The sequence below is a fragment of the Chenopodium album genome, chromosome 9 (genome assembly GCF_948465745.1).
Source record: "Chenopodium album chromosome 9, dcCheAlbu1.1, whole genome shotgun sequence".
Classification (NCBI taxonomy): domain Eukaryota; kingdom Viridiplantae; phylum Streptophyta; class Magnoliopsida; order Caryophyllales; family Amaranthaceae; genus Chenopodium; species Chenopodium album.
The window spans coordinates 50,450,921-50,523,009 of record NC_137842.1 but is presented as its reverse complement, the minus strand read 5'-3'; the positions used below and the strand labels follow the sequence as shown (position 1 = coordinate 50,523,009).

Genomic DNA, 72,089 nt, shown 5'->3' with positions numbered 1-72,089 from the left:
TAAAGGCACGAAAAGAGGAAAATAAGTTATATTTTGGGGAAATGGGATAGGAATTGGGTTGGTTTATGAAATGAAAATATGGATTTGAATATGGATTTAAGCACTCCAAAGATTAAATACTCAAACCGACCAATAATGGCGGTGAAAGGTTGTTCATCATCGGGTTTGGTTTTGGGGAGACATTTTTAGGTGTCTACAACACCTAATTGTGTTTTCTCAAAAACCAAACCCATTGATGAATACCTTTCACTTCATTGATTATCGAACGAAGTGAAAGTGTGAAAAGTCTTCTGATGCGGTCATTCTTAATAAAATACTTTCTTTCTGTTTTCAAAAATGTACTCTATTTCTGAAAATATACAGTCCAATTTAGTTTGGTCCATGGTATGGGTCAAATAATAGTGCAGTTGGATGGGGTTTGAAAAGACCTTTCCAACGATATATTATAAGCCCAATTCCGATGAATAATGAGGAAGTTATGGCCAAAATACTAAACTAGGCCCAAACCGAAATATACCTACGGACCAACAATCATGTAGAGGGTCCAAAGATTTAATCCCGTTCCTAAACTAATTAGGATTTATTATAAGCTTCTATAAGTTTCTAAAAGATCTTAATTAATTATCCTTTTTAAAAAGATAAGATCAAAGAATTCGAAATTAATTAAAACTTCTCTTTTTGAGAGTCCTTGTTCTGTGCGAAATGGAAGATGTTCATATATTATTTTCGTGCCTCATAATTTTTACCCAAATCTTATATGGTTGGATAGATCTTGAAATTATATTTCCAGTGATATATTATAATATTAATTCCGAGGTATAACGAAAAAGATATAAAAGAAATACGAAGCTCTATCCAAAACTGAAACCCTTCCACTATTTCAGCCATATATTTTTATCTACAAAATATTTTAATCAGATTCTAATTAGGATGGAAAATAGACTTCAAGATATTTCCAATGATATATTATATGACTTATTTGGAATTCTGTATCAAAAGATATGATAAAAACAAAATCTGCAAAAATGTCCCAGTGCCAAACGACAACCTTGTCGCCAAACGACAGAGCCTGTCGTCATGCGTGATCCCTGTCGTTTCGCGACAGACTGTCGCACGCGACAACCCTACAACAAAACCAATTTTATTCGGATTCGAATTCTAACTTTTTTCTATCGTTTTCGGACTATTTTCTCTATAAATAAGGTGGTATTTCCCCGTTTTTATACACCAACAATCATCTATTTCTATTCTTTTCTCTCTTTAAGCTAGAAGATTATTCTTTCTCCCTCTTTCAAAGCCTTTCTACACCTTTTTACAAAATACAAAATTTCGCATTCACGCATTCACAAGTCCTAGACATACCTAGCCAAGCTCGAAATTGCCTTCGCCCTAGATGTGAAAGGTTAATAGTTTCTGAAGGTTTTGTCCTAAATCTCTATTTCAATTATTTATATTAATTGTTTGATTTAATATTTTCCTTAAAGTTACTAACACCTGTATTTTGTTATTAGAAAAAGATACGAGGAATCCAAGTAAGTAATTTAATTACTTTAATTTCTCTTTAGATATAGAAAGCATGTTTATAGTATATTAATTCCTAGTATCATGTTAGGATGTTATTTATTGCTTTCTAGTATCATGTTTTGGGTGATTCTTATTATTTATTGCTTTCCAATATCATGTTAGTATCATATTAGGGATAAAGCTTTGATCTTTATGTTTAGTGATACGTTAGGATTTGTTATTAATCTTGTAAGTATTATGCCTAGGATCTTGCTAAAATTATTGCTTTGAGATTGAGATTATTATGATGATTGTTGCTTGATTTATTATTGTTATTGCTTGATCACGCCCTCTCTTGCATGTTTGAAGGGAATCTGTACTTGTAATCACGTTTAATAAGATAATTGATAATCTTGTTTAGGCTAATGTGATTATAATTCAAGTGATCGCCGATAATAGATTTGTTTGTGCATTAATATTCAACCAACATAGATTAAACAGGTTTAGGGTTAACCTATTGATTGTATGTTAGTTCGAAAGCGCACATGAATATGAGAAGAATAAAGTAGAGGCCTATTATTAGGGCAAGTTTAATCTCTTTTATGTTGGATTTGTATATTCATCCCCGAATATCTAGTCATGGTTCCAGACCACTATGGAGTTAGCGATCTCATGGATCGTGAAGGGGTGTAAACTTCACCCTGTGAACGGTTTACAAGTTCCTAAAACTTGTTGGCGACTCTTTTACTCCAGCTTCCTTCCCTTTGGACGCCACCATGCTTAAGTTTATGATCACAGTGGGGCTCAAATGTGGGATGCTTGAAATATTCCATACAACCCTAAACCCTAAATTGTGATGTTTTTTGTTTTTGGTTTTGATTTAATTCAATTGATATGTGATTTATGATTTTAATCTATTTAATTTCATGTTAAATTATGAATTTTAATTATTTAATTTAAGAGTTAAATTGAATTGGGGATTAATTTCATGAAGAACCCTAATTTCAAGATTGAATATCATTTAATTTTGAAATTAATTGGACCACATTAAAATTTATTTAATTTTAACAAAAGGTTTGTTTTATTTTAAATTAAAGCAAAAAGGGGGGTTTTGGGTATGACAGTCGCGGCTGGGTGGCGCAGCCATGGCGACTGCCACACCAGGTGGTCCAAAAGGGTGGGAGGGGCTGGGCAGGAGGCTCGGACAGCAGGAGCAGCTGCAGCAGTGCTACGCAATGGCGGCGTGTGCTGTTGCTGTTGACCTTGCGTCGCTGTTGTGCAGTGTACACCGTAAGGTTTACGGCCACTGTGGCTGGCTTCGGCTGGCCACACCACGGTGGCTAACGCAGATTTTCAAAAAAAAAAAAATTATTTTTGATAAAATCAGATTTCAAAATTAAAAATAAAAGGGATAAGTTTTGATTTTGAAAAGATAATTATCAAAATTAAAAATAAAAGGGATAAGTTTTGATTTTGAAAAGATATTATCAAAATTAAAGTTGTTAATTTTAAATAATTATTGGGCAAAAGGTTCTATATGGATAATAATTGATTAAATAATGAGATTATCCCATAATTATTTTAGGATAATAATTGATTTAAAATACTGTGATTGGTTTGGCAATTAGGATAGAATCTCCTGAATTAGTTAGGATAATCATGGAAATTAAATAAGATTTATCTTCCATAATTAAAATAAGATTTGATTCTATCTCATACCTAAGATAGAATATATGATATTTTATGATTGGTAAGAATAATAGATGATATTAACTAATTGCAGTAATTTAATAAAGGATATTTTGTGAAAAATTACCTTTTAAACTTTGAATTTTGCAAAAAACTACCCTAAAAACAAAATGTTGTAATTAACTGCCTTATAAAGTATAAAATGTTGTAATTAACTACCTTATAACGTATAAAATGTTGTAATTGACTACCTCCCACCGGAATAACACATTTGATTTTTATTTTCCGGTGTTGACCATGTCATGTGAGGGTCACATTATTTATATTGTTTATTTGGAACCCCTTTGATAATTATATGGGCTGAATTAGTGTAAAGCGGGAAAATTTGGGAAAAAGAGGGGAATTAAGTCATTAAAGGGTCACGTGACCCTCACGTGACATGGTCAACGTCGGGAAATAAAAGTCAAATGTGTCATTCCGATAGAAGGTAGTCAATTACAACGTTTTATATTTTATAAGGTAGTTAATTACAACATTTTGTTTTTAGGGTAGTTTTTCGCAAAATCTGGAGTTTAAAAGGTAGTTTTTCACAAAAAATCCTTTAATAAAATATGAGATATTAAGATGCCATGTTTCCTTAATTATGAACATTCGATGTTGTAGTTTAGGAAAGCATGATGAGTGTGTTATTATATGACTTTTTTATAATATTTGATACTTCCTCCGTTTTTCTTTTATTGCACCATAATGACTTTTACACTATTCACTTAATCTTCTTTGACCATCATTTGTGATTTATCTATTAGGAAAAATATAGTCATGTGGGATCTAGTTAGATTCGTCTCGAAATTTATTTTTCAATTATCAAATTTTTATAATTTTTACAAAAGTAAAATTGAAGATATTAATAGCTAAAGTAATGCATTGGGAAGTGTGAAATCCCTCATGGTGCAATAAAAAAAGAACGGAGGAAGTATTATTTATTGCTATATATTGACTAGTACGGCCCATAGATTCTAAATACAATCTGCGCATCGTTTCGTATTTTTGTAATCTAAATACGGTCTGCGTACCGTTAAGTATTTTTGTAATTTGTTTTATTTTATTTAAGTAGTAGATAAAATAGACTAGTATTACAGGTTGTAGTTGATCTAAGAAGCCAATGGAGTGAAGGCCTAAAGGAGATAGATATGGATGAGATCCATAAAGGTTCAAGGGGGAGTTTTACTTTATTAATTTTAGGATTAAGGGGCCATACTATGTAATTTTATTTATGCATTAGTAGCTTATGCATGTTAGATTTTATTAATGTTGATTGATGATGCGCTAGAGTTCACTAAATAATCACAACATAATAAATCTAGGTCCCGGAAATATTGAGTTTGCTTTTCTAATTAGATACGCAACAATCCTTCGACCGTGAGCGATAGGTCGACCTCAGCAGAGTGTCACTTGTTATCTTGGGTAATTTGGGGTAGATTACGTTCTACATATTTAATTGGTTATACTCAACAAGGTTACCTAAAGCGTTTAGAACTTTGAAACAAAGGGTAATAATTGAACATGTGATGGTTAATTATTCAACCTAAAGTTACAAAAGGTGTAATCAGTAAAGAGTTCACTCACCTTGAAAATGTAATGCTTGATAGTAGGGCCTCAGTTTGGTCAACTATTACAAAATAAAGGGTCTTGGAATCATTTAATTCAATTGGGATCAATTAATCTTGAATAAAATGTTTTAAAGTTACCAATTTAATTCGCTTATGGTACTTTAATTTTTTTTAAACATAATTATTGAACTTTGCCTCGTTTTGATTTTATTTGTAGATGAATAACTTTAATGACATCACTAACTTGCCAACCAAATCGAAAACAAGGCTTAATCTCAGAAACTTCAGGGATTGGGAAGAAGAGCTAAGAAATGTTCTTAGGAGCCATAGGCTTGAGGCTCGACTCTATATTCCCATTGAAAGAAGGTTCACAGTAGGTTTCACTCCTGATAGGCACTCGAAAGAAAGATCGTTAAGGTGGCATTGGGGTATTAGGAAGTGGAGGCATCAATCTGCACATTTGTCTTCGTGCCATTGTCAAGGTGGCATTGGGGTATTAGGAAGTGGAGGCATCAATGATGAGAATTTTAGAGAGATCGTTAACTCGATCCCTCTAATATACTACTCATGGACTGATAGTGTAAGGTTTGAGACTCACCATATTCATTGTAAGATAATAGAATAGCTAAGAAAATCATTCCTGCTCAGTCAGTTAAGAACCATTTGAAGGAAATGATTGATTTATTTAATTGGATGGATATTTTAGGGAGACCATTTGATGATGACTTTGCTCATGATACTATTCTGTTCTCACTCCATGATGGATTTGATCTCGTCAAGCTTATTCAAGATGATGAAGGCTCGATAGTGACACTAGTCAACCTTTTGATCAACCACACAGAGGAGTACTTGAAGAAGGAGGGAAGCTAATGCTTCTATTGCGGTAGGTGGTCTTGCCACACACTAGGGTGTCCCCATTACACACCAGTGAAAACGGAAGGTAAGGAGTTACCTAATGTTTTTGTTTTAGAAATTAACCTTACTTCCTCTACCACATGGGTATTCGATACCGGTTGTGGTGCTCACATTGTTAATCAAATGCAGGGCTTAAGAGTGAGTAGAAGGCTAGATAAAGGGGAGATGATGCCTCTAGTAGGAAATGGAGCAACTGTTGCTGCACTTGTATTGGAAGCTATGAACTCAAGCACCCATCTAGACTCGTTTTGGTGCTTAATAACTGTTATTATGTTCCTGCGATTACTAAAAACATTATTTCAGTTCATGTTTTAGATACTGAAGGTTTTTCATTTGAAATTAAAGACAAATGTTGTTTTATTTCAAAGGAAAATATGTTATATGATAGTGATAAATTGGTTAATGGTTTATATGTATTAGATTATACAACCCATGTGTACAACATAGATCATAAAAAACAAAGAACAGATGGTTCGAACCCAACTTACCTATGTGTTAGAATTCGCCTCTTTATCTATGTGTCTCCTTCCCTTTTCCTTCTATTTTCCCTTATGTACAGTCTTTTAGGTCTTTCTTTTTACTTTCTAGACTCTAGGGAGAATTATTGTGTTACTGTCATTTCAGCGTTCACTTGTAATTCTCTACTTATTCAATATAAAGCTCTTTAGGGAGTGATGGTTAATGAATCAAAGCTCCCTACCTCGTTGCTATTGCTTTAAGACTCGTGTGTTGTTTGAAGACTTTATATATATTGTTCTTACCTTGTTTTAAAGCATCCCCACCAGACCAAGAGACCCTTAAAAAACGCCTGCAATTTGTTGGTTTCGCTTGTGCCCGCTTCAAAGTATCGACCGTCACAAGCCCCGACTCAACACCTATTGTTGACTAGTGCTTTCTTGAGATACCTTTGGTCCGTGTTGCTATGTGCTCACAAAACTCTCTCGTTATAGGCTTGCGTCCTTGTCGCCAATATGCAAGAGCGTGCCGCACAATCCGGTGTCAGAATTCTCGGACCGTGATAGTTGGTATTAGAGCCAGGCTGCTCGAAAAATGGCGCACGACGAGACGCTAGAATATTCGTGGGAAGAACGACTTGCTTGGATTGAAGGCAAGTCGGAAGAGTGGTCTATACTGAGGGAAAGGTTTCCCAAGCACAAAGATATTGTGATAAAACAAGGCGAGCAAATAGAAAGGCTTGCTTCGACAGTAGATGGGTTAACGAAGCAGCTTAAATTTTACAAGGCGTAGCTGATGAGGCACAAGATAAATGTGCAACCTTGATGCATGACCAAAGACGGCTCGGGGGGAGTGGAGGTGCTAGAATAAAACCTCCCAAACCTTAGACCTTTAGTGGCACGAGAGATTCAAAGGAAGTTGATAACTTCATCTTCGACATGGAGCAATACTTCCGCATATGTCAGTTGGAGGACGGACTAAAAGTAGATACTGCCACAATGTATTTAGTGGACGACGCTAAACTTTGGTGGCGCACTAAGTATGCCGACATTCAAGATAAGATGACGTCAATATATACTTGGGATGACCTAAAGAAAGAATTGATGGCTCAATTCTACCCAGAGAACACTGAATTCGTTGCTCGCACCAAGCTTTCAACCTTGCAACACATGACCTCCATTCGAGAGTATGTAAAAGAGTATTCGGCGTGCATGTTGGAGATTCATGACATGTTGGAGAAAGACCGTCTATTCAACTTTGTACGAGGTCTGAAAGATTGGGCCCAAAGGGAGATATGACGCCAGAAAATTGATACCTTGTCCGGTGCTATAGTTGTAGCTGAAAGGTTGATGGACTACTCATCAGAGAGGGTGCCTAACCATAAGAAGGGAAATATTGGGTCAGGTTTAAGTATTATGAAGAGCACTAGTGGTAATTCTCAAGCTAGCTCGAACAGTGTCGGGAACAAATATAGGAGTGGGGGAGAGGGCTCGCGGAAGAGCGAAGTTGCTGCGTCCACAAACAGAGGTGGGTCCTCCGGCTCATCATCATGGAACAAACCCCTCACTTGCATACTTTGTCATGGGCCGAATAAATGGTTCAAGTGCCATCACAAGTCGGAAATAGACAACCTTTAGAAGAAACTCTCCTCAATGTCCTCAGAACCTACCAAGGGGGATGACAAAGAGGAGGAGGTAGCCAGCGAAGAAGAACCCTCTATGTTAGGGGCAGTTTACTACATGTGTGCAATGGGAAAAGAGACGCCAGGAGATAAGAGTTGGGCCACTAGCCTAATGTATGTTGATGTCTTGATTAATGGCAAGAAAGCCCGGGCGATGGTTGATACGGGAGCTACTCATAATTTTGTCACAAAGCGTGAGGCAAATAGATTAAGCCTGAAAGTCGTGTATAGTGGAGGTTGAATGAAGACTGTGAACTATAAAGCACCACCGACTTGCGAGGTGGTAAGGAATGTGACACTAAGATCGGGGAGTGGAGTGGGACTCTGGACTTCACGGTGGCAACAATGGATTATTTTGAACTGGTTCTTGGGATGGACTTCCTACACACCAGTAAGGATGTCCCAATGCCCAACCTAGGGTCCTTACTTGTGACAAGCCACCAACCATGCCTCTTGTGGACACACACTCGAGCTGAAGAAGGAAAAGAACTAAAAGGTCCCCTCCTCTTGGAGATGCAACTCAAAAAGGAGATTAGGAGAAATGAGCCTATGTTCCTTGCTACTATCTCTATGAAGGATGAAGAGGATGAGAAGGACATCCCTGAGGTAAAAAGAGAGTTACTTGGGGAATACTCAGATTTCCTTCCCAAGGAGCTCTCAAAATCTCTTCCCCCTTGAAGGGCCATAGATCACAGCATTGAGCTGGTGGCTGGTGCTAGACCACCCGTGAGAAGTCCTTATTGGATGGCCCCTCCGGAGCTCGTAGAGTTGCACAAACAATTAGATGGATTGTTGGAAGCCGGATTTATCCGACCTTCCAAAGCTCCTTATGGTGCGTCGATTCTTTTCCCGAAGAAGTAGGATGGGAGTTTGAGATTGTGTATCGACTACAGAGCCTTGAACAAGCTAATGGTGAGAAATCACTATCCGATTACCTTGGTGGCATACTTGTTCGACCAGCTAGGAGAAGATGTACACTTCACCAAGCTTGATCTAAGGTCCGACTACAATCAGGTTTGAATTGCTCAAGGAGATGAACCAAAGACGGCCTGCGTCACCAGATACGGAGCGTTTGAGTGGTTGGTCATGCCATTTGGGCTAACGAATGCTCTTACAACATTTTGTACCTTGATGAATTAAGTCTTCCACGAATATCTAGACAAGTTTGTGGTTGTTTACTTAGACGACATTGTAATCTTCAGCAACACCCTCAAAGATCACTTAGAACACTTGAGGAAGGTGTTCGAGAAATTGAGACTACATTATTTGTTCGTGAAGCGAGAGAAATATGCTTTTGCGAAGAAAGAAGTAATCTTTCTTGGACTTTTTGTTGCAGGAGGTCGTAAAAGAATGGATCCCAAGATAATCCAAGCCATTAGTGATTGGCAAGCTCCAAAGAACGTCTTAGAGTTAAGATCGTTCTTGGGGTTATCTAATTACTATTGCCGCTTCATTCAAGGGTACTCTAAAATAACAAGCCCCCACACGGAGTTGTTAAAGAAAGACAACAAATGGGATTGGTTAGAGAAACAACAAGGGGCTTTCCTTATAACACCCTAGAAATTCCTTTCCTTTAAAATACCTATTTTGCTCTGTTTAAAAATTTAAAAAGGAATATCTAAGACATTACCGGCACAGTGATAACGGTTAAGGAAACAATCAAAGACACACAGCGGAAGGCTAATTTCAAAACATTTCAAACCAAGTCAACATTGAAAATCAAACAACGAAAATAAAGTCAAACCAAAGTCAAACGAAGTAAAATCAAATCAACCTACAACTTGGAACCATTGTAGGCTCGTATGAAAACAAAACTGAATTCAAAACCCTTTCTGTTTGTCACATATAAATAAATAAGTCATAAATAAGTAAAGCAATAACACATTCATATACTTATAGAAACTAGCATGATTTGATCTTCACTCATGCCCATTCATGAATATGCTTCATCACTTAAAAAGCTTATCTCTACTTGTTTCCACTACGCTCCATTAAAAATGGGTCATCATAGGGCCAAGATGAAGACAAGGTTAACAAACACACAAAACACACAATCAGCAAAGCTGAGTACATAAGCATAATTAACATACTAACATACGATTTCCTATCAACACACAACTTACCTCGTTGCACCTGTTTTTCAAGCATACAACATTCAATAAAAGTTCTCACTGGAAACTACATAATTTATGTAATGTTGACTACGCATCGAACGAGTTTCCTACTCAACCTCCCCCAAATAAATTTGTTGCGCATAATAATAATAAAAAGGAATGTACAACGTCCTGTACTCCATTAGAAGTTATGATAAAATATAAGTCACATAACTCCCCCCATATGTTCATACTAAAGGTATATACGTTCCAAGAGTTTTGGCGCGTAATCTCTTTCACTTTACGTTGTTTACATATTATTAGACTTGGTGATGACTCTCAAACCATAATCATTCAATTAACAATAATTATTCAATCAACCAAATATATAAATTTAATTCTTGAATAATTAGTGACCACATAATATTTAATCTTGAATCCTTTTTAATTCTACCTCGGTGCCAATGACACCTTAAACGCATAAAGTGCCACGCATAAATCCTATCCCTCGGTGTTAAAAATACCTTAAGTGCACTAAGGCACCAACATACAATTTATTCCTCGTGTACATAGACACTTATATAGCTCTTTCCTCATGCTTATAGCATCAAAAAAAAAAAATTATATGAGCCATAATAAAATTTCTTTTCAATATTCCAAGTCAAATTAAACATTTAGTTTAATTAAACATGCTATAAATAAATATGTGGTTCATAAATGATATTCCAAACTATTAATTTCCATTCAATAATCCATCACAAATAAATCATGCTTCATTATCAAATCACCTATAACATTCCAAACCACAATTTCCAAATCAAATCTAGCATGATAATACTTGCAATCAATTAAACACATTTAGCATGCTATTATATTAACATAATTATGCTAAGTACGTGAACGTACCTTGTATACGATCTTAGAATCACCACGACTAATAAATATCACTCACTTCAAAATCACCTACAATTTAAAATTATAGAAGAGTATTAAAATCCACTTTACAAAAGTTTCAGGGAATATATACTATTATAAACCCCTCATAATTTAATTAAAATAAGCTAAAATTATATTTAAAACATTATATTAAATCCCAATTAATGGATAATTAATATTTCTTAAAGAAACTTGATTTTAAATGCTCTACTAAAAATTCCAGCACTATATTTTAATTAAAACTTGCTGTAATATAACTGTAGGGAATATTTCAAGCATTACCCCAAACTTGAACCCCACTGCGATCATACACTAAAGTACGGTGGCATCTAAAGGGAAGGAAGCTAGATCAAAAGAGTCGTCAACAAGTTTAAGTAACTTGTAAACCGTTCACAGGGTGAAGGCAACTTCGAACTTTACTAGGTGTGTCTAGATCTAATGTATGAGGAATTTTGTTTGTAAAAGGCTAGGCTAGAAAGAGAGAGAGAAAATCAAGAAATCCTTGATGAGAGTTGATGAGAAGAATTGATGATTCAAAACGGAGGTCTAAGGACGTTATTTATAAGGAAAATCAGCAGAATATGATAAAAAAAAACAATCAGAGTTTCAAAAAGAATAAAACACGACACTTTCACCAACAACATGACCTGTCGCCAGCTGCCGCCAGGCGACAGGGTCTGTCCCCAGGCGACAGGGTCTGTCGCAGGCCTGTCGTCCGGCGCTGTAAGAAATTGTTTATGGATTTTGTTTTTATCATATCTTTTGATCCAGAAGTTCAAATAAGTCATATAATATGTCGTTGGAAAGATATTGAAGTCTACTTTCCAACCCAATTAGAAGCAGATTAAAATATTTTGTAGATAAAAATATATGGCCGACATAGTGGAAGGGTATCGTTTTTGGATAGAGTTTCATATCACATTCATATCGTTTTCGTTATAGCTCGGATTTAATATTATAATATATCATTGGAAAGATAATTTCAATATCTATCTAACCATATAAAATTTGGATAAAGATTACGAGGCACAATAATAATATTTGAATATATTCTACTTTGTACAAAACAAGGATTCTTAAAATGAGTAGTTTTATTCAATTTCAAACTGTTTGAAACAGAATTATCAATCCTAACTCCATTAGGATTAAAGAGAAACTTCTAGAAGACTATAATAAATCCTAATAGCTTTAAGAATGATAATTAATAATAGGTCCTCCTCTAGATCATTGGGCCGTTTGTAAGAACCAAACCGAGCCCAGTTTAGTATTTTGGCCATAACTTTCTCATTATTCATCGGAATTGGGCTTATAATATATCGTTGGAAAGGTCTTCTAAAGCCCTATCCAACTACACTATTATTGGACCCTTATAGTAGACCAAACTAAATTGGAATGCACGTTTTTCATAAACAAGGTAAGAAAAGAAATATTTTCAAAAACAGAAAGAAGAGATATTTTAATAAAAACATCCTCATCACTAGGCTTTTCACACTTTCGCTTTATTCAATAATCAAATGATGTGAAAGGTATTCATCACTGGGTTTGGTTTTTGGGAAATACATTTGTGTGTTTACAGAAGCCCACACTTTGACTGAGTTTGGAGAAACACAAGTTTCGAAAACAAAAGTCAAAGTATTGATAGGGACGAAGAATGACTCATAACGTTCTGCAATCCTAAATCATTCTTGTAACGCCGATGCCTGTAAAACTAGCGTTAGTTAAAACAGATAAGAGAGTTAAAGAAACGCGTATCTTGCACCGCGAGCACACGTCTCTGGGGTAATCGATTTGTTGTTGCATTTGTCGTTGTGACAACCTTCCACAAGCTAGGGAACGTCATCTTGCTGTTTTGTTGCTCACTCGTCTCTGAACAATAGAGCTTTTTTGGATATGTTCACGCGTCTCTGAACAAAGAGTTTCTGAATGATATGCCCACGTGTTTCTGAGAAAAAGAGCTTTGATGATATGTCCACGCGTCTCTAAACAAAGAGCTTTTGATATGTCCACGCGTCTTTGAACAAAAGAGCTTTGATGATATGTCCACGCGTCTCTGAACAAAGAGCTTTGATGATATGTCCACGTATCTCTAAACAAAGAGCTTTGAATAATGTGCCCACGCGTCTCTGAGCAAAAGAGCTTTTTTTATATGTCCACGCGTCTCTGAACAAAGGAGCTTGAATAGGATGCCCACACGTCTTTGAGCAAAGAGCTTTTTTATATGTCCACACGTCTCTGAACAAAAGAGCTTGAAAGGATTGTCCCCGCGTCTCTGAACAATAGAGCTTTGATACTTGAATATTTGTTGCGATCGTTCGGTTGGCTGCGAACAGGAGCTTTGCTGAATGGTGGTATTCTGTAAAAATCAAAAGATTGCCAAAAGACTTTTCTCGTGCTTTTCTCAGGGTTGCCCTAAGGCTTGATGTTTTTTCTTAGAGTTGACCTAAGGTGATTGACTGACTTGAGGTTGACTCAACGTGACTTACTGACTTGAGGTTGACTCAATGTGACTGGCTGACTTGAGGTTGACCCAAGGTGAATTGACACGTGTGACTCATGACCCGTGTGTGCATTGTATTGTGATGTGCTTGACTCAAAATGTGAAAAAGCAAAAAATTTCCGTCATTTTTTGGAGGGTATTGACTTTCTCCCAAAAAGAAAGACGCGAAAAAAGAAAGAAGCAAAGTTTTTGAAGGTGCATGTTGAATGAGCTTAGTCAAATGTTGTGCAAGGATTAATTCATCCTAGGCTTATCTCAATTGTTGACTCCATGATGAAAGTATTTAGGTAACTTAGGCGCGGAGGCTAAGTACTTCATACTTTGTGATGCAATAATGATGATATGACAAGGCATACTTCAACTTTGTGTTAAGATTTCACGACAAAGGGTTCCTAAGGGAAGTAGATTTGGTCATGTATCTATGATGTGTGTGATGGTGATACTAAAGTTAGGCCGCAGGGGCTAAGTGTGTGGAAAAAGATATTATTTCAAGAAGAGTCAAATGATGGTGACTCTTAGGCTAGGTAAGCTAATGATGTAAGGATCAAGCCCCCAAGTCTAGCTCTAAATGAATAGGGATGAGCACAGGGGATCCCTTGATATGATCATGATGTGAGTGTGTGAATGTGAGTGCATTTTTATTACGGCTGCACCTCGATGTGAGGTTGCCTACGTATCTGTTAGGAATCAGGCTGAACGTAGCTCTAGCCGAACCTCGCACAAGTGTGTGTATACCTCAAAAAGGTCTTTTTAAAGGGTTGTAACGTGGTTAGGCTAAAGGTTGAAGAAGAAGGGGATAAAAGGCTCAAGACCCTTGATAAGCTCCCAAGGTGTGCAACTTTGCTTTTGAATATTTATATTTTTATGCTTGAGGCTTTTAACTCTTTTATAGCTCTCTTTTCTTTTTTTTTTTTTGTTTATATTTTGCTCTCTCTTTTTCTTTAGCATTTATTTTATTTTTTATAAGTGTGGGCAATCCCGATCATGCGGTCTATTACTCACTTGGCATTCATGTTTCTCAGGCACGGTAGCGAGCACTCGATAAGAAATGCAATCCAAGACGTGTTCTTATCAAAGATATTTTCATATCAAAGACATTGGAACACTTGCCTGTTTGTACACTTTTTTTTTTTTTTGCTTATTATTTTTTTTGCTATTTTAATCTTTTGAAGTCACTCAAGTTTTTTAAAATTGCATAAATTGCATACTGTCCCATCCCGAAGTTAGGTAGATGTGGGTTGAAAAAGAAAGGTTTATCGTTAGATGAGGCTCAAAGTGGTTTATCAAGAAAGGATTGCATATTTGAAGGGTAAAAGATAATATGATGCGGCTACAAGGGGTGCCTCAAATCATTGGTATACCTTGTGCTCAGTTCGACATGGATTTTTTTATTTATTTATTTATTTTTTTTGCCAATACATGAATATAATGATCATATGTAAGGAAATAAATGCTTATTTTATTTAAAAAGTGAAGGGTAAAAATCAAACTCTAAGAAATAAATTCAAGGAGGATGAAGGGTACTTATGCTAGACTTATTGGGGAAAGGGTTTGAAAAAAAGAAGAAGAAAGCATGAAATCTTGGTGAGAAGCTTGTCTTGTGCATTTGTTTCATCATTACCCTCATTTTTTTTTTGTTTGTCAATCACATGACTCAAACTCGATTCAACATACATGGATGGAAGAAGGTAGGAAGAATGAAGGTTGTGATATTGAGAAAGCATGTAGAGAATGGAAAGATGATGTAGAAGGAGAGATATGTAAAAATTAGGAATATAATGTATCCCCAACTTAAATGACGGAAAGAACCTACTGATGCATGAATCTAAGACATGGTCATGGTGACATATACAAATTGTGTGCTGAGACTAGTGAGTGTAGGTGACATGTGAAGACTCGTGTCATGACCATGTGCCTAGACTATGTGACTAGACTCAAGCAAAGACTAAGTTATTAAGACCTCACGTATATGCATTAAACTGGACAGGCAGTGGTATTTTTGTCATAACTTTAGATCTGTGACTTTGATATGGATGAAACTAACTCCACATTAAAGATAAAACTCAGGGATACATATCCATATTTTATACGACGCGTAACTCTTTCTATAACTCCGGTTATGACAAAAACAAGTTGACGTTTGTGCAGTACACGGGAATAAAAATCCGGGTTGACTTAAAGGAACTATGACTCGATTTTAAGGTATATTTTTTTAGCTCAAATTAATTAATCAATTAATTAACAAAAGTCCTTTAGTCATTGGTTAGTTTATTAAGACTCATTTACAAATAAAAGTCAAACCAAACGGTTAGTTTATTCACTTAATAAGGATGCACAAGTAAGAGATGCACAAGTAGTCAAGTAGTCACAACATGATGCAATGAGTTTGCAACCTAACCATGGCTCTTGTTCTCTAAAGTTCTGGATATGGGTTAGTCAAAGTGGGTCCATGGTTATGAGTCCGGATGCACCGCTCGAAAGCCTTACCTTTGGAAGGGTTGGCGCGAGTGGATGGGACCCCGCGAGTTAAAAACTCGCTTCCATGGTTTGGTGAATTCAACATTCTCGGATGTACCCTTTGTTGCATAGAGCGTTCAATCAGGTAGATGGAGCATGAATTGGGAGAGGGTTATGTCCATATGTAGAACGCATATGGGTTTTAGAAAAGTGAGAAAAACTCAATCAGGAAGTAGAATCGAGCGAACAGTGCTAGAACTGGTCGAAATTTGAACTCATATTTCTGGCTCGGTATTGGAACAACGCGGCGCCAGCCAACAGGGACCGTCACCGCAATATAGTCTTGTCGCCTAGTGACAGAATTGTCGCTCGGCAACAGAGCCATATCATCGGCGACAGGCTCTGTTTGCTAGACGCCAGTTCCTACATGCCTCAGCAGCTTTCTGTGTTCGATAAAATTTTCCAGTTTTTCGTAGCATTATTTCGATCCTAGTTGTGAAAGATATTCCACAAATTTCCTACGTGTAAAAACCCTATGTTTTTTAACTCATTACGGATGGTCTTTCCAATGAGATCTTTTTTATGCATATGACAATATTGTCAATCAAAATTACACACATGAAATACTTAGAACATTTTGAGTCTCATCCACTCATTCTAAATCATTGCCGAAATAAATTTCAGGAATTAAAATAGAAATCCTCCCAGTGGAGTCGCCAAAAATTGTAGGGAATATTTCAAGCATTACCCCAAACTTGAACCCCACTGTGATCATACACTAAAGTATGGTGGCGTCCAAAGGGAAGGAAGGTAGAGCAAAAGAGTCGCCAACAAGTTTTAGGAACTTGTAAACCGTTCACAGGGTGAAGGCAACTTTGAACTTGGCTAGGTGTGTCTAGATCTAATGTATGAGGAATTTTGTTTGTAAAAGGCTAGGCTAGAAAAAGAGAGAGAAAATCAAGAAATTCTTGATGAGAGTTGATGAAAAGAATTGATGATTCAAAACGGAGGTCTTAGGACGCTATTTATAAAGAAAATCAGCCGAATATGATAAAAAAGAATCAGAGTTTCGAAAAGAATAAAACACGACGCTGTCACAATTAACATGACCTGTCGCCAACTGTCGCCAGGCGACAGGGTCTATCGTCCGCCGCTGTAAGACAGTTTTTCCGGATTTTGTTTTTATCATATTTTTTGATCCAGAAGTCCAATAAAGTCATAGAATATGTCGTTGGTAAGCTCTTGAAATTTAATTTCCAACCCAATTGGAATCAGATTAAAATCTTTTGTAGATAAAAAGATATGGCCCAAATAGTTGAAGGGTGCCGGTTTTGGATAGAGTTTCATATCTCATTCATATCTTTTTTGTTATAGCTCGGATTTAATATTATAATATATCATTGGAAAGATAATTTAAATATCTATCCAACCATAAAAAAAATTTGGATAAAGATTATGAGGCACGAAAAATAATATTTGAATATATTCCACTTCGTACAAAACAAGGATTCTTAAAAGGAGTAATTTTATTCAATTTCAAACTCTTTGAAACATAATTATCAATCCTAACTCCATTAGGATTTAAGAGAACTTTCTAGAATATTCTAGAAGACTATGATTAATCCTAATAGCTTTAGGAATGATAATTAATAATATGCCCTCCTCTAGATCGTTGGGCCGCATGTAAGAACCAAACCGAGCCCAGATTAGTATTTTGGCCATAACTTCCTCATTATTCATCGGAATTGGGCTTATAATATATTGTTGGAAAGGTCTTTTCAAACCCTATCCAACTACACTATTATTGGACCCTTATCATGGACCAAACTAAACTGGAATGCACGTTTTTCATAAATAAGGTAAGAAAAGAAATATTTTCAAAAACAGAAAAAAGAGATATTTTAATAAAAACATCCTCATCACTAGACTTTTCACACACTACTACAAAAACACCCTACGGAGTCGCCCTTTTAGAGTCGCCTCAAATTGATATGTGATACGTAAGGTTTTAGAGTCGCTTCATACAAAGCATGTGACACATAAAAGGCATCTAAAAATAAATTGAAAGTCATAAACGTCACCTACACTATAATAGGCGACACGTAACCTATACACATCCCGTCTTTCATCATGTGTGACTCATAAAGTATTACTTTACGAGTCGCCTATAGTCTTGTATTATTACAGGCGACACCTTTGCCCATTTTTTATTGACAGCAAGCAAAAACCCTAGAAACCTCATTCATTCCCTTATCTTTTTTGTCCCTCTCTCATCGGCTCCCTCATTCATTCCCTTAGTCTTTTTGTTCCTTCCTCTCTTCGCCTCTTACCTTACTCCTCCATACTCAACATTGTTCGCGACACTCTCATCTCCATCTTCTTCCTAGAGTCTCTACTCTCCAACATTCAAGATCTGCTCAAGATCTGAATATTTCCCCCATTTCATCACCAAACTCACTTCAATTACGGCTCAAAAACCTAACATTTTCCCCAAAAGTTCATCAACAATTTCCAGATTCTGCACATTTGTAGCGAATCAATCTTCATCTTCAATCAATCAGAGAAATTGATAAGATAAGCAATCATCAATGGGAATAACGACATTGATAGTAGGATTAATCAGAAAGCTAAAGAAGGTTCTAGAATCTCGACTCGATTCTCCAGAACTTGTCACTTCTCTCTCCACACTTATACATTCTACTCTGACAACTCTCCTCATGCGCGTCGTAACCTCGGATCTACCATTAAGAAGCGCATCTTTATGTCAATCATGACTTTCTCAGCGCTTCCGATGCGTCGCAGCAGGTCCGTTCTTTGTCAATTTCTCTCAGTTAGGAATTGTGATGTTGTTTGTATGAGATTATGAAGATTAATTGTTGGTTTTTTTTATTGATTTTTTAGGCATTAGATCAATTTGAAGAGGAGGTTAATGCACTTGCAGAATGTTGTGATAGGTAATTATAGCATATATTGTTCAATTTTGGCGTACAAATTGCTATGGTTTTCGATGACGTTATGGGGTCAAACACGGGTTTTATATGATGTGATAGTTAATAAGTTGTTTTTTTTGAATTAGAATTGTTATGACTATTGGAAATAGTGCACGAAATTGATTCATATCATTAGAATGCAGAATTCTAATTAGAATTGTTATGAATATTGGAAATGACAATATACTCTTAGGAAAGTATTTTGATTTAGTATATGTGAAGGAGTATCTCTCTGTTCCTTGAAGTAGTATATTCTGCAAACATTGTCTTAGAAATTGCCTCATATAGCTGTATGATGTATGCTTGTGTTTTTTTAATGATGCTTGGCATGAAGGAATTCAAGTTTTCAACCTTGAATACTTGATCTAGAAGATCATGCTCTCTAGGGTCTCTGTATGGGCAAAGGCTGCTTAATTTTTTAATTATCTTGAATAGATAAAGTGACAAACACTTCGTATAGAAGATTATGCTCTCTACGGTTTATTTTTTAATTATCTATGTCGCAAGAAAACTACAATTTTTTTGTGGCTTATGACTAGTGATAAGCCTGCTTCATTGTACATTACTCTATTTTGACATTAAAATGTAGCTTAATCTTGCAGTGTTATGACAGCTTATTGTGACATACAATGTAGAGAATATGAGTCCTAATTTTGTATGGTGATAGCTATGCTCTTATTCCTCCATAAAGATGAAAATTCATGGCTTTTTACCTTAAAGTGATTGTTGTTATTGATCATAAAATGCTAAGATTGGATATATACTAATTTGACTTGTTTTTAAGATGCCTAATGTTTCTCTTTAAAGGTTGAGGATGTTAGTTTGAAATTCAAAGAGATGCATGAAAACATGGATCTTGCACTTTTGCCTGGATCATATGAGAATCTCATAAAAAACTGTCTTGACTCCACTAAGGTACGCACAAACCATAGAGTACTGAGATGGTTCTTCTTATAGTATATTTGTCCTGATGCACTCAATGCCATATGTCATGCTTGTGAGGAGAGCTGTGAATTTATATTAGTATGCTTTGTTTCAAGTCGTAGTTCTTATGCTAGCTATGGTCATTTCATTTAATTCATTGCTAAGTTTATGTGAAGTAATGTAATGGTTAGATCTCGTAATGATATTGTTTTAGTACATAGAGGTTTTTGTGATGCTGACCTTATCATTTTGATTGTTAAACTCATGGTGAAATGTAGTGTGGAAGCATGTTATAATGTTTGGAGGATCATATGTGGGTTTTAAAGATTGTTTTTGGTAATTTAAAGCACTGCTATGATTGTATCTTAAATGCCATTACTTTATTTTTTTGTTTAGGAGTAATGAAGTCTTATTATTAAAGGTATAATGGGTACAATTCTCCCTACAATCGTTAGTGCATGATGGTCAAGGCTTATTGTCACTTGTCTTTTTTATTATATGTTGTCTATGTTTATGTTTATATTTCTAATGTTATTTTTATAGAATTTTTGCCATAAATGTTTTCAAAAGCCTATTAGCTAAAATGGTAGAGCAATGTGCTATTGCACATAGATGTAGGTTCAAGTCCTACACAGGTTTTAATTATACTAGCAAGTGTGAATTCAATGAGGAAAAAGAAAAAAAAAATTGTATTTTGGGTATCGCTATTGAAGAATTATACTTTTCAAAAAATCACTTTACGCATCGCCTCATAAAAAGCAGGGGACTCATAAAATATACCTAACGCGTCGCCTATAATGAAAAAGGCGACTCATAAACCAACCTAACGCGTCACTTGTAATGAAAAATAAGACTCATAAACCAACTTAACGCGTCACCTGTAATGAAAAAGGCGACTCATAAACCAACCTAATGCGTCACCTGTAATGAAATAGGCTACTCATAAACCAACCAAATGTGCCAGGCCATAGGCGACACGTAAGGGGGGTACCTATTGTGTCGGTGCCTGTAGTGTCGCCCTTGAAGCGATGTGTAAGATGGTTTAGAGGCGACTCGATAGGGGTTTTTTTGTTGTAGTGACTTTTGCTTTATTCAGTAATCAAATGACGTGAAAGGTATTCATCACTGGGTTTGGTTTTGGGGAGACACATTTGGGTTTATACAATAGCCTTAAAACACTTTAATCAAAAGTCTAAACCATTATACATCACAACCATTCAATAATTTACAAATCAAGAACCTAGGGTTTCAAAAATTTGGGATTTTTAATTTAAAACATAATCTAAAAATTAATTAACATAATACTTATAATCAAACATCAAAATCAAATCCCAAAACTCATAATTAACAATTAGATTTAAGTATAGATTAGTTTTCAACATCAAAGATTTATTTTTTTTATATGTTCGAAAAAGGGGAAGAGAGAAAATAGCGGCAGCCACCACGCCGGCTGCAAGAGCCGGTGGCCGCCTGCTGGCGGCGGGCATCCACCTTCTGCCGGTGGTCGGCAGTGGTTGTGAAGGGGGCAGCCGAAAAAAAAGAAAAGGGGAAGGGGAAAAAGGAGAGGTGAAAGGAGAGAGAAGTTTACCTTGAGTTTTCTCCACTCTGGGAAAAGTTAATTTGCCTCATATGTGGGATATTTATACCCCTTCTCTACAAACCTTTTTTCCCTAACTTTCCTCTTTTAATTTTCCTAATCTCGTCCCTAATAAAACTTTACTAAAATAATATTTTCCTTAAATTAAACCCCAACTTAATTAAATTAATTTATTAAATAAATTTTCCTCTTATAAATATTTCCAAACTTATTTAAAATAAATAATTAAAATACTTTAAATAAAACAATTCAATTTAATTAAATACTTCTCAAAATACTTATTTTAATTAAAATACGTATAAAAATATGAGGTATTACAGTCTACTCTCCTTAAAAGAAGTTTCGTCCCGAAACTTGGGAAACAAAATTCAAAGTTTTTCCTCACTTAGTATAATATTGCTGTACTTTTTGTCATACCTTTACCTTACTGTGTCTCTTGAGAACACAATAACTTAAAATACTCATTAAAATTGTGCAAAAAGCAGAAAAATAACTGAAAATATATAGAAAAAGCGCGAAATTCAGCCGCATTCTACCCCCCCGAAAGAAAACAAGTTACATCCCCATAACTTAAGGGAATTTCTTTTTCATTTCATCTTCTGCCTCCCAAATGGCTTCCTCATATTCTTGGTTAGACCATAGCACTTTAACAATCTTGACATTCTTATTGCGTGTACTACGCACTTTACTATCAAGAATTTTGACAGGTCTCTCTTCATAGGATAAACTTTGGTCTAGCTCAATGGTTTCAGGTTGTAGCACCTGTATGTACCTTCTTAATTGAGACACATGAAATACATCATTCACTTTGCTTAGCTCCATAGGTAAAGCCAACTTATAAGCTACTTTGCCTATTCTTTACAGTATTTCATATGGACCAATATAATTTGGGCTCAGTTTTCCTTTATTTCCAAATCTCATTACTTCTTTCATTGGTGATACCATTAATAATACTTTGTCACCAACATCGAATTCCTCCTCTCTACGCTTCAAATCTGCGTAGCTCTTTTGGCAATCTTGACCTGCCTGAATCTTAGTTTGAATTTCCCTTACTTGTTTCACGGTATCCTCGATCATTTGAGGCCCTAGAATCATTGTTTCACTTATATCGTTCCAACAAATTGGACTACGACAATTTCTCCCATATAATGTCTCAAATGGAGTAATTCCAATACTCGCATGATAACTATTATTGTAGGAAAATTCAATCAAATCCAAACTATCCTCGCATCCTCCTTGGAAGTCTATAACACAAGCTCTCAACATGTCCTCTAAGGTTAGAATGGTTCTCTCAATTTGTCCATCTGTGGCAAGGTGAAACGTTGTACTCATCTTAAGTGTCGTACCAAAGTTTTCCTGTACGCTTTTCCAGAATTTTGAACCTGGAATCTCTGTCATACACAATATCTTTTGGAACTCCATGTAACCTCATAACATTCTTGATGTAAGCTTTTGCAAGTTGTTCCATCATCCAAGTCTCCTTCATTGGTATAAACATCGCATATTTTGTAAGTCTGCCCACCACTACCCAAATGGTGTCATTTCCACTCTTTGATTTTGGAAGGCAAGTCACAAAATCCATTGAAAGGCAATCCCACTTCCATCAAGGAATTTCCAATGATTGCACAGTTCCCTGTGACCTCTTGTACTCTATATTCACCTTTTGGCAAGTCAGCCATTTTGCTACAAATTCTGCAACTTCATTCTTCATTCTAGGCCACCAATACACCTTTTTCAAGTCCTTATATAGCTTACCCCCTCCTGGGTGTATTGAATAGGGTGTATTATGTCCCTCTTACATTATCTTTCTCTTCACTCCCTCACACTTTTGAGGTACACACCATCAACCTTTGTACCTCAAACTTCCATCTTCATGAATTATTAAATCTATAGCTTTGTCTTGTTTTATTTTCTCACGAATCCTATCCAATTTCACATCTCCTGCTTGGTTTTCCCTTATCTCATCGAATATGGTTGGTTGGATAGTCATATTCGCAAGAATGCCAGTTGGTACTCCCCATTCTACAACCTCTAAATTCATTTTACTCATTTCCTTACATAACTCATCCCCCACTATCATGGTATTTAATCCATGACTGGTCTTACGACTTAGAGCATCTGCAACTACATTTGCTTTCCCTTCATGATACTGTATGTCTAAGTCATAATCCGTCGTATATTCTAACCATCTCCTTTGGCGAGATTTCAAATCCTTTTGAGTGAAATTGTACTTCAAGATCTTATGGTTTGTGTAAATTATACATTTCACTCCATACAAGTAATGACGCCAGATCTTTAGTGCAAAGATAATTGCAGCAAGTTCCAAATCATGGGTTGGGTAATTTACTTCATGGGTTTTTAATTTCCTTGATGCGTATGCAATCACCTTTCCATTTTGCATAAGCACACATCCCAAACCATTCTTTGATGCATCACCATACACATCATAGATACCACTATCGTCTAGCAGTGTTAGCACTAGTGCTGTAACCAGCTTCTATTTCAAGAGTTGGAATGCTTCTTCACACTTATCATCCCACTCAAACTTCTTTTCCTTCTTCATTAGAGTAGTCATAGGTTAAGCAATCACCGAGAAATATTTCACAAAACGCCTATAATATCCTGCCAAACCTAGGAAACTCTTAAGTTTTAGGTGTAGACCAACCCTTCACAACTTTGATTTTGGCTGGATCTACTTCCACGCCATCCTTAGACACAAAATTACATAAGAATGCTGCCTTTTCCAACTAAAATTCACACTTAGAGAACTTTGCATAAAGATTGTTTTCTCTCAGTGTTTGTAGAATTGCCCTAAGATGTTCTACATGCTCCTCTTTGTTCTTCAAATACACCAATATATCATCTATGAACACTACTACAAACTTATCCATATACTGATGAAACACCCTATTCATCAAATCCATAAAGATTGCTGGAGAGTTTGTCAATCCAAATGGCATTATTGTAAACTTATAGTGTCCATATCTTGTCCTAAAAGTGGTTTTAGGAATGTCTTCATCTGTATTAGAAAACACGGAAGTGGATATTTGTTCTTTTTTTTCACCTTATTCAATTCTCTATAATCAATGCACAACCTCATGCTCCCATCTTTCTTTTTAACAAACAGAACTGGTGCTCCCCAAGGGGATGCACTCGGTCTTATGTACCCTTTTTTCCAACAGATCCTGCAATTTCTCCTTTAACTCGCTCATCTCTGTAGGTGCCATCCGATATGATGCCTTGGATATTGGTGCTGTCCTTGGGACTAAGTCTATAGTGAAGTCAATTTCTCTCTTGGGTGTCATTCCAGGGATTTCGTCCGAAAATACATCTAGAAATTCATTCACTTCCTCTATATCTTTTGGCTTAGTTTCCTCCTCATGATCCATGTTCCTCACACTACATAAGTACACAAGATGTCCCTTTTTCATGTACTTTGCCAACTTCAACTTAGAAATCAACCTAGGGCATTTGGCTTTACCATGCATCCAATAAGTCACCGCCTCACTCTCTTTTGTGGTCATTTTTACTTTCTGCGACCGACAACTTATTTCTGCATTGTACTTGCTCAACCAATCCATTCCTAGGATGACATCAAAATCCTTTAACCCAAACTCGATTAGGTCAGACAGAAACACTTTTCCTTTGATCTCTAAAGGTACATTTCTAAAGGTTTTGGAACAATTCACTACCCCACCCGTTGGAATGATTATTGGTAAATCTACTACTTCTACTGTTTTCAAAGAATCTTTAAGTTTTGAAACTATTCTTTTTGAAATGAAACAAAAAGTTGCACCAGAATAAAATTAAACTTTAACAGGAATAGAGTGAATAGAAAAGGTACCAGTGATGACATCTTTCGTGGAATTAGCCTCATGCCTACTCAACACATTCAATTTTCCCGCAGCTCCACTTTTCTGGTGGTTATTCCCATTGCTGCTGTTATTGCTGTTCTTTGCTCCATTATGTTGCGCTCCCTTATTCTTGTTGAAGTTATTGTTGTTTCCCTGAAAGTTCCTTTGGGTCCCTCCTAAATTATTGTTTTGTTTGTTCCCATTAGAACCTTTGAAGAAATACTCGTACTCTCTATGCCCCATCTTGTTACAAACACGACAAACAACCAGATTTCCATCATAGTTCCTTCTAGGATGGTTATTCTTGCAAATTCTTGCAACTCTTGCAAAAATAGTGCCTCTCATTTCTGTTATTCCCTTGGTTATTGTTTCTAGCCCCTCCATTGAAGTTACGTCCTCCTTGACGATTGTTACCTTGGGAATTGTTGTTGTTGTTGTGGAAGTTGTTGTTGTTATGGTGGTATTTCTGCTTCTTGAAATTTTTCTGGTTACCCTGTTGGTTCCCAGAGTTCTGTCCCACTTCTTTCCTATTTTCTTTTACTTCCACATCAACCAGTTCCTTCTTTTTCTTCAACTCAAGAGCATACAAGTGTGCAGCTCTACCATACACTTCATCCAAGGTTTCAAACGCTTGTCCACACAACTTTAACTACAAATCAGTAGTCAAACCACTCTCAAATTTCCTAGCCTTTGCCTTCTCTGTAGAGACAGACTCTTCAGCAAAATGAGACAGCTCAATAAACTTGGTATAGTATTCAGTCACTGTCATTCCCTCCATTCTGAGGTTTGAGAACTCCTTAGCCTTCTGCTTCTGTAAGAAGCTAGGGTAAAACTTGTCTCTCACCTTTTCTTGGAACTTAGTCCAATTGAATCCAAGTAACGCTCTAATAGTTGTCTCATTTTTCTGCCACCAAAGATCAGCTTCACCTCTCAAGTAATAAGTAGCATAACCCACCTTAGAATTTTCTGGGCACCTAACTGCCCCAAATAGTTTCTCAAACTCCCTTAACCAATTTTCTAATATGGTAAGGTTGGTGGTTTTCTTTGGGTCACCTTCTTGAAAAGCTCACCCTGAGCATCCACAATGTTGGTTGAATTTCAGGCCAACTATTAGGCTACAACTCACTACTTCACTCAAATCATTTCCATCATTACCAGAATTATTTCCCCCTGCCATTTTGCTTCTCCTGAATTAAGATCAAGGGTTTATATTATATATGGCTTTGGTTAGCTCTCAAGGCATACACCCATCTATTACTTAACACCCTTGAAACAACCACAATAAAATTTGAAGCTAACAAATTGGGATAGCAAAAGCTAAGAATTCCCTAAATTTGAAGCTTTGTCAACCAATTATAGATTTCTAATCTACCATGCATTTAATAAAGCATCACATCAAAAATAAAAAGTAATTCCCATTAATTTCCCATGGCTTAGAAATGATTTATTGGAATTAACTTGCTTGGAATTTTAGTTATTGGGATGGTGATGTGAAATAGAAGAGTTTTGGAGAATAAATTGAATTATTTATCAATATAAATAAATTAAAAAAGAAATAAATAGGATTTTTATTAATTAAATAAACAAGAATTATCAAAATAATATTAAGTTCTAGAGCTTATGTACTACATAAGCTCACCGACTCATTGTGGTCATGCCACTTATTAATTTAAAACTGAAATGATAGAGATAAATTGTAATTAAAACTGATTATCCAAAACGAGAAAAACTTTAAAATCTAATCCTTTCGGACGTTGTCTCTCTTGTGGGAGGATTGTTTGAAAATTTTGGGATCGAAATCAGAATCATCTGTCTCTTTCATTGGTTCAGGTGTTTCAGGTTCGGTATCTTCTTGTACAAATTCTCTCTCTTCCTCCTCATCAGATGAGATGTCTATTACAATCGGAGTTGGAGGTGGATTTGGACTTGATATCTCCAAAAGTGAATTGTTTTCCTGTTGTTGTTCCCCATTTTCTGCTTGATTTCACCTTTGAAGAAGAAGAAGAAGAAGAAGAAAAAGAAGAAGAAGAAGAACTTTCAGACTGATGTCCTGGTAGAGTATTATTCTCTCCTGGATTGTTATAACAATAATAAGGGTATGGAAGGTGCAAATGTTGACAATGTGCTTTTTCAACCCTGACGAGGTAATTGGTTAGGAAAGCATAATCTGGGCACCATTGACCATAATAATCTTTGTATTTGTGGTAGTTTGGAATGTCTCCCGGAAGATAAAAGTCAGAAAATCTTTCTTTGACAACAAGATAAGGAGGCACTTTTGGGAGACAATGAACAATCATAGCTGAAATGCGGTCAGGGGTGTCATAAACTCTTTCTCGTAAGACATTACTCATATAGGAACAAAAATATCGGATCCTTTCTACATAATCATAGGGGTGTTCATTATGTTTCTTAACAACTTTCCATGTAACACCCTAGAAATTCCTTTCCTTTAAAATACCTGTTTTGCCCTGTTTAAAACTTTAAATAGGAATATCTAAGACATTACCTCCACCGTGATAACGGTTAAGAAAACTATCAATGACACACAGTGGAAGGCTAATTTCAAAACATTTCAAACCAAGTCAACATTGAAAATAAAACAACGAAATAAAGTCAAACCAAAGTCAAACAAAGTAAAATAAAATTAATCTACAACTTGGAACCATTGTAGGCCCTTATTAAAAAAAAAAAAAACTGAATTTAAAACCCTTTCCGTTATTCACATATAAATAAATAAGTCATAAATAAGTAAAGCAATAACACATTCATATACTTATAGAAACTAGCATGATTCGCTCTTCACTCATGCCCATTCATGAATATGCTTCATCACCTGAAAAAATTATCTCTACTTGTTTCCACATCTCTCCATTAAAAATGGGTCATCATAGGGCCAAGATGAAGACAAGTTTAACAAACACACAATCAGCAAAGCTAAGTACATAAGCGTAATTAACACACTAACATCCAATTTCCCATCAACACACAACTAATTACCTCGTTGCACCTGTTTTTCAAGTATACAACATTCAATAAAAGTTCTCACTAGACACTACATAATTTATTTAATGTTGACTACGCATCGAACGGGTTTCCCACTCAACCTCCCCCAAACAAATTTGATGTTACTGACACGGGAGCTAACCGTGCCAGCATCAATAACCACTCATAAGTGGCGGAATTCCTGCGCATAATAATAATAAAAAGGAATGTACAACGGCCCGTACTCAAGTAGAAGTTATGATAAAATATAAGTCACTTAACTCCCCCCATATGTTCATACGCAAGGTATATACGTTCCAAGAGTTTTGGTGTGTAATCTCTTTCACTTTATGTTATTTACATATTATTAGACTTGGTGATGACTCTCAAACCATCATTCAATCAACAATAATTATTCAATCAACCAAATATACCAATTTAATTCTTGAATAATTAGCGACCACATAATATTTAATGTTGAATCCTTTTTAATTCTACCTCGGTGCCAATGACATCTTAAACGCATATAGCGCCACAAATCCTATACCCCGGTGTTAAAAACACCTTAAGTTCACTAAGGCACCAACATACAATTTATTTCTCGTGTACATAGAAACTTGTATAGCTCTTTCCTCATGCCTATAGCACCAATAAAAATTATATGAACCATAATAAAATTTCTTTTCAATATTCCAAGCCAAATTAAACATTTAGTTTGATTAAACATGCTCTCAAACATGCCATAAATATATATATGGTTCATAAATAATATTCCAAACTATTAATTTCCATTTAATAATCCATCACGAATAATTTGTGCTTCATAATCCAATCACCAATAACATCCAAACCACAATTTCTAATCCAAACCTAGCATGATACTACTTGTAATCAATTTAACACATTTAACATGCTATTATATTAATATAATCATTCTAAGTACGCGAATGTACCTTATATACGATCTTAGAATCGCCACGACTAATAAAAATCACTCACTTCAAAATCTCCTACAATTTAAAATTATAGAAGACTACAATTTAAAATTATAGAAGACTATTAAAATCCACTTTACACAAATTTCCGGGAATATATACTATTGACCCCTCATAATTTAATTAAAATAAGGTGAAATTATATTTAAAACATCATAATTAAATCCCAATTAATGGGTAATTTAAATTCCATACAGAAACTTGATTTTAAATGCTCTACTAAAAATTCCAGCACTATATTTTAATTAAAACTTGCTGTAATTAAGCCTTAAAACACTGTAATCAAAGGTCTAAACCATTATACATCATATCCCTTCAATAATTTACAAATCAGGAACCTGGGGTTTAAAAAATTGGGGCTTTTTTTTGTTTAAAACATAATCTGAAAATAAACATAATCTAATTAACATAATACTAATAATCAAACATAAAAATCGAATCCCAAAACTCTTAATTAACAATTAGATTTAAGTATAGATTAGTTTTTAATATTAAAGATTTAATTTTTTTTTATATGTTCGAAAAAGGGGGAAAGAGAAAACAGCGGCAACCACCACGCCGGGTGCCAGTGCCAGTGGTTGCCTACTAGCGGTGACTGATGCTGCTGGCGGTAGGCGGCCACCTGTTGCCGGTGGTCGGCAGTGGTGGTGAAGGGGAAAGCCCAAAAAAAAAGAAAAGGGGAAGTGTAAGGAGGGTGATTCTGTCTAAGGGGTACTCTCCTTAAATGCCCATGGCCCTTTAAAAGCCTAGGACTTTACACTTGTTAGGGTGTATTAGGATTTGAATTCCTGACTGTTTGGGGGACATTGAATTAGAAATGATTCTATCATACACTCTTTTTTGTAAGGAACAAGTAGGAGTCGCCAATGAGTTTTAGGAAAACCCATAAACCTCGTTCATGCCTTTCTCCCAAGTAGAGTTCAAGGGATATTTAGCATGAATCATAAGTTTACCCATGCCCAAATTGGTCTACATAAACCAGAAATGAGTTCGGGAGCGAGGGTACTAAGATAACGTTCCCTTTAGAGGGGAATCGCGATCCTAGCCCTAGTGCGACCTCTACTAGCTCTTCCTTTGCACAATTTCATCACCAAACAATATATGCAACGTGATACCTAAAACTATGTTAGTTGATTTTATTTACACACGTCAATTCACGTAGGAATTACATCGTAAGGTCGTTATTCTTATTTAATTAAATTCGTGAAAAGAACAAGAAAATAAACAATATTAGCCTTGGCTTAAGTGATCAACCAACAATTATTTTATTCAATTCTAATCTTTATTTAATGAAAGATGCTATATGGAATTGATTAATTAATTATTTTAAGGGTGATCAAACAACACTAATTAATTAATTAAGGTTCTTTTAAACAAAGAAAATAAACGTGATTTAACTAAGTGCTCGGGAATTTACCACTTCTCTTTGCTAGATATCCGTTTAGAACACTTATGGATTCCTTCTTGTTGGGGAACCTCCACCGTAGTAACAAAGTATCAAAGGGGGTGAGTGTTTAGGACAAGAGGGTTAGGAAGCATAAGTTCACCAGTATTCTGCCAGCGTTTTAGGTTATTTTCTGTGTGTTTAAGCCTCAGGTTAGGGTCTTATTTATAGGGAATGATTAGGTTTAGGGTTAAGAGCATTCTGCCGCAGCAGGTGTCGCGCGCAACTAATAGAGTTGCGCGCAGCTGTTACGCGCAAGTGAATAAGTCGCGCACAGATGATGCGCGCAGTTATTTGTCTTACGCGCAACTCTATGGTAAGATTCGATTTTCAAATATTTTGATATTCTGAATCTCTAGAAGTTGCGCGGAGTGCTGCGCGCAACTGAATAAGTTGCGCGCGACAGCTGAGCGCGTCTTTGTGAGATGCGCGCGATATTTTTCCGCAGCAGCTTAAATTTTAACCTAGACGCTCCTAAATCCGTCATTATTGGGTTTTAAGCACGGGCTTAAGCCTAATTATGATCGGGTTTAGTTAATTGGACCTTGTATTGGCCTTATTCTTTTATTCGGGCTAGTCTTTGTGTTTTGTGGCTTAACCAGTTATCCATAAGTATTCTTTACTTTGATCCAACACGAAGATGGATTTATTTATCGTCATTGCACTTCCTGTCGGGACAGGAGGCCAAAAGTAGATGTCTACATTTAGCCCCCACTTTGATCGAGGAAAAATCCTAGACTCATTTTGCGAAGTTCTCTAAGATTAGAGAATCTTTCAGTTACATTTAAGGATGTCAAAATAGTCCTCGGTTTGCTAAGTATTTGAAACAAGTAGCTATTAAGGCTAGAGAAAGCTTTCCCTAGTCTTAACACGCTAAAGAATCTAGATTGATCCTTTGCAATTGTAGAATACTTTTACAAGTAAATGTATTTTGGGTGATGTCAAGTCATGAGAAAAGATCAGTTTTAAAAAGAATAAAAGGGGATGATTTCTTCTCAATCATGTCATCGTTGGTCTAAAGTCCCTTGATATGTCATTAAAACTTTAGCCTGACTTTAACAAAGTAACAAGAATAAAAAAGGGGGTTTTCGATATTCAAACCGAAAAGGGTCCGGCATTCGAGCCGGGTCCGGTATTCGAACCGGATGTCCACAAGATAGAAATACATGTCTTAGGACTGGAGGCATATATCCAAATCCAGTGAGAGAGAAGAAAGTTACCAACTCTCTCAGCAGCTTTGTCCACAAGATGAGTACCCGTGACTCAAGACTGGGGGCACGTGACTACATAGGTGCGACATTGTCTCATCGCTCTTTATATAGGGGGTGGACGGACACCCTAACTGCCCAGTAAGTTAGTAAGCTCACTAACTACCGTATTTGCTTCCATTCAAGAAATGCCCGTTCCTGAAGGTTCGGAGCGCCTGTCGACTCGTTAGCTAACGCCTACAGTAAATAGTCTACCTTTAAGTTCCGAGAGGTAGGTCTCGCAAAGCTTGGGCTGAGGTGAAATTTTACGCAACACCTACGCCGTACAATTTTACGCTGTACGCTACGCCATTTGCATTTTTATGCTACGTGAAAACGCCTTCCTTTTACTTCGGACGTGAAAAAGAAGAAAACCCGGATACTTATAACGTCAGTACAGTAAAATGACAAACCTGTCTATGGGTGCTTTTACGTAAAGCACCACCACGGAACCTCTTAAGGCACGCTTACGAACAACGTTCAAAACGTATGCTTGGGGAAGGCACAAAGCACGCTGTGCATGCAAAACGATGCAAAAAACTATGAAAGAAGAAAATAAACTACAAATGCAAAGCAATTAAAAGAATTTTGATGATTTGTGCGCCATTACGTCTAATAACGAGCAAAAACCGTTGAAAAAATAATCAAACGGATCAAAATCCGGATATCGGTCATTTTAGTGACCAGTATTCGCGCGCAACTCAGTGGGTCGCGCTGGCCAGGCGCGCACATCGTTCTGAGTTGCGCTGCTACGTCACGCGCAATTTCTGGAGTTGCGCGCGACACTCAATTCAGCAAAAAGAAAATCGCGAATGCGATTTTTCATTTCGCTCTCTCTCTTTCCTTCCTCTATTTTCGACCCTTTTCACTCTAAAGAGCTCCATTTTTTGCGATTTTCAAAGTTGAAGGAAGCAAATCTCGCTCTTAATTCATATTTGCCATAATCCAATGTAATTTTTTTGCTTAAATTCGTTCATTCTTGGCTGGCATTCGAGCGTTTTTCTAATCGTAAAACCCCAAATTTTTAATTTAGGGATTTTTGATTCGGTAAATTATTCTTGAAATTGTTTGTTTCATGTTGTTGTGCTATGTTTAAGGAGTGTTTTGCAACAAATTTCATGAAAAATGGTTAAGTATTGAACCTTATATGAGCATTTCTTTTTTTAAGTTTGTTCTTTGCTTTGTTTGATCGAATTTTGCTCGAATCTGTTGCTTTTCTTGCTCATTTTGGTTATACTTGTTGATTTTGATGTAGATTGTAGTATTAGAACTAGTATTACTTTATAATTCACATTTTGCAAATTTTGAAATTGAAAAAATGGCGCGAAGTGTATACTTAGCTTGTTTTTGCCATATTCGAACTTCAAGATTGTTTGGTAGACGATAATTGTGTTGGTATTACCATTATTCGTCTTGGAATAGTTGATTCTTTGAGATTTTGAAATATAATCCCTTGAATGCTTAGTTGAAACTGCTATAGGATGGCTTTTGTGGGTGTTAAAAGCCCCCATTTACTAAGTATGACTACAGGTATCGTAGCCCCCAAGTATGGGTGGCATTCGATTTTTGTGTTTTGTCCTATAGGCAGCCGTAATGCTGTCAAAAAGGATCTAGAACACGATTATTAGTTTAGGAAAATGAACTAATAGAAAAATATTGTCTATCATAGCATGGATTCGCCTCCATTTGTTGACGCGGAGGAGATTCTAGGCGGCCCTGACGAGGTAGTTTGCCCTCGAAAGAGGGTGACCCGGCCTCGTGAGGAGGTTCGAGAGCGACGCGCCGCCGCTGATCGACGTCGCCAGGAGGATGTGATCTGGGAGGCTCCTCCCAACTGGGACCCTAGGGTCCTTAAGTGGGATCCAGACCATCACGTCTCGGTTCGAGGGTGGCGCGACATCGTGAGTTTCTTACGCCTTCTTTTTTTTTACTTTCCCTCCTTTCTTTCAAAAACTGTTTTTTATTATTTTAGCTCTCTCTCTCTTCTCTCTTTTTTTTAGAGTGAGTCTAGCATGCGTCTATATGGATCTGGTGACCTGCGGACTCGTTTTAAGAGCTTACCCAACGAGGTAAAGGAGATTGTGGAGGTTTTAGGGATCGATCGTGCGTTAGCGGCTCTTCGGGATTTGTCGAGTTAGTCTGCTTCGTCAGCTTTCCTCCGCGGATTGCTAGAGTTTTGGTGGGACTCCACCAATACTTTTCACTTTTCGTGGGGAGAGATGATGGTCACCCCTTACGACTTCTCTATGATCACGGGTTTTCCTTTTGTAGGTGAGCCTGTAGTTATAGAGGTCGTAACGGGGCAGGACTTGAGACCGAGGGATCTCGTGGGGGATCGTCTGGCGGCGATCCTCCATGTATATCCTCAATCTTGTCCGTACTCGATTCTTGCCGACGAGTTGTAGGCTGACGAGGTTGACCGGTAGTGTACATCTGAGCAGCTGGCTCGGATATACATTTCCCACATTCTTTCCGTTACTCTCTTGAGTGATCGGGCAAAGCGTTTCCCTATCGGGTTACTTACTTGCCTCATAGATTTGGGGCAGGTAAGTAACCTGAAGTGGGCGGAGGTGTCGTATGCTCGTTTGCTTAAAGCTATGGGCAAGACGACCCGGGTAGTTGATCATGCGGCAGCTACTGAGGTGCCTCGGATCTCCCTTACATGGCATGGTCGTATCCTTGAGGTACGTAGTTTAAACTTTCTTTTAATTTTTTATTATTCATTTTTCTCTTTTTAAGCCGTTTCTCCTTTGTTTAGGCTTGGGGATACTCGTACCTGCGTTTCCAAGCCCCTAGGATGCTCGGGGCTGCTTGCTTTCCTATCGGCCATTGACTGGCTACGATTAGGAAAAGGCGAGCTACTTCAGCCGGCGACTTTCGCCAGAGGATTCTTTCGGCGACCCATGCGTCGGTGAGTATTTTGACAACACCTGTGTATTTTTCTTTACATATTATTATTTTGCTTTGATGATTTCATGTGATTGCATTAGATCGATCTCCGTCCTTGTAGTTTGATCGTCGGAGTCCCTGAGGATATCTGGTCCGACATGGTTCGCTGCCGGTTCCGGGCTTTTTACTCGGGACTCCCGGTGCTCCAGAGGACGGACGTTTGATTTTTAGGCAGCGCGTTCTCTGGCAGCATTAGTCAGAGGAGCCGATAGTTCCTGTGGATCCTCCGATCCGGATGTTACGTCTGGATTTGCTTTCGACCGAGGATCGGGCTTAGGCGATCCTTCGTTATCCATCAGATCAGCTGGTGCTGCCGGATGCTCCTTATCCGGCTTTCATTACATCCAGGCTGACTCCTTTCCCAGCTTTTGTTCCGGTTAGTATCTTAATTCTTTTTTTTTCTTCTTTCTTTTTTTTTTGTTTCTATTTATTTTTCAGAACTTTGACACCCCCTTTTTTTATTATATATATATATATATATATATTTCTTAGCGGGTCGAGCTAGGCGGTTGGGTGCCTTCTACAGCGGAGAGCACGTATACCGATCCTGTTGGATCGGTAATTCGTGAGATCCTTCCAGCAGCGGAGGATGATGAGGGGATACCGTTCATTCATGAGACAGTTGAGTCGGTATGTCCTTTTTTGTATATGTACTTAAAATATTTCTATTTTTTGCTTCATATACATTTGTTTACTAACTGTCCTTATATTCTTGGAACAGGTTCCGCACGAGACGGTGAACGGCATGGTGAGGACTATACGTGCTTTCCGAGCTGCTTATCGAAGAGCCCTTGTGACTTTGTCATGCCTTGATCATCGGATGATTGCGGTAAGTTTCATTTCTTTTCTTTTTCGACGAAGTTATTACATTTCATGTATTAATCTTCGTTTTGGGATTTTGCATGATGGACAACAACCGTCTAGCAGTCGCATAGCACCCTGATCCTTTTGTACACATTTTGTTATATTTTTAGGAAACAAATGTACATATTATTTTGTTTTGTTGTACATATGACACTTTTTTTTTTGTATATGTCATTTATATTATTATTATTATTTTTTGTTTCCATTTGTACACACACACACACACACACACACACACACATATATATATATATATATATATAAAACAAAATTTCCGAGGGAGGGAAAGGGTTCCCGACTTACCCCCCTCGAAAAATAACAAAAGAAAGGAAAAAAAGGAAAAAAGAGACTAAAAAGGAAATAAGGAAAATAGAAAAAAAAAATAGGGGAGAAAAAAGAAAGAAGGAAAAGAAGAACAAGAAAATAATAATAATAAAAAAAAGAACAAATAAAAAGGAAAGAAAAGGGACACAAGAGTTAGCAAAAGGCAAGCATTCTGTCATTATGTAAGCTAAAATACGAAAATAAGCCTAAACCACATGTCGCGAAAGAGAAGAGTGCGCAACTGGATGAGTTGCGCGCGGCTATCGCGCGCATGTGATTTAGTTGCGCGTGGGTGTTGCGCGCAACTCATGAGTTGCGCGTGCCATTTTCTGAACTTTTCATTGGGCGAAAATTGCCGAAAATATGCCCCTCTTGGGTCTATTTAAGCATAATTTGGTGTAGGTTTTTTTATCATCTCGCATTCATTCGCTTAGTAATGTTATAAGAACTAAAAAAGAATAATCTCTCTAAATTCTTACTCTTTTTTTTTCCATTGAACAATGGTGAAGACCTTTGAACAACGTTTGAAGCAATGGGTTACCTCCCTTTCAAACGAGGACAAACTAGCTTTCAAAATTTATCACCTTGACCCTCTATTGAATTATATGCAATTAGTGATTAATTTTGATTTCCTTCATGCCGCAGTTAACCATTGGGATTCCAACCACCATCTCTTTTTATTTAAAGGGGACGAAATTATTCCCCTTCCTGGTGAGTTCGAGGCCTTGCTAGGCTTCCCTACAAATACTCTCTCTGTGACTTATTCGCCCCCATCGTTGGAACACATACCTATATTCCAAAGATTTTTCTACTTGTCCGACAATGATATGACCAATATTGGAACTGAAGAAGGCGTGAGTTTAATTCAATTTATTGAACATTTCGTCGCCCCTCGTGACAACATAACTATACAGCGCTTTAAAATTCGTGGTTTATGCTATTGTCTTGTTGTCAATTGTTTACTTAGGAAAGGCAAATAATATGGAGATCATTCCATGGTGTCCGTAGTAGAGCAAATAGAGGGATGTCATTCACCCGCTCCTTTGGCTTTGGCAGAAACCATTTTATGCTTGAATCGCCTTAGAGGAGACCTTAACGAAAATGGTTTCACGGGAAGTCCACTCCTATTACACGTAAGTTTTTTTTTTCATCGTTTTTTGAGTGCAAGCCATGAAGTTGCGTTGGTATGTCCAGCGTAATCTTCTGCGCTGCGCGCGGATGGCGCGCGCAACTTATTCTGATGCGCGCGCCACTTGCTCGTGTAAAAACTGATTTTTTTTTTTATTTTTCAGATGTGGCTCATGAAGCGTTTGCGAATAGTTGATCAGCCACAAAATATCGAGGCTAATGGATTACGGACATTCCCTAAACGTCGAATCCTTTACAAGCACAAGAATGAAGAGGAATGGACATCGTTTTTCTGTCACGGGGTTCCTAACATACGTTTTGTGATTCCTTGGTGGAACATAAATAGTATGGTTGGGAGTAGTCTCAATTGCCCTTACATCAGGCTTTTAGGCCTATCTAGTGCTACTTACATTTTTCCTTGCAGGGTAATGGACAATACGGGATGAAACAGATTATTCCCCCGCAAGACTGTGATGCACCCAAAGATGTGACTTTTAGACCCGAGCGAATTTTCCGTTGGATAGAGTATTGGTCAAGTCTTCCAAGGTGGGTAGTACAAAATCTTGCTGCGAGTATTGTATTATCTTCCTTTTATAAGGCTTCGATGAATGCGGCAGATAAGGGCGAATTGAACAAGGCTCGATCTAAATATCAAACTGCCACGGCTCGCAATCCACCCAAGCCTTTAATGCATTCAGCCACCACTACCCCTCCTAGTGGCCAAAACAAAGGAGTAAGAAGAAAATAGGACTTCTCATCTCCTAAGGCGCGTTCGAAGGAATCCAATAGGAAAGCTCCCTCCAAACCTGCACAAAAAGGTGTAATAATCAAGGAACCTTCGTAACAAACTTGAAAGAGGACTCTAACAAAAGCTTCGGAAAAGGGAAAAAGGGTTGAAAAGGCTCCTATTCCTAAATTGAAGAAAAATGTATGGGTCAAGAAGAAGACTATAGGAGAAAGCTCTAAGGTTTTTGAAAATACTGTGATTGAAACTACTCCTCCATCATCCGTGACAATTGAGGATATAGTGAAGCCTTAGAGTGTTACACAATTTCTCCTTTTTTTTTTTTTTTTTTTTTTTTTTTTAATAAAGTGTAATCACTACTATGCCCCTTTTCTTTATTTATGATCTAGTTCCACAATGTCTCCTTTTTTTTTTTTGAATTTGAATGAAATAAAAATGAGCTTTATGTTTTGATATTTTGATATGACCGAATCATATAGATTGCCGATGTATTCATATCACGAAATCAGGTCATTGCGTAGTTCTAATTCTTTTTTTATTTTTATTTGTTTTTCTTTACCTCCTTAAGTAGAAATTAAATGAAAAAATTAATCAAACTTTGTTTAAAATGAATTAAATCAAAGTTTAATTTTTATATTTCCCTAGTAAATGTTTATATTCACGAAACGCCCTCCTTTTATCGTAAGTAGAAGTTGCAACATCGTTCAAACAAAAAAGTCCGGGTTCGCAATTTTACGATCAGGTGGCGCGTGCAACAACTAAGGTTGCGCGAACCTATCGCGCGCAACAACTAAGGTTGCGCGAACCTATCGCGCGCAACAACTAAGGTTGCGCGAACCTGTCGCGCGCAACTGCATGAGTTGCGCGCGACATCCGCGCGCAACTATTCAAGTTGCACGTGACACCTGTACTACAAGTGTTTCGAATTTTTTTGTATTTCTGTGCTATTACCCCCCCCCCCCCCCAAGTGTGAAGATTTTTTTTTTCGTGAAGTTCGATAAAAAACTGAACACTTAGAACGATTTATTATTTCTAAATTACCCCCCCTCCCCAAGTGTTATTTATTTTATCATGTCATTCGGTAAAATACATATCACTTAGAATCTTTCAATTGAATGCTAATTAAAGTTAGTTATATGAATGAACGAGTTAATCCGGATTTCATATGTGATACTTCTTAAGTCGATCAATGTTTATTAATTGGCGAATTTCATTTCCTCCAATGTCCATTAATCTGACGGCTCCTCCTGATAGGATTTAAATTACGCGGTAGGGACCTATCCAATTAGGTTTGAATTTCCCTCTTGGATCGATTGACGGACCCTTAACCTCGTTTAGTACAAAGTCACCTTCTTTTATATTTCTGGGTTTTACTCTTTTATTTAAATGACGCGCAATGCGCCTTTGGTAGACTTGTACATGATGCAAAGCTCTTAATCGCCGTTCATCGAGCAATAAAAGCTCCTCATACCTCGCTCTTACCCATTCGGCTTTCGGTAGCTTACTTTCGAGTACGATGTGTAGGGATGGTATTTCCAGTTCGACTGGTTGAACTGCGTCCATTCCGAAAACTAAGGAGTATGGAGTTACTCCTATTAATGTTCGTATAGATGTTCTATAACCCCATAGTGCGAAGTGTAGTTTATTCGGCCAATATTTATAATTTTCTACCATTTTCTTAATGATGACTTATATTTTTATTTGCTGATTCTACAGCTCCATTCATTTGAGGTCTGTATGGGGATGAGTGATGATGTTTTACTTTATAACGAGTTAAGAGGGTCTCGACTTCAGCTTTGGATTGAGATCCTTGATCACTAATTAGTTCGTGTGGAACTCCATATCTACAAAATATGTTTTGTTTGAGAAACTTTGCGACATGTTTAGAAGTGATATTCGCGTAAGAAGCAGCCTCAATCCACTTGGTGAAGTAATCGATGGCTACCAATACGTACTCGTGCCCTCCTGCTCCAGTTGTAGAGACTTTTCCAATTATGTCAATTCCCCAAGTTGAAAAGAGCCAATGAGAAGTGAGATTATATAGTTCGGATGGTGGAAGGTGTTGTAAATTAGCAAAAATTTGGCACTCTGGACATTTTTTGACATATTGTATGCAATCATGTTCCATAGTGGACCAATAGTACCCTTGTCGCGAAATTATTTTTGCAAGCATTTTACCATTCATGTGAGGTCCACAAACACCTTTGTGAGTATTCTCCATAAGGCGTGTGGTTTCGGGTTGGTCTATACACAATAAACTTTGACCATTAGGTCCTTTTTTGCTTAATTGACCATTTAATAGACCGTATTGAGCCGCAAGTGTTCGTAAGGCTCATTGGTCTTTCGATGAAGTATTTTCGGGATATGTGCCATGAGTAATATATTGGAGGATATGATCATACCAAGGATTGTTCCCTTCGATGTCATTTATTTCCTCTATTTGAGTTGCAATATGATGGTTCTTCTCTTCTATCAACGCAAAATGGCATCATATTCAAGTGATCTGGAATGTTGATCATTGAGGCTAATTTTGCTAGCGCATCGGCAAATTGATTATCATCCCTTAGGATCCCTTGGGAGATATTTAAAGTCAATACGTTCAAAGTGCTCGACGAGTTGCTCTAGGTGTGCTTGGTATAAGATCATTGTGGAGTTCTTTATTTTCCATTTTTTCAGTATATGATTTATAATCAAACTGGAATCTCCATATACCTCTAATTTTTGCACACCTATGCTAGATGCTGCTTCTAATCCAATAATGCACGCTTCACATTCTGCGGCATTATTAGTAACCTCACGGTCTAGTTTGACAGAGATTGGAGTATGTGCTCCCTATGGACTTATGAGTAACATTCCTACGCCACATCCCTTTTTATTGGATGCACCGTCGAAGTACATTACCCATTTGTCATCTTGTGTCATGAGAATCTCTTCATCCGGAAGATGAGTAGTTTTTGCATGACTTGTTTGAATTGGATGTTGGGCCAGAATGTCGGAAATTACTTTACCCTTCATTGATTTTTCTGGAATATATTTTAATGCAAATTCGGCCAACATCACCAACCATTTGGATATTCTTCCTTGTATAGGTGGTTGTTCAAACAAATACTTTATCGGATTTTGTTGAGAAATCACATGAGTAGTGTGTGGTAGCATATAATGTCGTATTTTTTTAGTTGCCCACACTAATGCTAAACTTGTCTTTTCTAAGGTGCTATATTTCGTTTCATATTAGATGAATTTTTTACTTATGTAACATATTGCACGCTCGACTTTTTCTACCTCTTGTGATAACATGGTGCCCGTGGCCGTGTCTGTATCTGTAATGTATAGCCTAAGAGGTAGTTTGGGTACTGACGGTGCTAAAATCGGTGGACTTTTGAGATAATCTTTGATTTTCTCAAAGGCCCTTTCGCATTGATTGTCCCATTCATGTTTTTCCTCTTTTTTCAATGCTTTAAATATTGTCTCACAAGTCATAGTTAATTTGTTGATAAATCGACTAATGTATTGTAGTTTGCCAAGGAACCCCCTAATTTCTTTTTCTGTTTGAGGGGGAGGCATATCAACAATTGCCTTTATTTTAGAGGGATCGATCTCAATACCGCGAGTGCTTACTACGTATCCGAGTAACTTGCCGGAAGTTACTCTGAAGGCGCATTTTTGTTGATTTAATCGCATGTTGTATTTTTTTTTTTATGCGAGTGAATAATTTGCGTAAAGCTTTTATATGTCCCATTCTATATTTGGACTTTACAATCATATCATCCACATACACTTCTATTTCTTTATGCATCATATCATGCAAGAGAGTTATAGCCGTTCTTTGGTACGTAGCTCCTGCATTTTTTAAACCAAATGGCATGACTGGATAGTAATACGTACCCCAAGGGGTGATAAAGCATGTCTTTTCTTCGTCTTCTTTTGCCATTAAAATTTGGTTGTAACCTGCGTATCCATCCATAAAGGATAACATCGCATGTTCAGTCGTGTTATCTACCAATATATCAATATGTAGTAGAGGAAAATCGTCTTTAGGGCTAGCCTTATTAAGGTCCCTAAAGTCGACACACATGCGAACTCGTCCATCCTTTTTAGGGACTGGGACGATGTTCGCTACCCATTTTGGATATTTACATACGCGAATGAAACCTGTGTCCAATTGTTTTTGTACTTCTTCTTTTATTTTTAACGCGATGTCAGGTGTCATTCGTCGAAGTTTTTGTTTTACTGGTTTAGAGATAGGGTTCAAGGGAATGGTATGTTCCGCAATTTCCCTATCTATTCCAGGCATGTCCTTGTATGACCAAGAAAACACGTCTTCGAATTCTTTGAGCGTCGATATGAGGGTTGATCTCTCTTCCGGATTTAGAGTTAAGCCAATTTTGACTTCTCTTTTGTTTTCATTAGTTCCTATATTGATTGTTTCAGTTTCTTCAATGATAGGGTTCCTTTGTTCTCGTTCATTCATTAGTTCAACCAACTTATTAATATCCTCATTAGATTGATTGTTATAGCATTCGAAAGATTCAATAGAAGGCATATACTCGGAAATATAGCTCATATTATTAGAATAAAAAGAAAGTACATTAAGAGAAGTATCATTTTTGGGATCTTCGTCCTTAGAAAAAGAAAATAAAGACTCAGTAATGGCAACAAGGCCTAGATTCTCAGCTTCCCTAGAGTCTATAATAGATTCGTCGTCCGATTCTTCAAACATCTTCCCTTCGCTTGTGACGATTTTCAGCTTATCGCCTTTGTGATTGGTCCACTTGAAAGATTTCCTCCACCCATGATCCATGGTTTCATTAGAAGGGGTGATCAATGAAGTTGGGTCAAAAGCTTCATCTTGGATGGCATTTTGATTGGTCATCGCAGCGACATGATTTTGTTTTAGTCCAAATAGCAAGTTAAATGCTTGCCTATCATAGCACCCTGGAATTGGGTATTTTGATTTAACGATACTAAAATCGTCATCCAAGAAGTAGCAATCGTGAAATATTTCGAATCCAGGCTTCTTGATTCCTTCCAAAACTAGTGGTTCTGGAAAGTCATAGCATGGGTAGTCTTCTCCCTCCCTAATGAATTGTCCATTAAGGGTTTGTTGGTAGGATGGAATTAAAGTGACTATCCCTTTCTTGTTGTTGTCTCTACGTGCTTTGTTTTTCACATCGTGAGACTTCAATTCTTCTTTGGTTGGTTTATATCCCAATCCAAAGGAGAAGCTTTTGTTTGGGATAGGAAGTAAGAAAGATTTCTTCATTCCTATTCCTAAAGGCTACCCATTAAAGTAACTACTCTTGAGTAAGATGTTGTTTACTATCCGGGTGGAATATGGATCAAGCTTGAAAGGTTCTTCCAAGTCTTCATCCATTTCTATTGTGTAGATTGGCTCCGCGGCAAATCCCCACATGTCCTCTTCATCATTATCATGGTTTATTTCTAAGAGTGATTGATCATTTATTGCTATTTTAAGTGGAGAAGCATGTATAGTCATAGGAAGCCCTTGATAGTTCAACCTAATCATTTGATGAAGTGAGGATGGTATTGCACCAAGCTCATGTATCCAAGGACATCCAAGTAGAAGGTTGAATGTTGGTTTTATGTCCATAACGTGGAATCTAACCATCTTTTGTATTGGGCCTGTGGTAATTGGTAGCTTAACAGCTCCACACACCGATCTTCTCGAATTGTCATAGGCCCTAATGCTTTGTGTTGTTGATTGAAAATCTTTTTCTGGATTAAGGCCTAAGTATTTTGCAGTTCGCAATGGGCATACGTTTACAGCTGACCCATTGTCCACCAAAGTTAAAGGGATGTTGTATCCCTTGCACCCCACAGTTAAATCTAATGCATTGTTGTGGGTAGTGTCTTTTGAAGGCAAATCATCGTTAGTGAAACGATTGATTTGTCAGATTTCTCGCTAGTAAGCAAGCTAATGAGATCTTGAGGGGTTGTGTATGTGCTTACAGACAAAGCCGTTAGATCATTCGTAAGGGAATTCCTATGTTCTTTATAAGTACTTAGGAGTTCCTAAATGCTAACATTCGCCTTGGATTGGCGAAGTTGTTTGACCAATGGATCTTCCACCTCAAGTGGAGGTGGTATTGTATTTTGCATTTGACCTTGAGTTTTATTTTGTGTGGTCGAAGATCCATTTAGTGGTGGTGCTTGGTAAACTCGCCCAGAACGAGTTTGATGATTTATCTCGTTTGGATTAGTTGTAGGACTCATAAACCAACTTTCTTCTAGAGGCTTTGAGCGTGCCTCCATTTCAAGATATTCCATGAGTTGAGCTTGATGCCATTGTTCATCCAAGGAGAGATTTGATAAGTCTTGTGACTTCCCCAAGAAATGATCCCAATCAAGCACTCCATTTGTTTCATTTTGTAAACAAGATGGAGGTGGGACGGCGGCATACTTAGAGACATATAAGTCTTGAAAGTCGTCGTCCCATAGTCCACATACTTCATTAGTTTTCCCCATGAGTATTTTGGATAGAGGTTCTCCTATAGGTGTGATATAGTTCAAAGGATTGAACATATCACTTCCCATATGGTCCTCATTGATGTGAAACACCCCTAAGGGGGATGCATTATTATTAGGTTTAGGCGTAGGAATTCTCCCATCGTCTACCAAATCTTATATTTTGTGCTTTAAGACAAAGCAACATTTTGTATCGTGTCCATTGCCTCTATTATAAGCGCAATAAGCATTACCATCCCAATTAGCAAATCTTCTTTCTGGTGGAGTGGGTAGTGTTGGTCCTGTTGGTGCATGTAAACCTTTTTCATTTAATTTCTGTAGCAATTCTTTATAGCTCACAGGAAATGGAGTAAATTTTCTTTCTCTTGTCCATCTTTTCCTAGGATCATTATATTGATTCGTGTTATTTTATTGCGAGGTGGTCGCAAATACGTCAATAAAGGATGATGTGCTATCATTCCTCTAGCTTCTTGTAGTTATTTTTAGGTTGATGATGATGATGGGGTTTATTTTCTTTTTATTTGGCAAGATCATCTTCAATCCTAGTAGCCACGGAATAGACCTTTTGAAAATTGTCTAAACCAAGGTAACATAGATTTTTGTTGTACTTTTCATGACAGTTGTCAATGAATTTTTGTACTAATTCGAGTTCGGGTGGCCTTTGGGAAAGGTGGGCCGCCTTTTCTTGCCATCTACCATAGAAAGTAAGGAAACCTTCATCGTCGCCTTGCTTTAGCATTTCGAGTTCACGTAGAGTGGATTTGAACTCTACATTACTCTCATATTGGGTAATGAAAGCCGAAACTACATCTTCCCATGTTACCTTGAATGTTGGATCTAGCCCATAGTACCACTCTCTTGCGGTTGGGTTTAGAGATAAAAGGAAAGTCAAAGGATAAAGCTTAGAATCAACTCCCTTTAATGCCATGGTGCTAGTAAAACACATTAAATGATTTTGTGGATTATTAGTCACCTTAAATATTGGCAAGTCCGTAGCTACGAACTTTTCTGGTAAAGCAAGTTCTGCGGGAGGAGCAAACTTTTCTGCTTCGAAGTACTTGTTCCCCATTGTAGAACGAAGAACTAGCTTCTCCAACGACTTTTCTTTGATGGATAATTGTTCCATATTTTCTTGCAAGGCTAAGGCTTCAACATTTTTCTTATTAGCCTTTTCAATTTTCTTAATTCTTTTCTCCTCGGCTTCTTGAGCCTTTTCCTATCTCAAACGAAGAATCTCCTCTTGAAGTTCTTCAATGGTTGACATTGTTGTTGGACTAAGACTAGTTGTCGAAGAAAAATGGATTGAAAGGGATTGATCTTTGGATGGTAAACGTAGAAGGCGAGTGCTTGGGAGTCTTCTTTCCCAAGATTGGAAACCGGCCCTAAAAGAAGTACGAAAGAATAAGTAAACCGATACGCTTGTTTAGAAGGGGAAGAAAGAAAAAAGAAAATGACGTAAGATATATTCGAACGGATAACATCGCCCTTAACAATTCTTGAATAAAGATATCGTTTTGACGAGTTAATTCGTTTTTTGAAAAATCAAAATTGATTCGTACAGTGGGCACGCGCAAGTAATTCGGTTGCGCACGAATGTCGCGCGCAACGAAATGACTTGCGCTGGGAGGGGTCGTGTAACTCAATGAGTTGCGCGCGCCACCTGCTCGTATGATTTTTTTTTTAATTCGAGCGCTTTTTTTTTATTTTTTTCATGTTACCCATCGAATATGACTCTAAATCACGAAGAGACGACTTCGTAATTGGGAACCTAGACTAAACTAAAAGAAAAAAAAGAAGACTATCCTAACACGTTGCATATAGTCACATAATCACATAAGCATGCCACAAGTCAAGATTCACGTATTGCCATTCTAAGGTCGAAAAAGGCTTGGGTGTCCAAGGTACCATATCTTAAGAAACGACGCACAAATCAATCACTCAACGAGTTGACCTATGACACCGTCCTCCCAACATTTTGTTGGCGATATGGGTGGGATGATTGTTATTGATTTCGGGATAGAAGCCTAGTGTTGGCAACCCCTAGTCAATGAGCCAATCCCCAATGTTAAAGTGTGCTATATTTATGCATGATGCAATGTTGCTTGTTTGATTTTTACTTTTGTGCAAAAGGAAGATATTATGCATTCAAGTCTCACTCTCTAACTAGAGATTATCCAAGTTAGTTCTCGTTACAACCCATAGGCAACCTGGTGTTGGAAACCTTGGACCATAACTACGAACTAATCATGTAACCTCTAAGTCCCAATGGAGTCGCCACTGTAAGGAGGGTGATCCCGTCTAAGGGGTACTCTCCTTAAATGCCCATGGCCCTTTAAAAGCCTAGGACTGTACACTTGTTAGGGTGTATAAGGATTTGAATTCTGACTGTTTGGGGGACCTTGAATTAGAAATGATTCTATCATACACGTTTTTTTGTAAGGAACAAGTAGGAGTCGCCAATGAGTTTTAGGAAAACCCATAAACCTCGTTCATGCCTTTCTCCCAAGTATATTTCAAGGGATGTTTAGCATGAATCATAAGTTTACCCATGCCCAAATTGGTCTACATAAACCAGAAATGAGTTCGGGAGCGAGGGTACTAAGATAACGTTCCCTTTAGAGGGGAATTGCGATCCTAGCCCTAGTGCGACCTCTACTAGCTCTTCCTTTGCACAATTTCATCACCAAACAATATATGCAATGTGATACCTACAACTATGTTAGTTGATTTTATTTACACACGACAATTCACGTAGGAATTACATCGTAAGGTCATTATTCTTATTTAATTAAATTCGTGAAAAGAACAAGAAAATATGCAGTATTCGCTTTGGCTTAAGTGATCAACCAACAATTATTTTATTCAATTCTAATCTTTATTTAATGAAAGATGCTATATGGAATGGATTAATTAATTATTTTAAGGGTGATCAAACAACACTAATTAGTTAATTAAGGTTCTTTTAAACAAAGAAAATAAACGTGATTTAACTAAGTGCTCAGGAATTTACCACTTCTCTTTGCTAGATCTCCGTTTAGAACACTTATGGATTCCTTCTTGTTAGGGAACCTCCACCGTAGTAACAAATTATCAAAAGGGGGAGTGTTTAGGAAAAGAGGGTTAGGAAGCACAAGTTCACAAGTATTCTGCCAGCGTTTTAGGTTATTTTCTGTGTGTTTAAGCCTCGGGTTAGGGTTTTATTTTTTCGGGAATAATTAGGTTTAGGGTTAAGAGCATTCTGCCGCAGTAGATGTCGCGCGCAACTAAATGAGTTGCGCGCGACTGTTACGCGCAAGTGAATATGTCGCGCGTTGATGATGCGCGCAATTATTTGTCTTGCGCGCAACTCTATGGTAAGATTCGATTTTCAAATATTTTGATATCCTGAATCTTTCGCGAGCGCATCTCCAGAAGTTGCGCGAAGTGCTGCGCGCAACTGAATAAGTTGCGCGCGACAGCTGAGCGCGTCTTTGTGAGATGCGCGCGACATTTTCCGCGACAACTTAAATTTTAACCTAGACGCTCCTAAATCCGTCATTATTGGGTTTTAAGGAGGGGCTTAAGCCTAATTATGATCGAGTTTAGTTAATTGGACCTTGTATTGGCCTTGTTCTTTTCTTCGGGCTAGTCTTTTGTGTTTTGTGGCTTAACCAGTTATCCATAAGTATTCTTCACTTTGATCCAACACGAAGATGGCTTTATTTATCGTCATTGCACTTCCTGTCGGGACAGGAGGCCAAAAGTAGATGTCTACAGGAAGGGGAAAAAAGGAGAAAGAAAAAGAAATAAAATAAGGAGTAAGGAGAGAGAAGTTTACCTTGGGTTTTCTCCACTCTGGGCAAAGTTAATTTGCCTCATATGTGGGATATTTATACCCCTTCTCTACAAACCCTTTTTCCCTAAATTTTTTCTTTTGATTTTCCTAATCCCATCCCTAATAAAACTTTACCAAAATAAAAATTTCCTTAAAGTAAACCCCAACTTAATTAAATTAATTAATTAAATAAAATTTCCTTTGATAAATATTTCCAAACTTATTTAAAATAAATAATTAAAATACTTTAAATAAAACAATTCAATTCAATTAAATACTTCTCAAAATACTTATTTTAATTAAAATACGTATAAAAATACGATGTATTACATTCCTCAAACTCAAAGAAGCAATAATGAAGGAGCAGGTTCTAGCGATCCCTAACATCAACGAACCGTTTGAAGTGGAGACGGACAATTCCGATTATGTTTTGGGAAGGGTCTTACTCCAAGGACACCCAATGGCTTACGAAAGCCGGAAGTTGAGTGATGCAGAAAGGAGATAAGCAACACAAGAAAAAGAGCTTTTATCTATCGTTCATTGCTTGAAGGGGTGGAGACACTACTTGTTGGGCTCAAAGTTTATTGTTAGCACCGATAACACGGCGGCGAGATACTTCCTCACCCAACCAAAATTAACAAGAAAGCAGGCTCGTTGACAGGAGTCACTTTCCGACTTTGATGTGGAGTTTACTTTTAGACCGGGAGAAAGCAATAGAGTCGTTGATGCCCTGAGTAGGCGTGCTGATCTTGCCGCAATGTACAAGCTAGTAGCCATGACCACAAGCAGTATTGCCACATCTGTTAGGGATGAAGTATGAGCTTACCTACTAGATGACCCGATGACAGCAACAATAATGAAGATGATTGAAAAAGGAAAGACCAGACATTTTTGGATGGAAGATGGCCTCATCTTCACCAAAGGTACAAAGCTTTTCATCCCTAAAGCAGGGGGATTAAGGAAAATGTTGTTGAAGGAATGCCATGACACACTATGGGCGAGACATCCAGGTTGGCAGAGAACTTTAAGCTTGCTCTCCACGTGGTATTATTGGCCTGGGATGAAGGAAGATGTCATGAGCGACACCCAGACCTGCTTTGTTTGTCAGCATGACATGGTGGATCGTTAGAAAACTGGAGGCCTCTTAGATCCTCTCCTTATGTCGTCACGTCCGTGGGAAAGCATATCTATGGACTTCATCAGTGGTCTCCCCAAAGTAGATCAGTATTCAGCAGTAATGGTGGTGATCGACAGATTCTCAAAATATGCCAACTTTGTTCCCCTACAAAAGGCCTGCGGTGCTAAGGAGACATCATCATTGTTCTTCTAACACATTGTGAAGTATTGGGGTTTGCCGCCAAGCATCGTCAGCGACCGTGACACGAGATTCACGAGCATATTTTGGACAGAATTGTTTAAGATAATGGGGTCATACTTGAACATGTCCTCAAGCCACCATCCTCAATTTAATGGGAAAACAGAGAGATTCAACGATCTCTTAGAGGAATACTTGAGACATTTTGTCAGCGCCAATTAGAAGGATTTGGTGAAACTCCTTAATGTTGCTCAAATTTGCTTCAACGCCCAGAAGATTACCACATCCAACAGAAGCTCATTTCAATAGGTGATGGGCCAACAACCTCTCATACCTCATACCACAACAACATATGAAGATGGGAGGAGTCGTGAAGCACAAGATTTCAAGCGAGAATGGCACAAAAACATGGAAGTTTCTCGTGCTTACCTAGAGCGAGCATCGAAGAGAATGAAGAAGTGGGATGACCAGAACAGAAGGCCGTTGGAATTCAGTGTAGGGGACATGGTGATGGTGAAAGTCCTGCCAGAACAACTCAAGTTTCTTAGAGGAATGGATCATTGATTGATAAGAAAATATGAAGTCCCTATTCGCATCACAAATGGATTGGGAAGAATGCTTACAAGGTTGAACTGCCTACGTGGATGAGGATACACCCATTTTTCCACGTTAGTCACCTCAAACCATATCACCCAGATACAGAAGACGACAGCCGCTACACCAGCAACCGCGCTAACATCATAAACAGGACGAGAACGTCCCCTGCAACCGAAGAGTGAAGGTGCTTTTTCCTTTTCTTTTATGTGTAAGTTTGTTTGTAAGTCGACGAGGTTGTCGACAGCTTAAGTAGAAGAGGATAATAGATCCGCCTCTTTCTCTATGTATCTCCTTCCCTTTTCCTTGTATTTTACCTTATGTATTATCTTTTCGGTATTTCTTTTCACTTTCTAGACTCTAAGGAGAATTATTGAGTTACTGTTGTTTCAGAATTCACTTGTAATTCTCTACTTATTCAATATAAAGCTCTTTAGGGAGTGATGGTTAATGAATCAAAGCTCCCTGTCCCGTTGCTATTGCTTTAAGTCTTGTGTGTTGTTTTAAGCCTTTATAGATATTATGCTTACCTTGTTTTAAAGCATCCCCACCAAACCAAGAGACCCTTAAAAGACGCCTTCAACTTGTCGGTTTTGCTTGTGCCTGCTTTGAAGTATCGGCCGTCACAAGCCCCGACTCAGCACCCGTTGTTCACGAGTGCTTTCTTGAGATACCTTTGGTTTGTATTGTTGTTTGCTCACGAACCTCTTTCGTTCAAGGATTGCGTTCTTGTCGCCAATAGACAAGAGCGCGCCGCACGATCTGGTGTCAAAACTCTCGGACCGTGACATTAAGGCATTATAGGCTAGGTCATGTAAACCAAACGCGCATCCCGAAATTACATAAAGACGAACTCGTTTCTTCATTTGATTATGAATCATTTGAAAATTGTGAGTCATGCTTGCTAGGTAAAATGACCAAGTCACCCTTTTTGGGAATAGGTGAAAGAGCTTGTGATTTTTTGGGACTAATACATACAGATGTGTGTGGACCAATGAGTTCAAAAGCTAGGGGTGGATTTAGTTACTTCATTACTTTCACTGATGATTTAAGTAGATTTGGTTACATTGACATAATGATGCAGAAGTCGGAAGCCTTTGAAAAGTTCAAAGAATTCCAGAATAAAATAAAAAATCAACTTGGGAAAACGATTAAAGCACTGCGATCTGATCGTGATGGTGAATATCTAACCCAAGAATTTGATGAACATCTAATTAGTTGTGGAATACTGTCACAGTTAACTCCTTTAGGAACGCCACAGTTAAATGGTGTGTCCGAAAAGAGGAATAGGACCTTGCTAGATATGGTTCGGTCAATGATGAGCTTTATAGATCTTCACATATCGTTTTGGGGATATGCATTAGAAGCAGCTACTAAAGTACTAAACACAAGCTCGTCCAAAGCGGTGGAAAAGACTCCATATGAGATGTGGAATGGAAGAGTTCTAAACTTGTCTTCTCTTAAGATTTGGGGATGTGAAGCCGATGTAAAACATTTACAAGACGACAAACTAGGCCCTAAATCAGATAAATGTTTCTTCGTAGGTTATCCCAAGGAAACAAGAGGGTATTACTTTTACAATCGCGAAGATAACAAAGTGTTTGTTTCTCGCGATGGTGTCTTTTTAGAAAAGGAATTCCTCTCTAGAAATCCAAGTGGGAGTAAAGTGGTTCTCGAAGAAATTCGAGACGAGCAACAAATGTAAGTGGATAACACCACGTCAGAGGCGAGGGCGCATGAGTCGACTAATTTGACAAATCGTGTGTCAGAGCAAGCTATTTAAACTAGCAAGACTCCTATCGTCCCACTTGTATCTAATTCTTGCAAAAATATTTAAAGAGTTGGAGAGAATATTTTGTTTTTGCTCCCACTTTTGCTCCTACCCCACGTAGGTCTGACATAATCAGAATCAAACAGTTTGTTGAGGTTCTGTTGACTGAGGATTCTGAAATATTCTTATTGGAGAATGAGGAACCCAAAACCTAAAGACAAGCTTTGGCGAGCCCGAACTCAGATAAACACTTCTAAAAAACTTGGAAAAAAGACCCCCCAATTAAAGACCCGTCATTTAACTAACGGATCTGTTCGATGTAAGAGATCTAATATTAATTATCACGGGCCTCTTTTGTGTATTGAAAAAAATAAAAAAGAGACAGCAGACCCGTTCTCTACTTTATAGGGTCTCTTAGCTTTACTCTCCCGACAACACTTTACCTTTTTTTTTCCCCCTTTTATACATCATTATTTCCATTCAAACACATTCACTCATTCACTCTTTAAAACCTCCGCCCAAGTCTAACCCCAAATTAAAACCCTCATCCTCTCTTGATGAATCCGCCGTCATTTCTTCTTCCTTTTTATCTTCTTGATGCTTCGTTGGAGGCCTTACATTGGTCACCGATAAACAAGCTTTTAAGAGTAGAGCTTTCTCTCAGTATGGCTCGATCGTTGTTTCAAAGGTAATTTTCTTGTTAATCTCACAAATAAATGATGAAAAAAATTGAATATAATGATAATCGTAAGTTTGACTTATGAAATTGTTACTTTGATTGATTCGTCTGAAATGATTACAATTGATGTTACTTTGATCTGCTACTATTGTTACTTGATCTGTTCTTTTTATGATGATTATCGGAAAACGGTATGTTCTTTGAAAGACGAACAATTTTTTTTTCTGAAAACTTCTGTTGGTTTTCAAGGTCTGGTGTTGATTTTTATGGTGATTTTTTGTCAGGTGATTAACGACAGATAAACCGACAAATCAAGAGGATTTGGATTTGTGACCATCGAGAGCTTCCTTACAATCACCTTCAATAAAGAGTACTAGAGCTTTGATATATATTAATTTCATTAAGTGATTTACTAATTTGTTTTTTTTTTTTTGTCAGACTTGCGTGATGATTTTGTCACACAAAATTCTCTAACAAAGGAATTGGAAATGGAGTAGTCATGTATTTATTAATGTAATTATAATTGTTAATTTAAGTAAATAAATTTATGTTGAATGATTTTTGGTTTTTTTTTTTGTATCACATCAATTTTATTTTATCCAAGGTTATTTTCTGTGGTTGTAACATACAATGTACTTGTATGATTTATCACCCAATTTTTATATTGCATATTAACAAAATTTTCAAAATCAACAAAATTTTGAAAATTCAAATGTAAACCTGCCAAACCACACTAAATAAAAAGCAAATATAATTTTTTTTTTTAAGTTAAAAAACAAAGAGGCCTGGTATCTCACATAATAGGTCTATTAGATACCACTAAACAGACCCCTTATATCAAATAACAAGTCTCTTATTCTTCTAAAATATTAATTTCGTTACTTACATAACAGACCCATTATCACTTACAACGGGTCTCTTTGTCTTAAAAAACAGAACCCTTCTAACGAACGTGTCTCTTTATCAAACAGACCCCTGAGCTAGAGACTCGTTGCGATGCGGTCCCTCTAACATATTTTAACAGGTCTCTTTGCCAATTTTTGTAGTAGTGAAATGGCTTGAGGTCATGAAATCCAAAATGGAATCAATGTATGAAAATGCTGTGTGGACCCTGGTAGACTTGTATAATGGGGTAAAACCCATTGATTGCAAGTGGGTTTACAAGATTAAAATAGACAAAGATGGAAATGTCTACATCCATAAAGCAAGATTGGTTGCAAAAGGATACAAACAGATTCATGGTATTGAATATGATGAAACCTTTTCCCCAAAATCTATGCTTAAGTCCATTCGGATTCTTCTAGCAATTGCTACATTTTTAAACTATGAAATCTGGCAGATGGATGTCAAAACCGCCTTTTTGAATGGGTTCTTGACGGAGGAAGTGTATATGATACAACTTGAGGGTTTTGAAGATCTAGAAAATCCTGGAAAGGTATGAAAACTTCGGAAATCCATATATGGATTGAAGCAAGCATCAAGGAGTTGGAACATTTGTTTCAATGAGGCAATCAAACAATTTGATTATTTCAAGAGCGGAGAGGAACCTTGTGTATACAAGAAATCCAGTGGAAGTAGCGTATTTTTCTTATTCTTGTATGTGGATGACATACTACTCATGGGAAATGACATACCAATGCCTGAATAAGTCAAGGAGTGGTTAAAGAGTTGTTTTTCCATGAAAGACTAGGGTGAGGCTGAGTACATTTTGGGAATCAAGATCCATCAAGACGGATCTCGAAGGATGATTGGACTAAGTCAAGAGACTTATATTGATAAGGTTCTTCACAGGTTATTGATGAAAGACTCCGAGAGAGGATTTCTCCCCATGTCTCATGACATTACGCTCAGTAAATCTCAGTGCCCTAAAACGCCAGAAGAGATGAGACATATCGTTGATAAACCTTATGCTTCCGCAATAGGGTCAATTGTAATACATCGTATTTTTATACGTATTTTAACTAATATAAGTATTTTGAGAAGTATTTAATTAAGTTGAATTTTTTTATTTAAAGTACTTTAATTATTTATTTTAAATAAGTTTGGAAATATATATAAAAGGCAAATTTATTTAATTAATTTATTTAATTAATTTGGGGTTTAATTTAAGGAAAGTTTATTTTAGTAAAGTTTTATTAGGGAAGGGATTAGGAAAAATTGAAAGAGGAAAGTATAGGGAGAAGGGTTTCTAGAGAAGGGGTATAAATATTCAACACATGAGGCAAATTAAACTTTGCCCAGAGTGGAGAAAACCCAAGGCAAACTTCTCTCCCCTTTCTCTTTATTTTTCTTTCCTTTTCTTTTTCTTTTTCCCCTTCCCCTCACCACCGGCTGACCACCACCAGCAGCGGTGGTCGCTAGCCGCCGGCAGCAGCCTGGTTGCTGTCGGCTGCCATTTATTCATTCGATTAAAATAAAAATTGAAACTTTATTTTTAAAAACCAATTTATTCCTAGATCTAATTGTTAATTATGAGTTTTGGGATTTGATTTTGATGTTTGATTATGAGTATTATGATGATAAATTTTCGGATTATGTTTTTAATTAAAAATCTCCAAATTTTGAAACCCTAGGTTCTTGATTTATAAATTATTGAAGCGTTATTATGTATAATGGTATAAACATTTAATTAAACTGTTTTAAGGCGTAATTAAAGCAAGTTTTCATTAAAATATAGTGCTAGAATTTTTGGTAGAGCATTAAAAATCAAGTTTCTTTAAGGAATTTTAATTACCCATTAATTGGGATTAAAGTATGATGTTTTAATTATAATTTCAGCTTATTTTAATTAAATTATGAGGGGTTTTATAATAGTATATATTGCTGGAAATTTGTGTAGAGAGGATTTTAATACTCTTATATGATTTTAAATTATAGGAGAATTTGAAGCGATTTCTATTAGTCGTGGCGATTTTAAGATTGTATACAAGGTACGTTCATGTACTTAGCATAATTTTATTGATGTAGTAGCATGCTAAATGTGCTTAATTAATTACAAGTAGTATCATGCTAGATTTAATTTATGAATTGGTTGTTGTTGGTGATTGAATATTGAGGCATGATTTATTTATGATTGATTATTTGTTGGAAAATTATAGTTTGGAGTATTGTTTATGAACCACATATTTATTTGTGGCAAGTTAGAGAGAATGTCTAATTCAACTAAATGTTTAATTTTGTATGGAATATTGAAAAAGAATTTTATTATGCTTCATATAATTTTTATTCATGCTATAAGCATGAGGAAGGAGCTATATAAGTGTCTATGTACACGAGGAATAAATTGTATGTTGGTGCCTTAGTACACATAAGGTATTTTTAACACCGAGAGATAGGATTTGTGGGGCTTTATGCGTTTAAGGTGTCATTGGCACCAACGTAGATTTAAAAAGGGTTCAACATTAATTATTATGTGGTCACTAATTGTTAAAGAATTAAATTGGTATGTTTGATTGATTGAATAATTATTGTTGATTGAATGATTATAATTTGAGAGTCATCACCAAGTTTAATAATCTCTAAATAACGTACAATGAAAGAGATTACGCACCAAAACTCTTGGAACGTATATAACTTGAGTATGAACATAAGGGGGGAGTTATAGGGTTTAATATTTAACAATAACTTCTACTGGAGTACAGGACGTTGTACATTCCTTTTATTATTATTATGCGCAGGAATTCCACCACCTATGAGTTGTTATTGATGCTGGCATGGCTAGGTCTCGTGTTAGTAACCTCCATTTATTTAGGGGAGGTTAGGGGGAAACCCATTCGATGCGTAGTCAACATTAAATAAATTCTGTAGTGGTCTAGTGAAAAGTTTTATTGAATGTTGTATGCTTGAAAAATAGGTGCTACGAGGTAAGTTGTGCGTTAATAGGAAATTGTATGCTAGTGTGTTAATTACGCTTATTTTGGGTGTTTTTGTCCCTCGGGAGAGTTACAGCTCGAGGACTGATCTGACCTTGCTTGTACCTACAAAACAACGGAGACTATAGGTGTTTTGAGCTCCGCCTCCAACGATCAATTTAGTACTCGAATATGAGAAGGAGAAAATGCGGAAAACAAAGTGAGATCTGCTCGGATTCCGAGATTAGATGTTTCTCTGATTTGATAGAATGTAAGGTAGGTGTAATAAATGATTGAATCTCCCCCAAAATTTTTGGAATATCTCCCTATTTATAGGGTAATTGGAGGATGTGCCCTCTCTAGGTCATTTGACCTAGATTTGGTGGGTTGCGCCGTTTTACGACGTTCTTAGGAATTGGGCCTTTAAGGCTGCAATTTAGGATGCATCTGAAGCTGACACGTGTCAGGTGGCAACTGGCCCAAATGGACATGCCTGGGCTTGAAACGTGACCCTCTATGATTTTTCCACGTGGACAGGGTAAATTTACCCAAAACATTTTCCCCTCACAGGTGGCACGTGGCTGGCCACGTGGCGCCTGTGACACGAGGCATGCAGTAAATGGTGAATAGTAAAATTACTCACCTTATAGGGTTTTACGGGAATACCCCTACTTTTACCCTTCCATAAATAGAAGGTCTTACCCTCTCTCTCTCCCCATTTCACACTTAAGCATTTGACTTTTTAAAGAGAGAAAGAGAGAGCTTTTTAGAGAGAGAAACTCTGCATTCGTCTGCTTGATTTAGCATTTTTCCGGCTGCATTTAGGGGAACACATCTAGTCACCACGTGTAGCAGTTTTCAGATTTCTAGAGATAAGTTAAAGGTAACCGCCTGCACTCCTTTCAAGATTTTTTTATAATTTTCCGCTTGTTCAGTTAGGCTTCAAAAATAAAACAGGCTCTCCATCGACCTACACAACACTGCCTAGGTCATTCAGTTGGTCTTCTGGTACGGCTGAATCTAGAACCGGGGATGCCTTTTCTGGAAATTCAGACCTGCTTTGCTCATCCCCGAACACCTCCATCTCTTTGTCTATGCAGGACACCTTGGCCAAAGTCAAATAAATGGCTATTAAGCCGAGCAAGCGGCGTGCTAGAAGAGTGCCCGCTGATGAAGTTATTCCTTATGAGGAATTTGAGGATTTAGAGGAGAAGCAGGAGCAAGAAGAAGAGCAAGAGCATGCGGGATCTTCTCCGCGTGGCACCCTTTCAACCCCTAGTGACACAATATTTGATGGGTAGACGGCGAGGACGATGCCTCATCCTTAGAGTTTGATGAAAGGGGGTCAGGCGGCGAGGAAGCTACCGAGAGATCCTACTCAGAAGCGTCTGTCTTTGACCATGAAGAAATTGCACCTTAGTATCATCAGCCGGCTAAGGGGTCAGTTCAGCCAAATCCCTTAACAAATAAAATGCTCCCTAGGGACTTGGTTGTCATGCAAAGCAACTTTAGAGCTTTTGCAGATGCACACCCGCTAGGAGAGGGGTGGAGAATAGAGGTTCCCCCTCTTGAGGTAACTATTGCCTGGGAGGACGACATTGAGAATGCCGACAAATGTTTCGGCTGTGATTAAAGTCGGCCTCCGCTTCCCCCTTCACAAAGGGATTAAAATAATTTTTAAGGGGTATGATGATCTAGGGAGGAGACTAGGTCGTTGAAAACTAATCTACCCTTGGTCAAAACAAAATTTGTAATCTCTCAACACACCTCTATACCAAGCATAGAGTAAGTCGAGGGTCGAACCACTAGGAATGGGAGGTGAATGTTAATGTCAAAGCTAAGCTATTTCGAAGCAATGAACTGAGGTGTGTATATTCCAAACAATCAAACAATAAAAATGAAATCAAATTTATCAAGCACTAGGGTTAGGATCCGCATATACTCGGAATGGATATAGCTAATTGGGATTGGAGATGACTAAGTCGAGTGTTGCAAGGGAAAATCAATTAAGCAATCAGGAGAGTAAGGTAGGCTAATCTCCTAGAGGTCAAGCTAGCGTCAACTACGAGAGACTCTAACTAGGAACCTTGCAAAACTACTCAATCGACAAAAGCAAGCCACAAATAAATTTTCTGTATCAATGCAAGCTTACAATGCATTCCAGTGTAACAATCAAAGTTAGCTACTCTTCAATTAATCAAACACATGCACTTAATCAATCAACCAATTTAATCACAACATCAAGTCCATCAATTTCCCCCAATTAGCATCAATCCATTACTCATATATGCTTCACCATTCCCCTAGCAAGAAAACTACTCACAATCCATTGAAATCAAGATCAAAACTAAGCTAATCAACAATTTCATCATCATCATATCAATAAAATTAATTCAATCACAAATTCAATTCAAACTTGAACAATAAACAAAGCAATTGAAATGATAAGCTAAAGACTGCATTTAAGTAAAAGAAATCCTTACAAACTTGCTTCAATTCAATGGAGAAAATGCTAGAATTACCAATCTTCAATCATCAATTAAGAACTTTTTTCTCTACAATCTAGAGTTTCTCTCTCTAAAATTCTAATTCTAATTCTATTCTAACGTCTGAATAAAATTCCTCTCTATAAAAATAGAATGAAAATCTATATATAGTAAAACTTCCTCAGCTCCGCTTGACACGTAGGTATTTTCTAAGAGGACTCTTACCCGGTTAGAGAAAAACTATGTGCCGGATGTGTAGGTCGTGGATTTCCACCGGATCTAGGGCCTGCTGGCCGAGGTAATCTTATATCTTTGACTTCACTTTTTAAAGTTTTTAGCTTACTCTACTTACCGCTTGTCCCTTTTCTTTAAGGTGATGCTGAGGATAGACGGGCTTAGGGTCCCTTTCAAAAAAAGGGGAAGAGGTAAATGACGCTAAACAGAGGGTCGTTCAAGCTCTCAACTCTGTTGAATACAGTAAAATACAATGTGATGTTTAAATAAAAGCAGTAGAGTTGAAACAGGACGAGCTGATCGATAAGGAATTTGACTGCTTCTAATGATGTCGCAAATGAACGGGTGGCCAAGCTTGAAGAGGAACTGAAGACTGCTCAGTCAAACCTCAAGACCTTGGAGGGAGTTGATACGGAAAACACCCTGCTGAGGGTAGATGTCAACCGCCTGGGGGTCGAACTCGGCCAAGTTAGGAACCAGCACAAGGGCAAGATTGCCCAAGAGCAGAAACGACTGGTTGCTGAGAACGAGCGGGACACAGAGGCCCGGCTATGCATTGCATAGGGTCTGCTCCACCACAAGTTTGATTTTGATGTGCTGAAGCTTCAATACGACTATGCCACTCAGGTCTACGATGCACAGCAGCTCAACGAGCAGGCCCCGCCTCCCTTCAAGGACTGGGCTCTTGAGCAAGGCTTAGAGGTTTCATATAGCGAGGAGGAGGAGCCGGTTGTAGGCCAGGACGATCAAGTTCAGACAGATGAAGTTAAAGATGATCAAGTCCAGGGTGGCAAGGTTTCGGATGCTCGGACTGAAGCAAGCCTCCCAACCGGTTAGAAACAGCCGGAGCAGACGCAGCAGAAGTGATTCAGCTTCCCCCCCTTTCATTTCAGCGGCTGTATGCCAAATTTTACCTTTTCCCAGCCTACGTGCTGAGTATTTTTGTATCTTTACCAACTAAGGAGTCGGGTGACAATTTTATTTTCTTAGTCCCGAATGTTTTTCTGGTTAACATTATTATTCGGTTTTGGCCGGCTTTAAATGAAGTACGCCGACTGAGTCGGCTTGATAAATATGCTTACTTTAATTTTTACATTTAAGTTTAGCAATTTTTATTTCATAATTTTAGCCTTACTTTTTAAAGCATGGGACAATTCAGATGGTATACCGGATATTCTTGCCCCTGGCGACTGTGTGATTGGTTTTAATACTTCTTTGATTTATTGGCTTTGGAATGTTTGATACTTTAAAGAGTATGGAATGTTCCTAAGTCAATCAATGATAGTAGTGATTGCCCCAAACCAAGTACACAACCGTCAACAACAACCGTTTTACCCAATCAGGTATTCTTATATAATTTCTTTGTGAGCCAGGCGGGTAATTGCCGTCTGGCAGTCAATGGAAAAAGGGACATATTGTCCGCCTGTCTGATGGATACCAAATAACTTAAAGGCCATCTGGGGTACCTAAAATCCATTGCACCTTGCTCTTCTTCCCCATTAGGGTGACTAGTACAATTTCGTTGAATAGTTTAACAAAGAATTTCTGTAATTTACCGACTGATGTCACTTGACATCCGGTTTTAATCTTAATCATTCTTTTAGACTATTTTTGTGAGATAACTATGAGTAGACCAATTTGGTCGTTCAATCTTTGTCGTCTGCATATGTTGGTAGAGCAAACGATATAGTTCCCTCTACGACGATAACACTCGGAGGGGCGTCGCCGGACGCCATACTTAAATAGGAGCAGACAAATTTATAAAATAATTTTACATCCGGCCATTGGCCTTGGTTTGAATATCATTTTAGCCACTAAGTTTTTTTAAATTAGCTTAATTTTATTCATTATAAAGCCCGTCTGTGCATTGCACAGATGAAGGCCCACCAACTTAGATATAAATTTAGCCGCTAAGTTTTAACCTAGCTTATTTGTTTGATAGACCGTCTGTGTTGTCAACAAATAGTAACATATAGTTGCGTATGTATATATACAAAGCAATTAAAACAATATTGGAAGAAAAAAGCAACTTTTTTATAGATAGGCTTTTTATTTACAAAAATTTACAAATCTCAGAAGTAATACTTTTTCAAGTTGTCTACATTCCATGTTCTAGGCAGCCGCCTGCCGTATGGAGTTTTCAGGTGGTAGGTGTCGTTTCTTACTTCTTCATAAATCTGGTAGGGGCCTTCCCAATTAGGAGTTAGCTTCCCTTGCTCATTGACCCTACTGGTTGCCTCTATTTTTTGTAACACAAAGTCCCCAACTATTAAGGGCAGTTTGTGGACTCTCTTGTTGTAGGCATGACTCATTCTCAAACGGTAAATCTCATGACGCAAGGTAGCATTGTCCCATGCGCTTCGGGAGTGAATCCAATGCTAGCAGCATGGCCTCCCAGTTTGCTTCTTCATCGTATAGCATGACTCGTAGAATCGGCTTATAATGCTTGATGGGCAAGACGGCTTAAGCACCGTATACCATGAGAAATGGGGTTTCACCAATATCCCCTTTTTTCAGTTATCCGGATGGCCCACATGACATGAATTAACTCTTCAGCCCATAAACAACCATCTCTCTTAATTTTCTTTTTAATACTGTCTGAGATGAGTTTGTTGAAGGCTTCAACTTGGCCATTTGCTTGGGGTCGGCCGACTAATGTAAAATAGTGTGAGATCCCTTAATCTCCCAACACAGTTTTGAGTTGAGGCGTCTCAAATTAGGGTCCATTATCAAATACCATAGACATAGTTACCCCGAACCAGGTGATAATGTTCTTCTAGATGAAGGAGATGACATCCTTTGTCTTGATGCCTTTGACCGCCTCTGATTCCACCCACTTTGTGAAATAGTCCACAGCCACAAGAATATAGCGCTTCCCGCCTGGTACTGGTGTATCCGGACCTAGAATGTCCATGCCCCATTTAGCAAACGAGACTAGGCTGTGGATTGCCGTCAGGTCAGTAGCCGGGCGATAGATAAGCTTGACAAATCTTTGACACTTGTCACATTTTCTAACAAATTCCATGGCATCTGACTCTAGAGTGGGCCAAATATAATGCCGCTTGTCTTTAACGGTTAAAGACCTATCACTTGTAGAATAGGCGCAGTATCTCGCATGCAACTCTTTGAGAACTTCTCTCCCCTTTTCCTGGGTGACACACTTTTGAAACCCCGCCTTGTAGAGATCTCCTTCTCTCATCTCGAAGTTTGCTGCACGCTTTTTCAGCACGGCTGCCTCCTGGGGTGAATCAGAGAGCGTGTCGTCTGTCAGATACGCCCGGATGCCATCCATCCAAGTAGAACTTCGGTCCAGTATTCCAATGGGCTCATCATCAGATATGCTTCGTTTTTCCATTACTTCCCTAAAGACTGACCAAGGCGTATCACAAGAGGCGGCGGATGCCAACTTTGACAGAGCATCCCCCTGGTTATTTTTCAGACCGTGGAACTTGACTTAGATGAAATTATTCAAGTTTCCCCACTTCAGCCTTGACCGCCGAAAAATACTTTATCATAGCCGGATGGATGGCTTCATACTAACCAACGCACAAGTCGCTAAAAGAATCCTCTAGCGAAAGTTGCCAGTTGAAGTCGTTCGTTTCTCCTTAATCGTGACCTGCCCTAAGCATCCTAGGGGTTAAGAAAGGTAGGTACGAGTACCCCCAAGCCTAAAAGAAAGAAAATGAGATTAAAAGGCCAAAATGGTGATTAAAAATATAATGAAAGTTAAAAATAAACACGCACCTCGAGGATACGACCATACCACGAAATGGAGATCAGAGGCACCTCTGTAGCCGCCGCGGAATCCATCACCCGAGTCGCCTTGCCCATAGCTGTAAGCATACGAGCATACGACACCTCCGCCCAAATCAGGTTTCTTACTTGCCCCATATCACTGAGGTAAATGAGTAACCCAAAAGCGAAACGCTTTCCCCGATCACTCAAGATAGTGACGGAAAGAACGTGAGCAATGTATGTATATCCGAGCTAGCTGCTCAAGTGTACACTGCCGATCAACCTCATCAGCCGACAACTCGTCGGCAAGGACCAAGTACTAACAAGACTGCGCATACAAGTGGAGGGCTGCTGCAAGGCGGTCCCCCACAAGGTAACGAAGTCTCTTGTCTGACCTCCAAAACTACATGCTCACCTCCTAAAGGAAAACCCGTAATCATAGAGAAATCATAAGGGGTTACCGTCTTCTCTGGAAATGGAAAGTGTTGGTGGAATCCCACCAAAACTCTAGCAACCCACGAAGGAAAGCTGACGACGCAGGCTGACTCGATAAATCATGAAGAGCCGCCAACTGGGGGCTGATCCCCAAAAGCTCCACCACCTCCTTTACCAAATCGGGTAAACTCTAAAAAACGACCCCTCTAGACACCCGAGCTGTACAAACGCATGCTGGGCTCACTCTAGAACAAACATATGAAAAATAATGCAGTTACGACTTGTTTTAAGAAAAAAAAAGGAGAGAGAAAAAAAATTAAGACGCGGAAAAACTCACTATGCCGCGCCAACTCCTAATCGAGACGTGATGGTCTGGGTCCCACTTAAGGACCCGAGGGTCCCAGTTAGGAGGAACCTCCCATACCACATCCTTTTGGCGACGTCGATCAGTTGTGGCGCGTTACTCCTGAACCTCCTCACGAGGACGTGTCACCCTCTTTCAAGGGCGAACTACCTCGTCAGGAAAAGGAACTCCCAAGTCCTCCTCGGCATCGACAAATAGAGGGGTATCCATGCTATAAACGGATAAAGTTCCCTATTAGTTTATTTCCTAAAAACTGGAACTAAGTTAAATAAACATGTTCTAAACCCATTTCGGCAGCATAACGACTACCAAAAGGACAGAAGATAAAAATCGAATGCCACCCATGCTTGGGGGCTATGATACCTGCAGTCAAACTCGATAAACGGGGGCTTTTAACACCTACAAAGTCCATCCTATACTAGTTTCAACTAAAACATTCAAGATATTATATTCTTAAATCTCAAAGAATCAACTATTTTTAGGCGAATAATAATAACACAAACATAATTATCGTCTACCAAACAATTTTGAGTTCGAACATGGCAAAAAAAAAAGCTAAGAGTATACTTCGCACCATTTTCCGAATTCAAAATTTTCAAAGCATGATTCATGAAAATAATACTAAATCTAATGCTATAAATTACTTCATAAACAGAAATTATAACCAACATGAACAAGCAAAACAGCATAAATCGAACTAAAATTGAAAGAAAAAAAAATGCAAGAACACACTTGAACGAAGAAATGCTCATACAAAGTTCAATACTTAACCATTTTTCATGAAAACTGTTGCAAAATTCTCCCTAAGCATAGCACAATAACATTAAAAAATAAAATTCAAGAAAAACAAGCCGAATTAAAAAAAAAAAAACCCATAATTCGAATTTCAGGGTTTTACGGTTCGAAAATCGCCCAAATTCAGTTAAAAAAATAAATAAAAATTAGTAAAAACTTACATTGGATTATGGCAAATATGAATAGGGGATGAGATTTACTTCCTTTAGGTTTAAAAACAATATAAATTTGAGCTTTTTATAGAGAGAAATAAGCGAAAATGGCGAAGGAAGGAGAGAGAGTGCGAAATGAAAAATCGCGCTCAACGATTTTCTTTTTGCTGATTTAAATGTCGCACGCAACTAAGAACGATGCGCACGCCTGGCCAGCGCGACACACTGTGTTGCGTGTGGATGTTGTTCACTTAAAAGACCGTTTTTATAATTTCGATCAATTTGATTAAATTTTAACGGTTTTTGCTCGTTGTTAGAAGTAATGGTGCGCAAATTATCGCGATTCCTTTTAATTGCTTTGAATTTTGTAGTTTTTTTCCTTCATTAATAGTTTTTTGCATCATCTTGCATGCACACCGTGCTTTCTGCCTTCCTAAAGCATACATTTTGAACATTTTTCATAGGAGCATCTTAAGACGCTCCGTAGTGGTGCTTTACGTAACAGCTCCCATAAACAGGTTTGTCATTTTACTGTAATGACTTTATAAATGTCCGGGCTTTTCTTCCATTTTCACGTCCAAAGCGAAAATGATGGCGTTATCATGCAGCGTAAAATTATGCGGCGTTATCATACGGCGTAAAAGTGTATGGTGTAGGTGTTGCGTAAAATTTCACCTCTTCCCAGCTTAATGTGATCTACCTCTCGTAACTAAATGGTAGAATTTCTTTACTTTACTTTAGGCGTTAGCTCACGAGTCGACAGGCGTGCCAAACCATTCGAGAACATACACTTCTTGATTGGAAGCAATTACGATAGTTTATGAGCTTACTGGCTTACTAGACAGTTAGGGTGTCGTCCACCCCTTGTATAAAGAGCGACGTGCGATGTCGCATCTATGTAGGCACGTGCCCCCAATCTTGAGACACGTGTACTCATCTTGTGGACAAAACTGCTGAGAGATTTGCCTATTTTCTTACCTCTCACTAGATTTGGATATATGCCTCCAGTGAGACATGTATTTCTATCTTGTGGACACCTAGTATTGTGTTTTGACAAGCGAATTGTCAAAAACTTTATTCAGGCTGTGAAAGCCGAAACATATAGGCTGCGAAAGCCGAAACACTCTTTTATCATCGTTTCAAAACTTGTTCAAATCAGGCTAAAGTTTCAATGAATGTCGAGGGGCTTTAGACCAACGATGACATGATTAGGAGGACATCATCCCCTTTTTATCCTTTTAAAACCTATTTCTTCTCATGAAATGACATCACCTATAACACCTTTACTTGTAAAAGCATTTTACAATTACAAAGGATTAATCTAGATTCTTTAGCGCACTAAGACTATAAAGTACTCTTTTCTGGCCTTAACAGCTATTTGTCTCCAGCATTTAGCGAACCAAGGACTGTTTCGACACCCTTAAACATTTCTGAAAGATTCTCTATTTTTGAGAACTTTGCAGAAAAAGTCTCGGATTTATTTCCTTGGCTACTTTAATCTTCGTCTATCCTAGACTCGATCAAAGTGGGGGCTAATTGCAGACATCTACTTTTGGCCTCCTTTCCTGACAGGAAGTGCAATGACAATAAAAAAAACCACCTTCATGTTGGATTAACGTGAATAACACTTATGGATAACCGATTGAATTACAAGAACATAAAAATAAGCTAGCCTAACCAAAAGTAAAAGCATTAAGGTCCACTCAACTAAGCCCGATCATAATTAGGCTTAAGTTCGAGCTTAAACACTAATAATGACGGATTTAGAGGCGCCTAGGTTAAAATTGATGTTGCAGCAGATAAATCCGCGCGCATCTCAAAGATTCGCGCTGGGCTGGCGCGCGCAGCTCACAAGGTTGCGCGCAACACCCAGCGCAATGGCTAGTGATGCGCTTGCAAAAGATTCAGAATTTTATAAAAATATGAAATCGAATCTTACCATAATACCGCGCGCAAGACAATATGTTACGCTGCCTATAGCAACGCAACTAAGTTACTTGTGCAGGTCAATCGCGCACAACCCATTTAGATGCGTGCGACACCTGTTGTGGTAGAATGCTTAAAACCCTAATAGTATCCTCTCCTATGAATAGGAGCTTAATACGAGGCTCAAACACACATAAATTAACCTAAAACGCTGGTAGAAATCTTGTGAACTTGGGTGCAACTAAACTTTCTTGTCCTGAACACTCACCCCACTTAATCATTGTTACTATGATGGAGGTTCTCGAACAAGAAGGAGTCCATAAGTGTTCTATACGAAGATCTAACAAAGATAAGTGGTAAATTCCCGAGCACTAAATCGATTACCTTTATTTTTATTGTTCAAAAGGACTTTAATTAATTAATTAGTATTGCTTGATCACTTTAAACGGATTTCTAATTAATTGTTGAGTAATCACTTAAGCCAAGGCGAATCTTGTCTATTTTGTTCCTCTCACGAACTTGAATTATATAAAGAATAACGACTTTGGAATGTAATTCCTACGTGATCAATGTGTGTAAATAAAATCTTCTAACTCAGTTTTAGGTATCACGTTGCATATATTGTTTGGTATTGAATTTGTGAAAAAGAAAGAGCTAGTAGAGGCCGTAACTAGGGCTAGAATAGCGATTCCTCCCTAAAAGGAACGTTATTTTAGCATAGTACTGTAGACACCCGTTTGTGTCTCCCCAAAACCAAACCCGGTGATGAGTACCTTTCACGTCGAGTCATAATCGAATGAAACGAAAGCGTGGAAAGGTCTAGTGTTGCGGAAAGTTTTTATTTCTTTTCTTTCTCCCTGTTTTGGAAAACTTTATTTTAAGAAAATAGCCAATCATGTTTGGTTGGTCCATGATATGGGTCCAATAGTGGTGTAGTTGGATGGGGCTTGCAAAGGCCTTTCCAACGATATATTATAAGCCCAATTCCGATGAATATTGAGGAAGTTATGGCCAATTTACTAAACTGGGCCCAGTTTGAGCTTTAGGTACGGCCCAATGATCTAGGGGAGGGCCTAATATGATTTATCATTCCTAATGAAATTATGAATGGTTTTAATCTTCTAGATTCTTCTAGAAGGTTCTTTTCATTCCTAATTCAATTAGGACTCTTTTAAGAGTTTTAATCAAGATCAAATAACATTTTCGAAGAAATTATATTATTTTATCTTCCAGTACGGTAAATTTATCAGATTTTCGAAAACGCGTTGAAATCCAGTTTGGCGTCCAACCCCAGGCCTTGGCGCCTAGAACCAGGCTTGGCGCCAGACGCTAGCCATTGGCGCCTGGCGCTAGCCACTGGTGCCTGGCGCCAGCTAGCCAGGGTTGGCGCCAATACTGTTTTGTGATCTTCAGACTTTGTTTTGTTAAATTATCTTTTTTGGCTGATTTTCTCTATAAATATGGTATTCAAAACTCCGTTTTCATTCACCAATTCTCCTCATTCTACAATTCATTCATCATCTTTCATCAATTCTCAATAAACATTAATTCTTTTAGCATTCAATTCTTTCTTGTTCTTCATACAAAATTCCGCATTCACAAGATCTAGAAACACCTAGCCATATTCGAAGTTGCCTTCGTCCTAGACGTGAAAGGTTTTAATTTCTGAGGGTTTGGTCCCAAATCTCTATTTTGATTATTTAATTTTATTGTTTTGATTATTATTTTCCTTGAAGTTACTAACGTGTGTATTTTGTAATTAGAAAGAGGTACGAGGCATCCAAGTAAGTACTTTTATTGATTTTATGATGTAGATATCATGTTTATATTGTTATTATGATATTCCTAGTATCATGTCTAGGTTATATTTAATATTAAATATGATTGTTACGATGCCTTTTATTCTCTTCCTAATATTTATGATTGTTAGTATTATGTTAGGGTTAAAGATTTGATTTTTATTGCTTAGTGACATGCTAGGGTTTGTTATTAATCTTGTTAGTATCATGCCTAGGATCTTACTTTTATTATGCTTTAACATGAATATTGTTATAATTATGATTATTAATATTTATGATTGCTATGATTATGATATTCATTATTGTCATGATTTTTTATGATTATTATTTTTATGGTGATTATTTATTATTATGTTGCTTGATTATATTTATTGTTATTGCTTGATCACCTTTATTGCATGTTAAAGGGAATTTTGTACTTGTAATCACGCTTAATAAGATAATTAATAATCTTGTTAGGGTTAATTATGATTATAATTCAAGTGATCGCCAATAATAGTTTATTTGTGCATTAAATTCAACCAACATAGATTAAACAGGTTTAGGGTTAATCCTATTGATTGCATGTTAATTAGAAAGCGCATATGAATACGAGCAGAATAAAGTAGAGGCCTATTATTAGGGCAGGTTCAATCTCTTTTAGGTTGGATTTGTACCTTCATCCCCGAACCCTTATTTGGTTCATGACCTTATGGAGTTGACGATCTCTTGGATCGTTAAGGGGTGTAACCTTCACCTCGTGAACGGTTTACAAGTTCCTTAAAAACTTGTTGGCGACTCTTTTGCTCTATCTTCTTCCTTTTTGGACGCCACCATACTTTAGTGTATGATCACAGTGGGGTTCAAGCTAGTGGGATTTTAAAGGCTTGAAATTATTCCCTACAGTTTTTGGCGACTCTGCTGGGGAGGATTTCTATTTTAATTCCTGAATTTGTTTCGGCAATAATTTAGAATGAGTGGATGAGACTCGAAAAGTTCTAAGTATTTCATGTGCATAATTTTGATTAACATTATTGTCATATGCATAAAAAGGTTCTCATTGGAAAGACCATCCGTAATGAGTAAAAAACATAGGATTTTACACGTAGGAAATTTGAGGAATGTCTTTCACAACTAGGACTGAAATAACACCGCGCGAAACTGGAATATTTTATCGAGCACAGAAAGCTGCTGAAGCATGTGGGAAGTAGCGTCAGGGGCCAGAGCTTGGCGCCAGACTTTTAGCCGTAGCGCCAGACGCCAGTATTGGCGTCAGGCGCTACAGTTAAAAGTTGGCGCCAGTCTCTGTTTGCCGGCGCCAATTTCCCCCAATACCGAGCCAGAAATATGCGTTCTAATTTCGACCGGTTTTTCGTATTGTTTGCTCGATCCTACTTCCTGATTGAATTTTTTCTCACTTTTCTGAAACCCATATGTGTTCTACATATGGACATAACCCTCTGGGAATTCATGCTCCATCTACCCGATTGAACGCTACTGGCAACAAAGGGTACATCCGAGATGTTGAATTCACCAAACCATTGAAGTGAGTTTTTTCTAAAACTCGCGGTGTCCCATCCACTCGCGCCAACCCTTCACGGTTAGGCTTCCGCGCGGTGCATCCGGACAATTAACCATGGACCCTCTATTGACTAAACCATATCCCGAACTTTAGAGAACTAGAGCCATGGTTAGGTTGCAAACTCATTGCATCATATTGTGCCTACTTGACTAATTGTGCATTATTTGTTGTGCATATATATTCTATGTTTCTCTTAACCGTTTGTTGATTTGTGTTGAGACTAAAATTAATGACTTAAAGAACTTTGCCTAATTATTTAATTAATTAATTAATTTGAGTCAATAAAGTTTTTTTTTAATCGAAATTGACCTAGTACGACTTTAGGCATACCCCAGTTGACTAATAATACCGAAAACAGTCCCAGACCAAAGCTCCAATATTGGCGCCAAAGTCTGAGCTGTAGCGCCACATTGTAGTGTGTAGCGCCAGACATTTACTTAATTGTCTAGCGCCAATCACCATAATGCGACGCCAGTCCTGTCGCTTGGCCAACAGTTCGGATTATTTGTCGAGTCATCACCTAATGTCTAATTAATCAGTTTTCTGTTTAATTCGGTTAATTTTGCTGACAATAATGCTTAATTGAATCAATGATCGAGTTTAGGCACTAAGTCCCATGGTCTTACACACGAGTCTCAACATGTCACCTACACTCACTAGTCTTAGCACACACTTTGAGTACACATCACCATGGCCATGTCTTAGGTTCATGCATGAGTCGGTCTTTTCGTCATTTGAGTTGAGGGTACATTCTACTCCTAATTTTTCATATCCCTCCATCTAAATCTTCTTCACATTCTATTCCAATTTTTCTTCACTTCCTCCATCCATTGCATGTTGAATAAAGTTTGAGTCAAATAATTAACAATAAATATCCCCAACTTCCTTTTCCACAGTACTTGGTCGAGGAAAGAAGGGCGATTAATCAAGGACAACCTCTTTATTCAAGTCTCGCTTTTTGATAAACCGATTCGTCAAAAGAGGAAGGCTAAGAAGATAATGGCAACTCAAGAAGAAGTCAACGATCTTAAGAACCAATTGGCTACTGTGACTAAGACACTGAAACTTCTCGCACTCAAGATCGATGATCTCGTGAAGCAACAACAAATGGATCTCATGCAAGAGAGTCTAAGCAAGCTATCTAGTGACTATAAATTTCAGGGCATGAGTTCACAAGGGGTCTCGCTGGACAAGGAACTTCTTCCGCATAAGTTCAACGCCACTAACATCCCTAAATTCAAGGCAACAGATAATCCTTATTTTCATCTAAGAGCTTTTGAAACTATAATGAACATTAAGGGTATCGATAAGAAGGTTTTCCCCTCTCTGTTCCCACTATCTCTTGAAACCGTTTGCCAACAATGGTTCTTCTCCCTTGACAAGGAGAAAACCTCTACCTGGGAATCGATAGTAAATGCTTTCATTGATAGGTACAAGTGCAATATCCAAGTTGAAACCGATCATAGACAACTTGAGATGCTAAGACAAAAAGAGAATGAAGGCTTTACTTCTTTCTTTAATAAATGGAGGGAAACTTCTGCCAAGATGATTGAGGTCCCCACCGAAAAGGAGTTTGTGAGGATGTTTATCAAGAATCTCCAAGAAAAGTATTCAAAGCACTTAAAATATCAACACAACTTGAATACTTTCAGGGCCGTTTATGACATCGGAATTGAAATCGAAGACGGCCTCGCAAAGCAAAAAGCTACTAACAATAGTAACCACGGTGGCTGGAAAGGAAAGAAGAACGACAATCCTTCTTCTTCCGAAAACGCCCACTCTAGTAATAATGTTAGTACCTTTGACCATAATGATGTCTTAGCCATGGACAATCAAGGATCTAGAAAGAAACCCAGGCGAGAGTTCACACCCATTGGAATGACCTACGATGCTGCTTTTGATCGTCTCTACGATCGAGGATTAATCAAACCTATTGGCCCTACCGAGGATCTGACACCAGAAAATCGATCTTCGAGATGGAATCCAAACTCCTATTGTAAGTACCATCGAGGAAACGGTCATACCACTGATGAATGCTATAGGTTTCAAAATCTCATTCAAGACCTCATAGAAGCAAACAAGGTCCCATTGCCTCTAGCTAGCGAGAAGACTGGGTGATGATGAAGCGAATGACACAAGACAAGAGGCGAGCTGCAACGACAAGATTTCATGGCCTCTTTTTTCTATTTCTTTTTCATTTTTTCCTTTCCCC

General features: G+C 37.7%; 1 long non-coding RNA gene across 8 annotated transcripts; it reads left to right on the top strand.

Annotated features, from left to right (window-relative positions):
* The first annotated feature begins 18,170 nt into the window (after window positions 1–18,170).
* LOC145558550 (uncharacterized) lies at window positions 18,171–53,431 on the top strand. Of its 8 annotated transcripts, none has more exons than XR_014092530.1 (9): window positions 18,171–18,642; window positions 18,739–18,791; window positions 19,635–19,742; window positions 27,033–34,554; window positions 34,629–34,781; window positions 34,861–35,195; window positions 35,312–35,449; window positions 35,541–35,648; window positions 52,824–53,431. It is a non-coding gene; the product is annotated as an uncharacterized LOC145558550 (long non-coding RNA). The 8 variants fall into 8 exon arrangements; XR_014092534.1 differs by having other exon boundaries at window positions 19,635–33,771; window positions 33,871–34,554; XR_014092531.1 differs by having other exon boundaries at window positions 33,540–34,554; window positions 52,824–53,253.
* Window positions 53,432–72,089: the final 18,658 nt, after the last annotated feature.